This window comes from Phragmites australis, chromosome 5 (genome assembly GCF_958298935.1).
Source record: "Phragmites australis chromosome 5, lpPhrAust1.1, whole genome shotgun sequence".
Lineage (NCBI taxonomy): Eukaryota > Viridiplantae > Streptophyta > Magnoliopsida > Poales > Poaceae > Phragmites > Phragmites australis.
Window position 1 is genome coordinate 37,884,472 of NC_084925.1, and position 71,486 is coordinate 37,955,957.

A 71,486-nucleotide genomic window follows, 5' to 3' on the forward strand; every position below is an offset into this window, starting at 1 on the left:
CAGTCATGATTATATCCCCTCATACCCCTTTGCGATCCAATCCAGTGTTGACACGTGACATCCATAAACCGAGTCAGTCGGTTGCTCAATCAACAGTGTGATGTGGCAGTCACGTTAGCATTTTTGCCGATGTGTCGTGCCACGTCAGCATGTTCGGCCGAGTCGGCAACCCCGTCAGCGTTTGTTTTTCTTTTTAATTGTTTTAAATGCTATGATGAAGTCATAATTAGTATATGTTGCGCAATAAACAGTTTTTCAGTTTAAAATAATTATGAAAAATAATAATAAATAGGAAATTATTTTTTGATAATGTTTTATAGGTTTATTTACTTATGTTCAATAGTTTTAAATAGTTTTATAATTCAAATGAATGCTAGAAAATTCCCGAAAATTCCTAGAAAATCGTAGATAGCTTTAGAAAAATTCTATAAAATTCCTAGCAACATAATTTTATCTATAGATAATCTTTCAATCCTGTTTGAATCTTTAGAAAATCATAACTTGTTAATTGTAGCTCCGTTTTGACCCGTTCTTTCGCAAGACTATCCGGAATAGCGTGATCTTGTATGTGATGATATTTGTTGTGTCATTTTGGTGTTTATGTGTTGTTCTTTTTCTGTGTTTGTTGTGAGTAGATGCCAACATTTTTGAGGAAGGAGAAGGATTGCAGGTCTAGGATTTTGAAGACCCAACTAAGTTCAGTGAAGGTAAGTTGTGTTCTTGATTATATATGTCCTAGTTTTACAGATGTTTTGTTTTACAAACATGCAAGCTAATAATTTTATTAGGAATCCCAAGAGTTAGGTTTTACCCTAGTTTTCTCTTACCATCCTTGTCGCCATAGTATGGTTTTGGGTTATGGAAGGGTAGATGATGTTTAGCCTTACTTTGGGATGGTGATCATGATAATTGCTCTACGAAATTGATATGGTCTTGTACAACAATGATAAAATATGATGGAATAATTTGTTTAGCAACATGACATAGGAATTTGAGCATGTGATATGATCGGTATGGGATGTACGGATGGGAATGTGGTAGTCTTGCTCAATTCTAAGGACCAATTCGTGGGGTGATCTTTCTGTGTTTATAGTACAACCACAAGTCTGGTATGGGATGAATCTAGCCAAATAATTTGCTTTACTCTCAGCATAGTGTAGACCATTTAGTGGTACGGGGAATGGAAGGGATGAACTTTCTTAGATCCGTAAGGCGCAAGAGGGGGCTTCTATTGTTAAGGTGGAATCACACGGTGGTGAAACCTTAGCGGGTAGACATGTGTTGTGAGGGGTGTTGTAAAGGCTTTGTAGTGTATTCCAAGCGCACACCTTGGTAGTGTTTAAGAGGTTTCCATCGGCCAACATATGTTGGCAAAATGGGAAGAAACAACTTGTGGGTAAAGTACAACCTCTGCTGAGTTAAAACTAAATATTCAGCCGTACTCACGGTCACGAGTGGCACTAAAAATCTACCATAATTATACATTTTGGTTAGTTGGTCAACTGTGATGGAGGGAATCAGAGTTGAGGGTGGTCAATCATAGTTCAGGGTTCAACCTTAGTGTATAGAACTTTGGTAAAGATATGGAAAGTTGGTTAGGTCAAGATGGATGTAATCTTGAGGTGGTTTGTTATTCACTTAATTATTATTGCTTTTAAATGTTTTTACTTAAATGATGTTTTATGCAAAAAGAACCATATTAGTCTTATTCTTGTTAAGCCTTTATGTGCATACTATTTCCTTCACAAGTTGCTAAGTACAACAAGTGCTCACTCTTGCTATCACCAAACACTCAGTTCGAGAAGGTATCAAGGGGTACGCTAAAGATGGATCATTCTAAGATGCTTTCTACATCGATGATGCATGTGGAAGAGTCGTAAAACATTAGAGTAGTTATAGTTCGTTTAGTTCTACTGCAGTTTATTTGGTTCTTCAACCCTTAAAGGTTACTTTTGTAAGACGGTTATTTCGATTAAGTGTGGATATTGTAATGATTATCATCAATGAAGTCACTATATGTTAGGATTGATTCCTGGGTAGAGTATAAAACTGATCGATCAGTTGTGCTCACGGTTAAGAGCGAGCTTGAACTTCTTCATGATTAGTGGGGATCTTTTGGATGGTTGGTTTTGGGTAGTCGGATGGTGATACCCCGATGAGTTGGTAGCTGGATATGGAATAACTGGTAAGTCTGGTAGTCAGATAAAATCTAATGAGCTGTTCCTTTAATATTGGTGTCTTCACATATAATAAATAGGATTGCTAAGTCCTTTTTTAGTCCTAGAATAGGATGGCATAGATGCAGTAAACCTGATCCTGGCATACATGTGGAATAAATCCGGTTTGTTCTTTTAAAATCGGGTGTGATAAAAGTGGTATCAGAGCTATATGTCGACTGTAGGAACGTGACCTTAGTTAGAAAGGACGTTTCGTAGACTTCTTGATAACCTTGCTAGAGAAGATGAAGATCTACTTTGGAAGCCTGTCCTTAACAGTTAAGATACTCTGCTCACTTAGGTGCCCTTTTGTTTAGTGAGTGAACGTCCATCCTTTTATGCAAAGAGTTAGTAAATGTTGCAAGGTATTTTCTTAACAAACATTTTTTTAAAGGGGGTAGTTGATCGCAAGACAATCTAAGTCCACATGCTCTTTCTTCTAACCTCTCTATCCCACCTAAATCTCGGGCGGGATTTTTTAAGGGGGTAAGTTTGTCACACCCCAAAATTTTAATTTTGGGATGTGAATAGTTTAAAACAATAGAATAACATTTTATTATTTATTTAAAAGTCTTTCCTAACTTTTGGCATTTTAAAAAGAGTTTATTTCTGGTGATAAAATATTTTATTTAGGTTCAAAGATTTCTAAAATGCCTCTCTGAAATTTTCCTAGATTTATTTGAGTGTAATTACTATTTATTTGAATTCTATTTTTACTTTTATTATTTTTTCTGAAAATGATTTAATTCCTAAAACCTTTAAATCCTCTTGGACTTAATCTTAACCAAACCCAGGCCACAACCTATCTAACCCAACCCAACACTCACTCCTCACCCCCTATTTTTCTTCCGCCTGGGCTGAAGGCCATTCCTTCGTTCTTGGGCTGAGCTTGCCGAAGCCTAGCTCGCGCTCCCTTTCTCCTCTCTCTTTCGTAATGGGCCCGCGCACCAGCTTCTTCCTCCTTCTCCCGATCTCTCTCCCCAACCCCCACCGCCCTCCCGTTCTCCCTCCACCCCGCCGCCCCAAATCGCACCACCGCCATTACCGGCTTCAAAGCTCCGCCGAGCATCGACCGCCGCAGCCGAGCCCTCTTCGGTGCTTCTGAGGCCGTCATCGGCTTCACAAGAGCATGAAGAGTATTCTTCTCTGCCCCTCAACATTGTTCCATCACTACACGACCTCTCCTGCCAAACTTTGGTGAGCTCCGTCGCTGCGCACCGTCACATGCCTTCTCTGTTGCGCCCCGAGGCCCATTGACCGATTCTTCGGCACCGCTGGACCCCAAGGAAGCTTCCCTGACCTCCGTTTTTGCTTCTCCGTCATCGCAGCCGAGCCCCTACCAAGTTCCGACCTCACCACCGCCATCTCACTGTCACTAGCCACCTCCGACCGCCTCGAAGCTCTTAGTGAGACCCTCTGTCCCTCCTCTCTGTTTTGCGTCATTTCCCATCGTGTTTGGTAACTCGTAGCGCTGGATCGAGCTTCTCCAACGATGCACCAGCCATGCTCGTGGCGGCGCCACCGTTTTCCTGTTGCCGCTGGCTGCCAAACCCTCCCCAATCGCCCTGATGTATCCTCCTTCCCATATAGTACCTTGGTGTGTAGCTGCTCCTATTTGCTGTGCTGACAAAGACCTCACAACTATCAGTGAAAATCTACCTTGTGATGTATCCTCCTTCCCATATAGTACCTTGGTGTCCCTCTCACGGTCGATCGTCTTCGCAAAAGCCACCTGCAGCCAATTATGGACAGGGCAGCCGCCAAACTCCAGGTTTGGCAAGCCAAGCTAATCTCAAATCCAGACCGCGCTACATTGGTCAAAACAGTGCTGTTAGCAATGCCTTCGCACACACTCATCTCTATTGTTGTTTTGCCTTAGGTGATCAAGGAAATTGATAAAATCCAAAAGGTGTTCCTTTGGGCTGGCGACAAAGAGGTGTTCGACGGTTGTAGTGCCTTAGCATGGCCCAGGGTGTGCAGACCAGTTGCGTTCGGAGGACTGAGACTCCAGGACCTACGGCTCACCGGCCTGGCATTGCGCCTAAGGTGGCTATGGTGGCAGCGTTGTAACAACTCAAAATCGGGCCATTCTCCCGATTCAACATGAGCAACAGGTTTCTTCACTTTTCGATGGCTACACCATTTTTGAGGTCGGTAATAGGGACTCAACGCTGTTTTGGATTGATGCCTGGATCGAGGGCCATTCCATTCAATCAATAGCTCTTCACCTCTTCAAATGCGTGCGCCGTGCTCAAGGAGTAGAACAGTCAAGGCGGGTCTGAGCAATCGAAGGTGGGTTCGGGACATCACCGGTCCTCTTTCTGTGGCTGCACTTACTCAATACCTACGCCTGTGGTCATAGCTGGAATCTGTGAATTTGAGCAATGAGGAGGATCGTGTGATTTGGAGGTGGACTTCATCTAGGGTGTACTCATCCAAATTAGCTTATCAACTCATGTTCGAAGGTGCTATCCGTTTTGTGGTGCAAAATTGATTTGGAACACTTAGGCGCCATCAAAAGTTAAGTTCTTTGGATGGCTCATGCTCCATGATCGGCTCTGGATTGCGGTTAGGAGGCGAAGACATGGCCTGCAGCCTGATGACTCTTGCGCCCATTGCTCTCAGCTACATGAGTTCATTGATCACCTATTCGTGCACTGCAATTTGGCGTGTGAACTCTGGTGGCAGGTACTGGGTGTCCAAGCTCCTTTTGACAACACCTCGGTCTTGCTCTGGTGGACCGACTTGCGAGGGTGCACAGCGGCAGACTACCGGAAAGGATTGGACTCACTAGTTCTCCTAACGTGCCAGTGCATTTGGCTTTCACGTAATGACATAATTTTTAACAAAAAACACATCAGTACTGACTCCCTGATATCTAGAATCTAGGATGACGTTACCATCTGGTGCACCGCCGGAGCTAAGAGGCTTTTCATCCTCTCGGAGCGGCTACACAGTATTGGCTTGGTCTTATAGCCATTCTTGATGCTTAGGTGGTTTGTTTGTTGTACTCCTGTATAAGCTCAAAATAGGATCTTCTGTACCTTGACCGCACTACGGTCGTTGTGTAAAACTCGCTTCGATTTCTTATCTTCTTAATACAAAGATCTGTAGCTCTCCTGCGTATTCGAGAAATAAAAATGCTATCACATTTGTGAGTGTGATAACGGCTTGCAGTCACTCTGGTTTGATTTCAGAAGGCTACAAGTGCTTTGAGAGCATGAGAACAGACCACGTCATTGAACCTAGTATGGATCATTAGCCTGTGTAGTTGATCTGCTTGGAAGATCTGGGAGGTTTGCCGAGGCAGAATAATTCATCAGGGATATGCCTGTCCATCCCAACTCATCCATTTGGGGACCTCTTTTGGCTGCTTGCCAACTTCATGGGAATGTTGATCTTGCAGAAAAGGCTGCTAACGAATTGTCAGCCTTGGAACCTGAGAGTGACATATGGAGAGTTTCCTAGTCAAATACCTATGCTTTGGCTGGGAGATGGAAAGACTCTAAAAATTAGGACTGAAATGAGGAGAATCGATTTGAGGAAGGAGATCGGGTGGAGCTTTGTAGATGTTGGTGGGGTTGAGGGTTTTAAGTTCGTGTCAGCAGATACAAGGCATCGCGATGCTGAAAAAATATATTCAGTGTGGCACAGTATGAACAAGCACATGGCGGATCTAGCTGCTGATGTGCATCAACTGAGTCCAACTAGTGTAGTTTAGTTGATGTCAGAGATGTTTTACAGACGAATATATGTGAGTGATGAGACCAGCCATTTGTAATTTATTAAGTCACGAGCTTAGACTTGAAACTACAACAGATCTATTGTTTTGAATACTGGATATAGGTAACAATAACAAGTAAATAAATAGAACGCAGATAGAACTGGAGGACGCTGGAGTATGTTGTGTGCTTAGCAGCTCCATTTTGGTCTCTGTTTTGGACCTTGTGCTGTAATATGGTATGTAAACGAGTGTTACTAAGTTTCAATGGTAAATAGTATTTTCAACTGATGATAAAATGATCCGATGCGCCAGTAGAAATGTAGAGGAAAATCTTACTGATGTAGGATTCTTATGCTAGCAAGCTCACTGAAGCAGTAGGTTTGGAAATGCAAAATTGTGAATAGTTCTGGATGTGTGAATAGTTCTAGATGTACAGTGGGAAGCTCCAACTTTAGACAAACTACCTGTAGTGAAAAAAAACTGACGTTTTTTAAAACTTTTGAAAGTCAATAAAATGTCACATTGATCACTAAATTTCATTATAGTATATTTCAATAAAGTTATAATAGTATAGTTTATCAATTGTGAATCTCATTCCTAAATATAGAAGATAATCGCAAGAACGTCCAATATCATTGATGACTTGTAAAAGCAGAATAAATATTCATAGAACAAACAAACAAAACACAACCTAGACACAAAATTTCTCATTGCATCCATCTTTATTATATCTCCCACATGTCGATTCTTTTTTTTTTTTGAAACAGTCTTTTTTTCACTACGATACGATTCATTTCCTGTATTAAGATACAACTCACTACTTCGAGTGTTCTACTTCCGCATCAGGAGAACTACAGTATGAGCAGCTATGCTCCTGTTTTCCCCTAAACTGTCGACTTTCTCATGCGTCTTGGCCTTGAGATTAACAACAGATGGATCTGCCCCAAGCAGCTCACACAAGTTAGACCGGATTGTCTCCTTGAATGGACTAATTTTTGGTTTTTGCAAGATCAGCGTAGCATCAAGGTTGCCCAGCTCGTAGCCTGCTTCATGCATCAATTTCACCTGAAATTGCATGACAATCCAAACTCTTAAAAGGATAATAACATCAGTTATCAACTTGTATATTGCAGGCTACAACACATAGATGTATAAAAGAGTAGCAAAATTCTTGTATGAGAGGAGGAAACAGCCATGCTCTGATTGGATAACTGATAACATCCTGCATACATTGCTTGAAATTACTAAGAGGGAGTGGGGGGGGGGGGCAAATACTGTGATGCCTAAATTAGAGGAAACAAGCTAAATTTCAATGGTCAACGGGATTATGTAGAAAAAAATCATAGGATGATCCCAAATTCTAACTTTCTAAGGCATGGGAATACTTTCTGTCTAGCGAGTCCAAAAGTCCCAAGAGTTAATGTGCAGTAAGCGTCCTATGCAAATGGTGCATGCCTTGTACAAAATTTAAAACGTGGAATACTTTCTGGCCTTGAAGAGTCCAAAGGTCAAAGACCACATTCGCAGTCAACAACTCGTGTAAGAACTGCCACGACTTCTTGTACAACAGGCTGTTGACATAACCATGATTGAAGCATCTGATTCTTGTTGTGTTTGAGATTCAGGGGAAGAAAAACTAGAGCAACAGTAAAGTAGTGAAGCATGCAGGAAATGAACTGTGGAGTTTTCAAGGATGTATTTTGGGTCTGTTCATTCCAAACAGCATTCACGGAAAACAGCATTCTTGTTTGAAACAAGACGACACATAGTCACATAGCTACAACTAATTGGAGTAGAAAATGTAGTTAAGCAATATAGACTGCGGTGCTATATGATCACAAATTGCGATTTTTTTCAGCAAGCATCAGACACGAACTCCACAGTTTGTTCTGATAAAGCATTCCAAGCACTCGAAGCCGTCCTATTTACACTTGGTATCCTAAATCCTAACATGCTTACAGAAACCACATAGAATCGACTGCAAGCTCGTTTCTAGGAAAAAATAATAATTGACTGCAAGGAATGAACTTGATAGCGCACTAGGAAGTTGAGAAACTCACAGCTTCCCGCATGAACACCGAAGAATCGGCGCCCTTCCACCGGGGGTCGGAGTCCGGGAAGATCTGCCCGATGTCCGGCAGCCCCAGCGCGCCGAGAATCGCGTCCACCACGCAGTGCAGCAGCACGTCCCCTGCGCACAAGGCAAAATCCCCACAAGCGCGGTCACGAAATCGATACGACCCAGTAACAGTAAGCATCTATAACAGCGGCCAAGGCGCGTACCATCGGAGTGGGCGTCGCAGCCTCGGTCGTGGGGGATGTTGATGCCGCCGATGATGAGCGGGAGGCCCGGCTCGAGGCGGTGGAGGTCGAAGCCGTGGCCCACGCGGAACGGGAGCGCCGGCGGCTTCAGCGCCGCGGCCACGGCGGCCTGGTGCTCCGCCTGGACCGCGGCCGCGACGGCGGGAGACGACCGCCGGATGCGCAGGGACGGCCGGGCAGGGGACGGGCAGGACGCGGCGCCGCCGGCGCGGGCTCGTGGCGCGGTGGAGATGGGGGAGGAGGCCAGGAAGAGGGAGGAGGAGGGGGCGGTGGCCATGGCGCCGCTGCTGGTGGTGGTGGGCGTGAGCGAGGTAGCGCAGTGGCCGAGTTTTTTTCTGGGGTCGGCCCGGGGAGGAGCGCGACGGGAATGGCTCTGCGTTTTTCGTGTACCTGAATTATTTGCGCGAAGGCGAGACAAGCATCTGGCGGCGGAGATGAGATGGCGGCAGCGCAGATTGGAGGTTTTCCTCTCTTAAAGTATGGTACCTGTTGATGGCTGCCTAACATTTTTGACCGAAATTAGCACGAGCGTTCCAGTCCAAACTCCAAAGCCTTTGCAATTTGATGAAGCGGTTGAGGTTTGTGAAATGTGAATTGTGACTCTTACCATGGTTATGGGACTCCAATCCAAGAGGCCAAGACACACAGGTGCCACATAGTTGGGCTAACCCCGGTTGGCCATAGTTAAGCGTTTCCAAAATAAAATTATCCTACATAAAATTATCCTACATAGAAATTTTATTTGCCAATTATATATATATATATATAAGAGGTATATTCTAATAGCTTATTCTGTAGCCACTTACGTTTATGATTACGGAAGTATAGATTTACATAAACGTAGGTATAGATTTACATACCTGGACCACGAGTACCTATGACCACGAAAGTACAGATTTACTATACCCGTGACTGGAAAAGCCTAATATGAGATGGGAAAACCAACTACCGAAAAAACTAATTCTAAGCCCGAAAAAATGTCAACGGAAAAACTCATTATTTTACCAGAAAAAACCCATTTCAAGACCGGAAAAACTTCTTGTAACTATAAATACAGTGTAGTCCATAAAAATGATTTTGCAGTTACGGAGTGAGTTTACTTAGTTTGGTGGCCAGCATGCTAAATAGCTTACTTAGCGCACTGGGAGTTAAGTTCAGTATTTGCATTGGCCCTTTCAAAATCATTGCCAGAGTAACCAAACTGCAGATATACAAAAAAAAAAAAAAGGAAACAATGTGGCAAGTCACTGGGTTGCTTTTACACTATAGAGAATTCGAATGGTAGCACAAGTCTCCTTTACATTCAAAATTTATTTTTCTATTACACAAGGGCAACGCCCTATGCACAATAGGAACAAGAGTTACATGGGAACGGGGAAGGCAAGCCGCTTTACAGCACTACGATCACCTCAATTGAAAGTTACACACAATGTTTGCTCAGACGGAGTAATTTGACAATGTCATGGGAATGGAACTCATGGCCGCGTGGGGCAGAAGCTCCTTAGCAGATAGCAGCCAAAAACGAAACTATTATCAGCAACAGAACTCAATGGAGGGAAAAGGGAGCAATCAGCGTTACCCAAAATTTCCTTTCCTCTTTCCATTACTAAGAACAGACTTTAACTGAAGCAACATTCGGGCACCTAGATGACCAAGCTTTTGGGGTAGGAAGGCTGGAAGGGTACACGCGTTCAGGGCAAAAATATATATACACATCAGGTCACACAAATCTCACCTTTTGGAGGCCTACTGTACACGGTTGTACCCATCCGAAGGCTTGAAGGTATCTAGAAACACAAAGGTGCAAACGCCTTCATCAGTGCCGCGCCAGAGCACCATACTGAGGTCTGTCAAACTGAAATTATATGCCGAGAGACCTGGCCTCACTATTCGCCTTTATTCCTGAAATAGTTGTGAACTTGTCAGTACATTATAGGAGGAAAGAGGGGGGGGGGGCAATTAGGCACACCTTACATTAAAGGCGCACTCATTGCTAGAGCTTAACTCCTGGAGCTCCCTAGCTCAAGTACATCAGAAGTGCTATATGAAGATAGCAACTTCCTCTGTGTCAAATGGCATAGAATACAAGTTAGTTACATTTTTCGTTTGAGATGAATAAGAGTTACATCCTGATAGATAGCAGAACTATCCTGAATGCTAGAGTTAAATAGCACTGCAAATCAATTCCCACTGCTACCGTACCTGGTTAGCCTCTCATGCTTAGCGCACACTGGATTCTTTTCTGAAAACTAACATTTTAGGGAAAAATATATATGAATTTGGTACTGACTTTTTTTTATTTTAGATATTCCCATAGCTTACGATCCTGTGGCTCGTCACTTACGCAGTGTGGGTGTCAGGACATCAAAAGTTTGTGCTATACAAGACGGGTTCAGGGTTCGAACCTAAGACCTGCTCTACTGAGTATTGCATCACAGTTGGCAAGCCCTGCTAGAAGCACCAAATGTGATTATTAGCATCAACTTTAAAAAGGCAACAGTGAAAAAATCATGTGCAGTTTCTTTATATGAAAGTAACTTCTGCTACCAACCAGTTAAAGGTTTCAAACATCTGAAATGGTTTGCTATGTCATCAAACATGTATTTGTGGGATTTGCGAAGTTGGCTACCTTGACAGCACAGTATATAATAACTGTAAATATATACATTACACAGCAATACAGGCATAACATCATCACATAGTTCTGCATACGAATATTTTGAGTGGTAAAAAGGAATATAGAAGGACAGATATCATAGAGAAAGAAGCAAACAAAGAAATATGCAACAGAGATCTAAAATATTGCTTGAGCAGCCTGTATTACATAACTATCACTGCCAGGTGGCAACATGAAATCATGAAATTTTAGCAAACAATGTAGTGCACGCATCATCCAAAGACAGGTTGTCAAGCTTACTTGATCTTCAAAATCAGGACTTGTCAAATTGATGGAGAGATTCCTCATCAACAACAATGCCTAAAGTGAAAGGAAGACACAAATGCCAGTCAACGAACACAAGTAGAGAATTCCAAACGGTGATTTTAAGCGAATGTCAAATTCAACATGCTTTCTCTTGGTTTCAACAAAGATTACAAAGTGATGACCAAAAAGTTCATTGCAATGATTGAATGAGGAGAGCTTAACTATTCTCAAGAAAAATTACGTAATACAGACTAGAGAGAACATTGTCTATGCTTCTGTTGTTGCAACAATAGATTTGGTAGAAGCCATTATGTTGGAGGAGAAATGGTGCAATACCGTGCACTAGTATGACTTTGGTTATGAAGAAAGAAAATAAGTCATATTTATGATTGACATACCGTTTCAACATCAATTGGATTCATCTCCTTGAGTTTCTGCAAATGACCACTTGTGCTTGGATCAAAAACACTACCCAAGAAGCTGTATACTTGCGTAAAATCCGGCATAACTGTATCAGATATTTGAAAGAGAATTGAAATGTCAACAATGCTAGTCCGTATAATACAAGCAAATCGTTTGTTCAAGGCCAAAACCCCAATATTGATGCTAATAAAATATAGGGTAAATTTAAAGATATTAAGAAAGTATTTGTAATGTGTCAGTGCAAAGAAATGGACTGCACTATTTTGTTTTACTCCATTTTAGGTCCCATATATGTCAAGCATAATCAGTAAGTTATTGGTGGTTGTGTTCACTCTAAAGAAGGAACCAGCTCCTTTTAGAATGTAACATACAAACTCAGAAGAAAAAGTGCACAGGGAGGAAGGAAGATCAAAACATAAGTCTCAGAAATAGTAGCGGTGGTTAGAATATGATAAATTGCACTGCACTGTAAGGTAATTATAAGAAATCTCAAGAGGTACTGACGGCGGAGTGACGAAACTTGATTTATCTGATCATTGGCTTCACCAGGTTGCCATGCCCTTGGAGGGCCTTCACTACTGCTCGAGCAGAAATTGTTTGGACCCATTGTTCCAGCACCTAAATCTTCTGAGTGAAGGATAAGAATTAAATGACGAATATTACAACGAAACCCTTACAGAGAAGAGGCACTTGGAATACAAACCTTTCACCATAGATGAGGTGACAACTGGTGGGATGGAATTGTGAGCCCATGAAGAAACAGTTGCGTTCGTGCCTGAGTTCCTATGGATGGAAGATGAATCTGTCTTGAGTGTAGAGCTTGGTTCTGCAAGCCAACACAGAGGATATGCAAGTAACTATTTGACATAAAACGGATGCTGGCAATAACAAAATACACATCCAAAACAAAGTTGATGTCAACCACAGCTTTTTTGGAGACTTCTGTGCATATGAAATCTCACCATTTTTGGAGGCCTTCTGTGGATATGGATGAACAGCTTTGCGCTTTGGTCGCGGAGGTGGGACATGTTCGCTGGTTCCATTTTTCTGAACCTTCAAAAAGTACTTCTGTGCATGGCTCCTTATCTGCAAAACAAAGCCAGAATGCAAAATGTAAGTAGTTTTATTGGAGAGATAATTGATAATGAAAATATTAGGAGCTCGTGCAATGTTGACAAAGGAGCGTCTCAAAACAACGAGATTCAGACAGCCTGCAATCTTCTTCTCTTATTGCCTTGACAAAAAGAATGCAACCCGTAGTTTTTTTATTTCTCAACATGCATCTGAATTAATAAGGTGTTCTAACTAGGATTTGATAATTAATAATTAATGATTTACTAGAAATATGGTATATCCTGAGGATATAGTACCATCGTGCACGTATCCGTTACCTTGTATGGTAGGTTAATAACTGTCATAAGGTAAATAAGGCATGTGCAGATATTTCAAACAATTCATCGTGTTCCACACGAAACTGTCCCCGGATCAAAAAAGAATTCTCCAAATAACACAATCTAGGAAGGTTACGTTTGAGACTTTGAGTATGTTATGTCTCCCTGACCCAACTATATAAGGAGGGGAGAGGGTACGTCAAGAAGGGGTCGGACAGGCGAGACAGAGCCAAACAGAAGCAATACAAGGTCGAATAGAAGCAGAAATAACACATTGAGATCCACAGCAGATTCAACCCACGATCAAATTCATCCGACAAGAGCTATTCGTAGGAGTAAATCTAGACACATCCCCATCGTAATTGTCTTCTTCTGAGATAAATCAAGACAGCATAAGACGTAGAGTTATTATCCTAAGGGAGGTCTGAACCTGTATAAAATCTCATGTCATCGTCTTTGATTGGCACAATTGATGAACATGTATCCTTACTTTAAATAAGTATATGCATAATCAATTTTACTAATCGTCGACAGTTGGCACCATCCATGGGATTATGATAAGACATGCCTTCATCAAATAAACGCATCAAGTCTCCAGCAATGAGCTAGTTCAATGGCGGGTTCTATGACAACTTCGGACCCGACATCTACATGAAGCCTGATGAGTTGACAGAGGTTCCTCGATCTCCGATGGCGAATTTCTGCGTCGAGACTTAGAGCTCGAAGGTCAAGATGATTACTGACGTGATCATACAGCTAATAGATCAGAAAACCCAACTACTACTACGGCCTCAGTTTCCTATGGCCTTTACCACCAAGTAGTCGCCAATGTAGAGAAAGATTCCGGAGGATGAACCTTGCTTCTCAGAGTTCGACGCAACTACAAACGAAGAAGGCAGCAAGACTACGATGTCAATACGCTCTCTGTTGGTTAGTAGGTGGACCTGGTGATGGTTAGTCCTAGCCATGAGAACCCTAACGCATGTAACAGTGATGACGGGGCACGACGAGAAGAATCGAGTCCATCAAGACATTTCATACCAGCGTATGTTCGATATGAGCGTGAACGTCGTGAGAATCATCATACGCTGTCTGGCCGAATGATTTTTGGCTCATTGGGCCGACAAGGTAATGAAGGGTAGTTTATTTCTGATACTGCTCAACATCTGCAAGGTGCAAAAACCCTAGTCTTGCCTCAAGGGATGTTGAATACTCCAGAAGGGGCGTGGTGGTTGAAGGACATTGCCAAAGTTATTACCGATGCACAATAATGGGCAGAAGTCTCCAGCTTGGCGAGATCAACCACTCGGACGAGGTTGGGTAAAAGCATAAGCAACCCATTGAGATCTACAGCAGATTCAAGTCATGATCAGATTCATCTAACAAGAGCTTTAGGATTTAAAACACGAGAGAACTCGTCGAAATTCATAAGAATAGATATAGATACATCCTCATTGTAATTGTCTTCTCCTGAGATTAATCAAGGGAACACAAGACGTAAGGCTATTATCTTAAGAGAGACCCGAACCTGTATAAAATCTCATATCCTCTTCGATGCGCACAGTTGATAAACAAATATCCCTACTTTAAATAAGTATTTGCATAATCAACTTTACTAATCGTCGATATGTTCTATTCTGCAAGGATGTGGAGCTATCGATTTGGGAAAAAACTCTCTCTCTCGACAGACTGTGATCCAACTAGATGCATCGGTTCACTTCAATCATTATAGCATAAAGTCTTTAACCGGTAAATGACTTCTTGTTCCATTCATAATTGAAATACCTGGATGACAGTCTTTGAGCCAACAAAAGCTTCTATCTTTTTCCAGTCACGGTCAAACCTGGAAAAAAGGATCCAACAGGTTTTACACATGAATGTCACATGTAAGATCCGATCTTATAATTGACTGCCAATTCTTTGGCACAGATATGTAAAATCAACCACAGTAAGTGTTACATTGTTGGGGCAAAAGGCACGTTACTGGCACAATCATAAGCAAAATTGTTGCACTCGTACACAGTGAAAAGAACTTAGTACAGAAATAATGTAGTGTGGACTCATGAGTCTATGGGACCAATAGAATTAATCATACAGTACAATTGTACAAATCGTGGTGCTCAAAACGTCCATCGGTTCAGGGTACGCTCAACCAGGCCCAGATTAGTACTTACAATCAAAATACTGTTAAGAGATAAACTCTGAATCAGAAAAGCCTGTAGGCTAATTGCAGGAACACATGCTTTACCGACTTAAAAAAATCTAGTGTGTAGCCTACCCGACCAATTGACACCACCGCTTCAGCAAAGAGGACTACAGTCTTCATCATTTGAAGTTCCAACATGTGCAAGCTAAATTCTTGAAAATCCTCTTGGACTCCCAAGTTGTGCTACTATTTATTCTGCTGGTGAACCACAGTAGTTTAATACATCTCTTTTTCCTATTGTTTCACTTCCACATAAAAAGGACAACAAATCTTCAACTAATTAAGTTATTATTTTTTACCGAGAAAGTTCTGAATTTAAATCCAAAGAGAACAAATGAAGTCATAAAAAATGAACAAGAAATCCAATACGAATTAACAAACAAATATTTGCAGCAAACTATACTGCTACTGTTTTATATCAAGTGTATGGACAATGCACAGAACATCAAAATTCAGCACAACCTAGTTAACGCATCGAAAAGAACAGGAAAAATCAAATCTTTAGCCCAACGACCGCACAAAGGCCGAAGCTTCAGACTTTCGAGCAAAGCACGCATCAAAACGGTGGAGGATAACAAGTCCCGATGGGTTTGCGTCTGCTTACAGCTGCAGGGCCTCGAGGAACTTGTCGTGCTCCTGCTCCGTCCAGCTCTCCCGCGACTTGGTGATGGTGTACGGCTTCCTCACCTTCTTGCTGGCGTCACCGTCATCCCCCGCCGCGGAGGCGTCAGTCGGCGGCGGCGGCGGCGTGCTGGCCGAGACCATGGAGGGGAACGGAACGGAGGGGATCTCAGCGTGCGTTGGTTGTCGCGTCGTGGTGGCCTCGCCGCTCGCGAGGACTTGGCAAGTTGGCTGTGAGCAGCGTACCGGGCTCCGGTCCGCGTGGCGTGGCCCTGGGTGGAGGTGGGAGTGTGTGGGCGGTGGCACCGCGGCCCTGCCGCGCGTCGTTTGGTTGGGGGAAGGGAGGGGAGGGGCGGCGTTTTTTCCGTCCGTTTTGCGTGGTGTGGTGCGCGCGCGCGTGCGTTTGTGGCTGCGCGAGCGGCACTGCCCGCCCACTTGCCCGCAGTCCCTCTCGCGCTGTCGCGCTCTCTGCTCGCTTGTCGCCTGCTCGTTTGTGGCTTGGTTTGTGTGGCTGCGCGAGTATTTGCAGTCACAGCTGTTGCATCACGACTTGTCCTGCTCAACCGTGTGATAAATCCGGCATCAACTCCATGCGTGAGCTTATCATGCACGCCTAGATATGATACATCAAAATATTGAGCTTCTCATGCGACTTCATTTGAGTTGATACATTGTTTCCATTGGCGATGAGCATATAAGCAACACTCACGAGCACGCATCAACAAATTATAAAAATAAACATGTGGTATTGTTTTCTTTTGAGATTGTGTACCGTATTAGGTAGACTGATAAATGCTAAAAACCCATCAGTGATTGTCAACACTTTATATTTAGTAAGAATGGGTCTTCCATGATAACTTCACTTACATTTTTGTTTCAGTAGTTTAGTATAATTCAAAGTCTAAGCATTATAAGATACTCTATTCCTTTCAAAATATTGGACGTATTAGGATTTAAAAATAAATAAATTCATAAATTTTGACTAACAATTAGTTTAATTATATGCATGTTTAGTTTACAAAAGTTGTTTCAATATATTCGTATTTTCACATATCTTTTAATACAATATTGATTTTGTAGCAACAAATAATATATTGTAAGAATGGTCAAAGTATACTTTTAAAGGCCTTTTCAAATCCGAATATGTCCTATAAAAATAAACGGATGGGGTAATTAGAGACGGAGGATAACTCTTAGAAGTTATTTAGATATGATGATTACTCAAAGAATTTTTAAATTTTAGTTCAAATTTAACCTAAACTTTAAAGTTTTGGAACCTAACCCCCTATCCAAATATGTTTACTATGATGTTTGAACCCCCTATCCAAATATCCAAATATGTTTACTCTTTTTATCTACTTATAGAAGTTGTCATTTATCTGAGAACCGCACAATTCTTCCATGTATCTTAGATTACCGTGAGATATCAGGCATTTGACGTATACCATTAATTTCGTATAGCATTTTTTTGGCCTACCATAAATTTATCATGATGTAGTTTGTCTCTTTGTCGAAGTAATTATCTTGGTGTACCCATGTCCTATGAAACTAACCTGATATTCAACAGTGTAATGGATGCATTTCAGTATTAGCTATGACAACATATTTTATTTCGATGGCTTGGGTAAGGCAAGTTGGAATGGTCCTATATGAATGTCAACATTAATTGTGCACGTCACAAACTTTTTACAACGTTTGTTGAAGCAAGCTTCACTTACTTGATTTAGCAGTATTCTTTATCAGTTAGTCACTTATTTTTTGTCAGCTGCAACATCACTTACGTACTTTTCTCTTTCCCCCCTTTTCAAAGATGCTTGAATATCATATTGAATTTAACACTGCACTTGAGTTGCAATAATCACTAGTGCTGCTCAATCTTTCACATAAGACCATCTCCAAGGTTCCCATCACGGTTCTCGTTCCCCTCACAATGGGAAAAAGACAGCAACGGGAACGAAATGCGAGCTCCAATGGTTGCTTGTCGCGGGCCGACGTGGGATAGGATAGGAGAGAGATTCTTAGGGGCACATGATTCTCTCTCCTATCCCGTCGAGCGCTCAGGCGGAAGGATCGTTGATGTTGCGCGCTCGGGAGGAAGAGGCGGAAACGAGGGGTGGCGACAGCAACGCGCTCAAGGAGCACGGCGGCCAGCTCAACGGCACAACCAGAGACATGAAATATGACAGCGCAATGCCGGTGCAGCCAACTGGCCATGCACCCACGGCGGAGATCGAACAAGAAAGCACATGCTGGCAAAATAACACAACAAAAAAAAGAACAACACGACATAGCACATCCACGGTGGTGACGACTCAACTCGTCGGCACACCAGGGTTCATCACGGGCGCAGGCTGAGCGGCTGCGGCACAATAACATCCGTCAACGGTGATGGTAGGAAGGGCTCGGCCCTCTTCCCCATCTGAGGGTGCCATCCATGAAGGCGATAGCATAGGGCTCCGCCCCTCTCTTCTCTTCTGCCCCCCCCCCCCTCAAACATCTCAACTTGGCCGCCATTGGAGATTATGATGAAGAGATCCAAATCTTCAAGCAGGTTGAGATTGAGAACTATTCAAGTTGGATTCGACTAGAGATAGGATAGGAGATTTCAATCTGCTTGGAGATAGAGGGGATTCGGATTCGAATGGGGCTTGGATCGATGGAGATAGAAGGGGCGCTTGACTTTGGAGATAGCGGCTGCTTTGCTTCCATGGCTGGAGGAAGGAGAAACTTCTCCTAGGCTGGGAAGGAAAGGAGAGAGAGAATAGAGGAGATCTGCTGCTGGGCCAGACCGAAAGCAGGAAAAGGGAGATGGAACATATTTGGCCCGAGAGAGATTTGATAAATGCAACTGATTAGGGAATTTAGTACAAAATGCATGTATAGTGTATACGTACCACGTATTGCAGTCGTATTATATGCATTATGATAGTTATGCGAAAATGATATAATATTAGAAGCCTGTTGGAGAAGGGAATAGGGAAGGGAATGTCGTTGGAGTGCAAGAATCTGAAGGGAATGAATTTGGGAAGGGAATCCCCTAGGAAGAGATTTTAGGCTGAGAAGGGAACGAAATGAAGGGAAACGATTGGGATGGTCTAAGGAGAGATTAGATGGTTGTGGGGATTTTGCTTTTAGCACAGTGCATCACTTGCCTCTAAACTGTTTTGATTAGCTTCATCTTTCCTCAAAGTGCTTGAAGAGCTTTCCTTTTCTTTTTCCCTCCATCGTGTTTTTTGTCATTGTGTGCTTGATCTACAATTTTGTCTTAATTTGACAATGTGCTTATCTGGATATGCAAGTCAGTGGAGCGGGTTTCCTGATAGCTGCCATGTCAAGTTATATTGGAAAGGGTACAATATCTAGGACTTCAACAATTTTGTGAAGGTCCTGTCAAGCAGCTGGTATTCAGAGTCTCACAAATACATCTCCTGAGCAATGCTCATATGTTGGTGTACAATGGAGATGGTTCAGTTGTGCTGAGCACACTACAAAACCAGGCACTTCCACACCTAACCAGATCAAAGCAGTGGAGATGGTTCAGTTGTGCTGAGGACACTACAAAACTAGGAACTTCCACACCTAACCAGATCAAAGCAGTAGATCAGTATAGTCCTGTTACTAGTGTGGCAAAAATATGCGCGCTGCATCCTTCAGCTCATGTAAATCATTATCGGTTGGTTACATCAAAGTACCGCTGCAACTTGTCACTGGGATTCTCAGGTGTTCCAAGTCTCTGTCACATGTATTCATCGTATACTAGAACAGAGTCAGAACGCCCCAAAAATGCTATCTCAAAGGTTTCTTCTACATGAGCGTCTGAAGTTAGCACCACAGATGATGGTGGGAGCACTTGGATTGATATGTCAGAAAATGCTCATCAGTCTACTATTGATGCTAGCACTGTTGCAGGCAAAAAAGTGAAGGAGCTGAGTGATGCAATTACACTTATGTCCGAGAGTTGTTTGGTAATCATCAAGATCTGGAGAAGGCAATCATTCTATTTGGTGGGACACTGATTTGTACAGCAATGACATGGATTGTAATGGCTATTGTTCTAAGGAAGCTCCACAAGTACGCTTCAAAAGGTCCTCTCATGACACTTCGGGGAGACTCAACTAAAAATGATATGTCCTATCAAACAAGCTTGTAGAGTGCATCCGAAGATCCAGCAAAATTTATGGCATATGTCCTATCATCATATTTATGGAATTTTCACAGATGTGAGGACATATTTCACCTTCTAAGAGAAATTTAGTCACTTAATACCTTCTTACTGTATAATTGCATTGGCAATGAAATAGAACTTTAAATTTATGTAATTGTTTTCAAGTTCGCATCATATTCCAGATTTTCATGTTCCTTTCATATATTTTTACCCTTTTAACAAAGGAGGCTTACTATGATATTTCTAATGTAATTTAAAACAGTTACATCATCCTTTGCAACATATACATGCTAGAAATTTATGACCATCTATGGTACTTTACATTTGTGCATATTGATACTGATATTGGTAGCAAGGTATTATTTGTCTTCATCTATGGTATTATTATACAAATCATACTGCTATGACGCCGATAATTTTCTAGTCAGATGCTGAAGTATATTCTGAATATGTCTGAGGCCTCTGGTGCTTCTTCCTTCCTCAGGGCTGCAGTTATTGCACCAAACATTTCAGCTTATTTGGTCCTAGTAGCTGGTCATTTATTTAGTTCAGTGGCGAGCCTGTAATCAGTTCAGAAAAGAGTTCGCGTCTGTGGGTGTGAGTTCAATTTAGAGTGTGTGGGTTGTTGTTGTTGTATGTTTTTTAACGTTTTCCCCTATCTTCATGCAATGCTACGTAGTTCTCCTACGTGTTCAAGATAAAAAAAAACATTTCAGCTTATCTTCCACAGGCATGGCAGGGGGCATTTGTTGTATCGTTTGTGTGGTTCCTTCACAGATGGAAAATCAACTTCATTGCTAATGCTATGGACAACCAAACTGCTACAAGAACTGACCAAGAAAGATTATCAGCATTTGATAAGGTGTCATCGTTAGGACTGATTGCACTTGGAGTTATAGCTCTTGCTGAAGCTTGTGGTGTACCTGTGCAGTCAATATAAACTGTTGGCAGTGTTGGAGGTAACGTTTTACTCCCTCCGTTCTTAAATGTACGTTTTGGACATTGACATGGTCTCCAGTACGTAACTTTGACCACTACTTTTCATATGAGAATGATAATCAAAATTTGTAAACTACTATACTATGAAAATATTTTTCATAACAAATTCAATGATATTATGTTCATATGGCCAATTCAAATAGTTTTTTGTAAATCAAGGGTCAAATTTAGAGAGCTTTGACTACACACTTTCTAGGCCGTCGTACATTTACGAATGAGGTAGTAACATTTTAGGGAACATGTTGTTTTTCTTCGCATGAACATGTCTTCGAATATTGCATTTCCTGAGCATTTCTTTTATGGAGAATAAGTTGGCAAGCCTACCTGAACCAGACTTTTATCATGCCAATAATCAATATTGTTTCATAGTCGACCAGGAGAAGCTAGAACTACTAAGCTTGGAAATGACTGTATCTAGAATGTATTCAGTACTCCTTGTATTTATGGATATCAATGGAAGCTCAATTAAGGGATATCACTAATATTTGTAGAGCTATGATGAACCACTCTATACTCTTCATACATATATGCAACACAATACCTCTGTATTTGGACAATTGGCAATGTTGCCTTACATCTGATTCAGTAGATTTTTATGTATGAATATCTACTCAGCATTCCTGTTGCCACAAGAAAGGATATGTAAAATGCATTGAAATTTCTGTTACTTTGAACTTCGGCTAGTTACACAAATATGGTTTCGGGTTTCTGGTTTTCTGCTCAGCTTAGGTTTGACACATGAAAACAATAGTGTGACTGTTTTTATAAGTATCTTCAGCAATCTAAATATGCTCAATAATGTACATATACTTTCTGATAACTAAGAGCTGGATCTTTTCTTTTTCTTTTTTCTTAACTAGTAATTACATGTGTCAACTAACATTTACTTACTGTTCTAGGTGTTGCTAGTGCTTTCGCTGCTAGAGATATCCTTGGTAACATGCTGAGTGGGTTCTCTTTACAATGTTCAAGGCCATTCTCAGTTGGAGACTGCATCAAGGTGCATGCTCATTTATTAAGTTTGCAGTCATTAGCCTGCTAACACCATGGGTGAAATATTTGTCCTTTTAATAGCTAATCTTGGCTAAAAAGCCAAATATGTTCTGTGTAGTGATTGCCTGAGTAAGTTCAGAGTCAATCGGATGAGAACTAATTTATCACAGAAAATTAATAAGGTAGCTAAACGAGGAAAATTATCATACATAAATAAGTCTCAAATGATAAGATACAAAATAACTGATGCTGCATTGGGTGCATTTTTTGTTAAATGTAAACAAAAGCTACAAATTGGGGCAAAAAATTGCCTCTAGAAGCATTTATTCGAACTGAATTTAATGAACTCATCCAAGTTAGGCTTAAGAAACAAAATATAAAAAAAATGTGATTACATGAGACAGCGTTGTTAGGTGTTTTAAGTAGAGTGGAAGACACAAACTTTCATGGAGAATGAATAGAGGTTTAGAATGAAGACAAAGTTCACTAAAGTGCTCATGCTTTCAACAATTCGTACTCTTAATTGCATGCCTCGAGAAGTTGTCATTCCTCTTTATCTTTGATATTCCTAGTGCAAAAATTCAAGAAGGGAACACTGATACTTGAAAAATAGGGCTTAGCTTTCTTCACTTCTTAGTTACATAGAATTGTGTACTTTTCAGCTGCATGCAATTTCTAGATGGAACTTTGTCTAATTTTAATGCCTATCTCATACTGCTTAACTGATTTTCTGGTTGATGCAAACTTCGAGAGACTAAAAGAGCTTTCAATTGCAGGCTGGATCAGTAGAAGGGGAAGTGGTTGAAATTGGACTGACTTCTACGTATCGTCAAGCGACATCAACTTGCGAGCGCCCTGTAAAATCTGTAATGCTGTTCCTTTATCCTTTTATGTTGTTATTACATCAACTGCTTGTGTAGCTAGTTTCCAGAAGAAGACCAAAAAACAGAGAACTAGCAGGACCTAAATCTCTTGTAGTAATGCTGTAACTAATAAGCATCAAAATATCAGTCATATTATCAGAGAAAATGTTCTTTCTTTCTTTTTCTTTCATCCTACTGTTACAGGAATACAAGACAGAAGAAAAAGATGAATTACCTATGCACTTTGTCTATGTAATGATTACAGTTGGCTGATCTCCTCCCAGTCCTCACATACACCCACGTCTATGGTCATCGTTGTGTTCCCGTCCTCTCCTTCCCTGGGAGATGACAACACTCTGCAGCAATTCCGCCTCGGAGACTGCAATTTCATGCAAACTAACCTGTCAGGCTCGCTACTGGATGATAGAAGAGATAGTGTCGAGAGCTCGGCGAGGTTTACCCGGTCCCACAGTGCAGGGTCGGGCTTCTTAAGCACGAGCACGGTGTCGAGCTGCGCGTCCGGGTCGGTGATCTTCCACCGGCACGCGGGGCGCACGTCGTTACGCCGCCGCCACCGCTGGTAACTCGTCACGGTGGTCTCCCCACCGCGCGCCACCGCGCGCCGCGCCGACGCCAGGTAGTACAGCGCGGGCCGCTCGCACGGGTTGCGCGCCAGCGGCCTCGTGTTGAACGCGTGCGACTTGTAGTCCGCGCGCCGGTACCAGTTGAGGAACGTGCGCGCCGGCGTCTCCATCTCCCGCGGTGAGATCACGCCCCTCGCCACCATCACCACGAATCCCCACGCCACGGACACCGTCCACCGGTTGGCCCCGTCGTAGCATATCGACTGCTGCATCACCCCCACCGAGTCCAGCATCACCGGGCCCTCGAACAGCCTCCGCACCGCGGCTGGACGCGACCGCGCGTTGGGGAACAGCGGCCGCACCACGTCGAGGTGGTGCAGCGAAACGAGCGGTGCCACGGGGTGCGCGGCGAGGAGGCCGAGGAGGTCCCCGTACACGTCGTACTGGTGGAACCCTGGGTGCCTCGTGAGCGGCACGCCCAGCTCCGCCATGCACGCCTGGATGCGGTCGTCGCTGCCGTACAGCGATGGGTACCGGCGGATGCACGCGTCCTGCATCCGCTCCAGCTTCGCCGCCAGCGGCTGGCTGATGGCGAAGCCCCCGCCGCCGAATGCCATCCCGTACGAGAAGTAGATGTTCTGCAGGTGGCTCTCGGACGGGGACCCAATGTAGTAGGGCTGGCGGTGGTCAAGCCTGCCGAGGACGGCGAGGAGGTTGTCAGGGAGGAAGACGGTGTCGTCGTCGCCCATGACGAACCATCGCACGCCGGGGAGGTCGAGGCGGAAGGTCTCGGAGACGATGCGGGAGATGCGGATGGCGGAGCGGTGGCCGCGGCGGTGGGTGTAGGGGAAGTGGGAGGTGTCCGAGGAGACCTTGATGGGCGGCAGCCCCTCCGGCACGTTGGACCCCCGCACTGGGCGGTCCAGCCACACGAACCCGCGCATGCCCCCGCCAGGGCGCCACCAGATCTTGATGTACTCCTTCCGTTTCTCCCACAAGCGCGCCGACGCCGCGATGCCGAACACCACGTGCTGCAGCGTCGTCGCCGTGGGCACCGCGGGAGGCGGCGGCGGCGATGGCGGTTCTAGGTCATTGTTGTTGGCGAGGTGGGTGACAACCGAGGCGGTGGCCGTGACGGGGTCAGCTGGCGGGCAGGATGGGACGGAGGAGAGAATGACGTGGAGGGTGTAGAAGACGTAGATGACGCTGAGAGGAAGCAGGAGGAGAAGAACGAAGCGGAGGAGGAAGGCCATCGTGGTCTCCTTGCCGCCTCCTCCGGCGGCCCCCTTCATTGCCCGCGCCGTCTCTGCCGGTCGTTATATATCACCGTCTCCGTCGTCGTGGTCGTCGGCTTCTCCGTGGACAGCGGCAAAACTTTCCGGTGGAAGGGATCAGATTTGTGTGGGGAGAGTGAGTGAGATCTTGACGGAGGAGGACCTGGTTGTGGAATGGCGTGGGGGAGATCGGCAGGCTGCGCATTCTCCTCGCGCGCTGATGGGAGCGGTTCAGGTTCAGCTCCTCGGCTCCGTTTGTTTCTCGCTTCTCGGTTTCAGTTCTTGCTCTTGTATTCTCTCGTTCAAGATCCGACGATCTGGAGGCAGGCAGGGCGGGGCGCTAACATACTTGCAACGAACCTCAACGAATTTGGGCCCGCCAGTTGAGTGGTATGGGCCTATTTGAATATTTTGAATATAATGTTTCAACATTTTAACTTGACTAGCTGAAGTGCCCATACGTTGAAACGGATCATTAATGTCTTCCAAATTTCTAAATTCAAATCATGCAAATTCCCTTTATGATGTGATGACATCTTGTGACAATTTACCTTTACATAATGAAATTCAATCTCCATTTACAGGACTCCATATTTACTTGGCAGAAAATTGTTCCCTACTACCATATTAGCCTTTTTAGTGTTGTTTGTCACACACAAGCATATTTGATCAATCAAAACAATTACTGCAAATGTAGACGCTCCAGAAGAAAAGACAAATGAGCTTAAGAATTTCAGCTATCATGCGAGTACTCCATGTGACCACTTTGCAAACTCAATGTCTTGCAGGCAGTATGTCAGCATCGATGCTTTGCTTTCTCATAGCAATAAACACAATAGTCAGATAAGCAGTCACATGAAGGATTATTTAGCTTGAAAAACTGTTCACTCCCATACATAAATCCAATATACTCGCATTTCCGGCATCGAATATCATACAGGAAATAACAATAGAAATTACCATAACACTCCACAAGCACAGTGGTAGTTCCATGTTCCTTTGCGGCGAATGACCTGAAAAATATATTATGTCGTCACTTGTCAACGACTGCTGGATGATGCATGCATCTTCAGGGTGCATGCATTATGTCTAAAATAACTATGAAAATGGCATGCTGAAGAGCAATGGATGCTTGATGTCCAGCAGTTCCATTCATTCTTGAATGACCGAAGGACATGGCCCTTCGGACTTTCAGAGTTCAGAATGAAGTAGGTGACATTTAAAAAGTCAATCAGGACAACTTACAGAAAATGAACCTAGCAGCCGATCGCGGGCTTTTTCTGGAGCTTTAACTTTCTCAGGACAGCATCAAGCACAACTTTTTCCGAGAACAAACTAATCTCTACCGTATCTATAGTTCTAACCAGACATGAAGCTACACATGGGCATTCTTCACAAAGGTTTTAATTAATTGCTCAATAAGCTTAGAAACATCGTAAATAAATAAGAGGGAAAGGAGATAGTTGCACCAACTTGCGAGATATTTAACTTATCACTCTAAAGAGTGGCATACTCTCGAATGCCATTCACTTTTCACTGACATCCATGTTTGCCATATGAGAGAAGAGTTCTTTTAGAACTTATCGAGCAGCATCAAGGTCATTTTCTCCTTATCTTCTTCGCCCCGTGTCCAACTTCCTTGGTTGGTTGTCTCCCTCGCAAGTGAGGAAAGCTGCAAACAGCAAGAATTATTCTCTCATGTGGCAAAAAGTTGAAGCCACTTGGCATTTGAGAGTGCGCCATTCTTTAGAGTGGCATATTGGACAATAATCAATTACATGCATAATAAACGTAGCCCTATAAGGTATTCTATTTTGGAGAGAAACAGAGACAGGATAAAATACCTAGAGAAATTGTATTGTGAACAGGATTCAGACTGTGTTAAACTTCTTAGAATGAGTAAACATGTATTCTTCAAACTATGCACCAAGTTTCATTCTATGGATGCACTCGGAGATATTTGGCATTGCTCAGTTGAGGAACAAGTTGCGATGTTTCTCCAAGCTGTAGGCCACATGAAAAAAAAATAGGGACATAAAGTTTCATTGCACAAGATCATCTGAAACTGTTACTAGATATTTCAATAAAGTTTTATATGCTATTGGTCAACTTGACCTGAGATGCTTACACATAGATCTATGTCCTCCAAAATTAGAAACAACGCAAGATTGTACCCATATTTTGAGATATGCTTCAACCTTTTGAAAGAGACATGCATAATTAATTTAGTAATAAATAACTTTATAAGTGCCAAAAGGTGGGCAAAGTGGCTCTGGTTCCCATTCATCACAAAGCTCATCAATCTCCTGTAGAGCGAAAAAAAATTGAAAATCTAACCTTCTTCACCACTTCTTATGAAGCAATAACTAAAGATAAATTAAAAAGAAGAAAAGATCAGAGTACTCCACCCTCTCTGTGAGTGGCTTCTTTGGAGGCTTGTAACTCTTCGGGGAGAGCTGAAACACTATAGCAGCGATCGAAGCTCTTCCACAACCAAGTACCCTGAAAATTATAGTACCACCCATGCGTGGGATCCTCTGCCTTTACAAGCAAAGTCACCATATTATAGTATCTATGACTTTAGCCCTTATGCGAGTCGTTGGATTGAGAACAGATAATCAAGATTTATTGCTACATTAATGCTACAGTATATGTGATACAGTTACATTGTTTTGCTTACACTACCCGTGTTACAGTGATTCACTGCAAATTACTGTAGTGCCACTCACATTTTACCGTTCAAAATACTGTAACGCGGTGACTTTGCTCTGCGAAGACATAGGATCCCAGTCCATGCCTTACATAATGTATTGTAATATCATCACTTCTGAAGTTCGTGACTGCTGGAAAAAAATTCTTACCATCTATATGAATCCCAAATACCACAGCACCTGCGAGGGGCGCATTGAACACAGCAGAAACCCGTGCAAGCGCCACAGCAGTGGCATTTGTGACTGGCAACACCATTTCCATATCCTACTGCAAGTTGTTTTTCTCTAGTTGCAAATTCAACACCTCAAATCTGTGATAACAAGAAAGAGGAAACATTCTAACTTCCGAAGCCATTATTCGTAAGTCTTTTTTATACAATTACTCGTAAATTGATAAACGACCAAGCAGTAGATTGCCCAGAAATTTTCTACAGAAGTTGATCAATAATACAATACGTACACCTATCCACACAAATCCCAGGACCGCATAACTGGATCCAAACCGAGACACACCCTAAAATTATTACCTTCACTTTATCCCAAATCCATCAAACACCTGCTCGAGATCTCAATCGCAACCACTCAATACCAAGATTCGCCCATCTCTGTAGCCAAGACAACTCCCTGGGAACGGATTGTGCTTACGAACATCACCTAAAACAATCCGACCCGCAAATCGAATCACTAATCCGACCAACACAGCACGAACTGAAACCAAACAACCGTAACCCGCCTCTCTGTTCCAATCAAGAACCTCAAATTAATGCTCCGGACACTCATGGCCACAACAATGCATATGAATATCACCAAAAATCAACGCAGGAAAGGACGGTCTCCTCACCGCCACTTTGATCGGATTGGGTAAGTCCTTATATCGTGATCAGATTGTTTGCAAATTTTATACTTGTATAGACTATCAACCATATCTATTTTATCCATATAATCTTCTAACCTCATGGCTCTAGATCTTTTAGGATCCATCCGTTGTGCTCGAGGATAAGATACCTACTTAGATTCCTCGATCGTTTTGTAGCGGCTTCTGATGTCGAAGGAACGTATTTTTAGAAACTATGTGCTCCTCAATACATCGATTATGAAGTACGGTGATACGTACTATGATCCGTCGTTACCGTTCATATCTTTGCAAGCGGCGAAGATATGGGAGCACGAAATATGTTGCAGTTTTGGTTTATTGCATGTGCATTTCACCTCGTGAGGCACAAGTTAATATTGTTGTACAGTGTCTCCTGCGCTACACCCTGAAGTATACCTGTGGTGGCACATGATCTCGAATTCATTGTTGGTCAGGTCGTAGATCCTATTACAATGAAAGTGTGTCTTATTCCTCCTTCTGGATATGATTTATTTCGCCTTATATGTGAACCCCATGTTGCACCTCGTAGCAGTATTACCACGGTCTCGAAAGTAGTCCATCATTTTATAAAATGTGAGCTCAATGATGGCACACAACGAGATGCCCCGTACACCCTTTAGGATATTATTAAACGCTTCCGCTATATTCATTTTCATGATAATGTACCTAACATGGGATACAATAATTTTTGAAGGGCTATTTGCATAAGAAAGGGTAAAATACGATCATGTTGCTATTTTCTAACCGGACACCGTCAGTGTTATGGATTAGGGTCCAACGCTCCACCGACTTCCCTGCTATCCACTAGCTAAACGTACCATATGAATGACTAACGATAGTTTGCCCTCCCAACATTTACGTTCGCAGATAGTCCTCTTGTGCTTGCTGCTCTACCGTCATCTTGCGAGTGGTCTTATTTAACTCTCCATATCTCGTTGAATTTTGCTTGCTAGTTTTGAAAATATAACCCTTTGAATCTCTTTACAAGAGACTTGATGCAGTACCTTGTGTACAATTTCATATCTAAGTATCGCATGCACCACCTTCTCTCCATATCAGGCCATGTAATAGAGTAGTTTGTGCTATCATGCAACAAGTCCAACGCATACAGAAGACCCTTGTTGCGGTCTGAGATGATCAAACTCATTCCCTATTACCCACGATATGTGTCCTCATAAAGGTGAGGAACCACAATATGCTATTATTGTTCTCACTCTCAACCATTGCAAAGGTGGGAAGAATGATCTGATTATTTGCATCTGCCGCCATTGCTGTCATAAGGGTACCATAATACTTGCCACTCAGAAATGTGGTATCCACGCATACAACCGGCCTGCAATGTCTAAAAACTTCGATGCATTATCCAAAGGACCAAAATAACCTGATGAGGTATCGATCAATGGTATTGTATGACCCATCCTCTAGCTTGATCGGCTTATCCGTCATGGCCCACTGAGTCCCTGGATTCATCATGGCAATCTCCTGCAGTAGTCTCGGAGCATAGTTGTAAGACTCTTCGAAGCTTCCAAATAGTATATTTAGTACCTTCTGCTTCGCTCGCCACGCGGTGTGGTAATTTATCAGCATACCTATCTTAGTCTGCACCTCCCTTGTAATTGATTTTGGGGACAAACAAATGTTCGTGCCAACAAGGGTGATGAGGAATTGGGCTATGAACCTCGTATCAACGGCGTGGCTCGTATTCTTAACAGCCTCTTCGCTGCATGTATGTGGGTTGTGTCTACTGATCACAAATTAGTTCTCATATCTTGCCTTATGTGTTTGTACGAAGTAAGGATAATTCGGGTACTTGAGACATATTACCTCATACTCCGCAGGGTTAGACTGGGCATACTTATGGTCTCTTCTTATCATTACAACATAGTTACTAATAAAGTGGATGACATCCCCCTGTTACGAAACTATTGTCTAACCTGGATGTCGTTATTCTAGTATCCCAAGTTAGATAAGGTGTTATACTCAATGATGGCATAATCTAGCACGAAAGTACTGGATCGTAAGCACCAGGTCATCGTTGTTAGCAACTTCTTCATCACCACTACCACCGGCTTCATCATCTATACGTCATGCATCTACCTCATAAGGGTCCACTCCAGCTCCCTTTATATCAGAGCTGCCCTCCCTGACATGCCCTCTCTCCCCATCATGCATTACCTGCTGGCCTAATCCTTCCACGCTAGTCACTGCATCACCTTGTACCAATCGTGACACTATGTTTGCGTACACCATATATCAAAGTTCTCCTACAATGCCTTACGTGAGTACAAAGCACATGCGTTGTTATTTCTGATATCGAATAATGTATAGACAACGCCCGAGCTGTTTGGAATAAGTCGTGACCGCACACCCTCTAAGATAACAATAGAGGACTACTGGTTCACACGCAAAAGGCTCATAACATACGATTTCAGGCCATCTAGATAAATAGGTAACTCAATCGGACTCTCTATGTGCTAGCAGTTCTGAATTGTTACGAGCCTCCCATGTAAAACAGTGGGACGTTTTCCATGATAAATATGAAAAATCATAGCGTATCTGCTAAACAAATGTACATGTAATAAAATAACTACTTAGATATATGTACGATACACAAATAATTACGCCTCTCGATAAATAATAAGTAAATTAACAACGTAAATTAAATAATATAGTACTTATCAATGCTAAATATTTAAGTAATGAACAATGTTAATTAAATCATCAATATTGAATTCAAATGAAATAACTAATATTTAATAAATATTAACTAAGTATTAATATACAACTATTGTGATTAAATATTTAATAAATATTAAAAGTAATAATAAATATTTACTGCATAACTATTACATAAATATTAAACAGCAGGAATCCCGAAATATTAATAAATAATAAACATCTATTAAAAATCATTATTAATATTTAAAGTTATGCGCCTTAATTATTTGACAACCATTATTTAAATAATCTGATTAATTATATTACTCTACGTAACCTAAGTGATTAAGCTAATTAAATAAATTAAACTAATTAATATGCTTAATCATATACCTCTAATAACTCTTATTAAATTAAGTACATAATCTAATTATACTAGTTAATGATATTTATACAATTATACTAAGGAAATTATCTAATTATACTAATAAATGAAAATTATATTATTAAACTAAGTAAATAATCTAATTACATTGACTATTCAAATTCATATAATCGAGTAAATAATCTAAGTACTCTGATTTATCAAATTAATATAATTAAACATATATAATCAAACAAATTAAACAATCTACTTACTCTAATTACTATTACTAATCTAAATATTAATTAAATATGTAATATATGTACTTAATATAACTGAAGGAGCACTCTCAAAGTGTTCAACTCGCGATGCTTCTCCTCGTATTGCTCCTCTCCTGCTGCTCCTCCTCTCCTCACGCTGCTGCTCCTCGCCTTGCGTTGCTGCTTCTCAACTGATGGCGACCTCATACTATACCGTTGGCTTGCTTTTCGCACGCGACGACACACACCGAAGAAGCACGCGAGACAACTGCTTTCCACACACGAAGACAACAACACGAGGGACGTGCCGAAAGCACTGACACATAAGGTGCCGAATACGGCACTATATATCATATCCAGCACATGAGGTACCGAATGCTCCCCCCTCCCCCTGCTTTTTTGGTGAATAGAGTACCAAAATCCGGTATTCGGTGAAAGAAGTACCGAATACACATGTTAAATTTGTAAATATGATAACATATTATCTAGTTTTAGTAAATACGGTCTCTTTATGTTAGCTATTTTTGAATTTTTGCCCTATCTATCAGGAATCAATATCCATGTTTGCATGGCTTTCGTGTCTCTCTTAGTATTTTCATGGCCAACTAGCATATCTATGTTTCGTAATCTTGATACCTAATTGAAATCTTGAATTAACATAATTTAATTTCATCACATACTCAAATTTAGACCATGATTTCTATTAGGTGCACATCAAGGTATTTTCAACCACGGTTCAAAAATATATGACGGTAATAAGTCATAGCCAATTACCACCGCTTCCCCATATCCTAAGTTCTTTACCTCTACTGCCTGGAAAAGTACTGGTTCCCTTCCGTAATGGTCGTCTGATTTGACCTTTTTGAGTTAGAAACGTGCCAAAACCTGCCATTGTATTATGGTGACTTTTCAAACAACTTGTTTTATATGTTTTTGTATAAATTAACTTGAACTATCATTTGTTAGCAATAAGGAAAAAAAGCTACCATAGCTGCTGGTATTACTTGTAAGCATCGTTTTCTAATATTAAATAAGTTGGAAACATAATTTGTGTTGATACATAAACCAGCTAATATGTTTCATCTAGAGATACGTACGTAAGTAGTAGAAGTAGCTGAATCGTGGAGCTGGCAAAGAAAAAAAAAAGCTGGCCGTTTGAGTTTTTTTGTACGTGCTCGTAAGATAGTTTTCATCTCTGTTCAATTCGCTACGCAGGCTGCCAGAATTTTTTAATCAGCTCACCCCTTGGTGTCCGTTACTCACGAGAGGTTAGCCACACCACCTTCACGGCTTGACGAAGTGTCAACTAGGGATTATTTGTTAAAACTTTAACTATAGTTTTGATTTATAGTGGAACAGATTCATTAGTAACTCAATAGTAAAAATAGATAATATCTCTTGACTAGCTAGGCTAATTGATTTCGATTCATATTTAAAGTAACATTTTGATAGCTCTATAAAATTGTATAAAAAAGTAATGAGATCAATAAATCGACTTTGTAAAATCGTAGAGTCATCCCGTTTAGCATGGCTGGGTCCAGATCCATTGTGTATCCTATAAAGAAGGAAGCTTCTGCCTTCTATAGTTCACTAGCTTCTTGCTTTGTTTAAGACATTAGGCAGTCAGTCCTACATGGCCAAGTGAATCGTATTCGTATGTTCGAGGCAGCTACCTGTGGAAATAGCGCCCGCCCGCGGCTGCCACTGCCAGTACTCCGTCACTGTCGAGAGCTACACATTGACTCGATTCGGCCGCTTATTTTATGGGTGTGCGGTGTCGGTGTGCCTTACCTCTCAGTCAGGTCAGGTTACGGCACGCCAAAGTGGGTCAAAGCATGATCAGCTTGCCTTGCGACTTGTTAATCCCTATCGCTTAAAATGTTACACCAGGTGGAAATCATAAAGAAAAGACGAGGAAGCGTTTGATTTGTGGATGGTCATACGAGATTTTCTTGTCAGGTCAGAGAATCTTATATTTACTAATTAAATGGTTTTTTTTCTTCACGTTAATCCTAGGGAAATCATAGGAATTCTTATAAAAAAGCAAAACATCCGACCGTTAAATTGATTGGCTAATTGTAAACATGGATCACCAACCAGACGAAACAACATAGAAGATTAAAAAACAAATCATATAGTCCAACCTCAAGACTAATTCTTGCCTTGTCTTTCTTTTTTTTTTTATACCATTTATCCAATAAGATTATGTTAGTAAACTCCAATTTAATTACGTTAGCAATCAACACACTTTTCCAAATCAATTAAAATATGCCAATTAAATATACGTGTAATCCAACATTATAAAATTAAAACAACAGAATGCAAACATATTACGGATTATCACATAAAAATAATATCAAAGAATTTATAATGTATCTCCAAAAAATAATATGAGATACGGTGATGACATTAAAAATAATAATAATTTCAAAAAAATCAAGAAACAAATAAAAATCAATTTGCATAACACATAAAATGAAAATTATAAATCAGATCTATTCACAAATAATAAATATGATTCCAATATTATGAACAAAAATGAAATTTATATTTTACATTCTAATATTTAAATATAAATAGCTGATGTATCTTAGCATACAACCATTATTAACACAAATATCTATAATTCAGACGTAAACTAAATTTTTAACCTGTGCAGTCACGCAGGTTGATACGCTAGTGATACTAATTGTCTTCAGAGATGGGAGGATCTTCTTTGCTACAAGGCACAAGTGGATGGGAGATGTTGGTGCGCAAGACTCGAATGGAGCAAGCACTGGATCGATCCAAAACTCTGCTATGCTTCAACAGATTTTTTTTAAAAAAACTGACGCTTCAACAGATTTAATTTGCAAAAAGTATTCACAACTCCACAGATTGGAAGATGGGATAGGCATACACAGCAACCTAGCTAATTTCCTACGTGTCTTTTCTTTTGGGAGCCTCTGTAAAAACCAGGGCGCTCTCCTCTGCCATTGGATTCGCCTTTCACCGACCGAGCCGGTTGAAGACGAGACCAACAGTGTGCAGCAGACTGCAGTAGTTGAGCAGATTTGGCGGCGGTCGCCTGTCTGACCGACCGACCGGTGTGGTCCGCGCATGGCGCGGTTTGCGACGGACCAGGTGGACTGATCGTCGGGCAGCTCACTGGAAGCCGCCCAAGTCGTTGAGCAGCAGCTCGTGCGGCCGCAGCAGCGTCGGGGTGGGCACCATCAGCAGTGGCGTGGACGGCAGCGGCAGCAGTGTGGGATACAACATGTCATAGTCGGAGGCATCGGGCCAGGACGCGGCGCCGGCGCCGACCCAGAGCTCCCCGGGGATGAGCGGCGCGCGGCAAAGCGGGCAGGTGCGCTGGTCGTGCGCCATCCAGCCGTCGAGGCATCCCCGGTGGAAGCCGTGGCGGCAGTTGCTGAGCTGGCGCACCTCGTCGCCGCTGCCGATGCTGCTGAGGCAGACCGCGCAGTCGCCGTCCCCGCACGCCTCCGCCAGCTCGTCGAACCGCACCACGGGGAGCGCCTCCTCGATGACCACCGCCGGCACGGGCCGGAACTCCGGCCGCCGGTGCTGCAGCGTAACCATATCGTGCCCGTGGTGCTCCTGCGCCGCCGTCGTGTCCGGCAGCGGGTAGTTGGCGCCGAGGTCGATGAGGTCGCCGAGCCCCACTGCGTTGAAGGCCCAGAGGAGGAAGCGGTGGAGGTGACCGAGGAGGAACAGCACCTGGAGCAGGACCCGCGGCAGCATCATCTCCGAGCACCCCACGGGGAAGCCCATCGATCGTGTCAATCGTGGTGCCGCTTCGATTGAGGCTGTGCCGCTGGGTCACTGGCCTGGTGGTGGTGGTGGATATGGATTGGTGACGCGCGCGTGGAGGGACTGAACCACCAAGGAGGAGGTCGTTTATAAAGCATTTGGTTTCTGACTCGAGTTCTTTTCGTTCATGTTATCATGTACATCGTAGTGGCCGGCAAGGCACTTGAGCTTTTTAATTCGTCAGCTTATCTGATTTGGTGGTCATGTAGTCATCCTGAGTCTCTAATGTGTGTGATTAGCTGACAGTCGATGAATTTCCTATGTTGCCTATGAAGTGGATTCTATTGCGCTCCTTAACAAAGCGGTACCGAGATTACGCACCAAACCACTTGATTAAAGGTTAGAGGCGTAAGGTGCCGGCAGGAGACAACGATGGGATCTTTTCAGTGATCTGCTTGCAGCCTCCCTTTTGGACCGGCAAGCTAACCGTTGCTAAGTGGATTTTATTTTCAGTGATTGACGAGGATATATATACTCATTATTATATATTCTATAAATACTATATAACTATAAGGATGTGCGACGCTCTCTTATTAGATTCGGTACCATTTGTTTGAAAATATTATACTTGGTGAAATACGGATAGGATACGCCTAAATTAACCTAGTTAAACTGACTATGAAAAGGAAGAGAAAGGGTGCATACAAGATAAGTCTTTCTACACGCACAAATCTCATAGCAACTCGTGTCTTTAGATCTATGAAGCCGCAAAACTTCGTATCAAGCCTAGTCGGGTAGGACTATCAATACCCATCGAAGATCCACGACAAAAGTAATCATCATCTAACTAAAGCTTTATTAGTAGGAACATAGAAGACTACCTACTTTTTTAGACTAGATCTATACACATTTCCTGTTGTAAATTTTAATTTTAAGATTAATCAAGGCAAGACATAACGTAAAGTTATTATCCATTCGGAGGCTCGAACTTGTAAAAACAACTTATGTACCTCTTTTATGATATTCTTCTGTGACCATATAAGTATCCTATATTTACATTACAAATAATATGTAGTCATGTATAATTTCTCAACAGTGATCAAATGGGATAGAGGGAGTGATCCAGTATATAGCCTACTAGAAAATGGTTTGTGTTGAGGAGATGGTTGTCATCGAATAATGGAGGTGATCGGCATTGGTGAGGTAAGTGCAAGCCGACATGCGGAGGTAGCCAATGGCCATCCATAGAGGTGATCGATGTGTGACTGGAGTTAATGTTATTGCCTGTCGATCCGTGTATGTGGTAGTAGGATCGGAGACTGTGGCTGGATTTTAGAAGTATATTATTATAGAAGATATAGATTGATTATAGTTATTAGATATAGATAGAAGAAAATAATAATATTGATTGGAGGATCCAAACAATTGAGAGGGAGGAGACGAGACTTGATTGTGAACTGTTTGATCATATAAAATGTATAGTGAAAATTGTTTGGATATAATATAACTTATTTATTTTATAGAAGTGTAGTATAAATAACCAACTAATTCGGACTGAGAATCTCGCTCTATGACATGGCTAGCGCCGCTGGTTGCTAAAAAACCTAGGTTTTAATAGCCTATCAAACGCTTGTGAATTGTGTGAAGCCAGCACGAATGCCTCAACTCATAACACACAAATTTCACGTGAGTGCAACCCTAGTCTGGCAGATAAAAACTAGCTTTGTATGTTGCCGATCTCTCATGATTGATTCAACCAGCTGATCGAGCAGCCTGAACAGATCGAAGTAGGCGAGAAATCAAAAGTAGGCATGATTTTGGTGCCTCGCACAGTCGCACGTACCGAAAGGGACGTCCACGATCAGCCAGCCCCTAGCTAGTCAATCAGTCGTGCGTGACTTTCAGAGTCTCCAGTTGTTGGCGAGAAACGCCACCGCACAACGATCAGCCGGTATTAGACCGCCTCTAATTATATTTTCTTCGTTTTATTCTCTTTCCTATTTCTTTTCCTATTCACATTTTTTTTATTTTCTTTTAACTCTACCAACTTCTCTTTGGAGTAATTCATGAAGAAAAAAGAAAAAAAATTCCATCCTAAAAGGAATAATTTTGAGAATCTCATAACGAAAATCGTAAAGAAAAAACGTTAAAACACTGAAGAGAAAAAAATCTCTTCGTAAAGAGATTTTAGTTTTTTTTTATAAAAAACTCTTAGAGATGGTACCCGCGAATTGCGATGCGGCTGCTAGTGGTCGAAATGGGGGAAAAAAAAATCCGCACGATAGGGCATACGAGATTTGATTGGTAGCGTGTTCTTTAGTCGGCTTGCACGCCCAGCCAAAACGTACGAGATCAACCTGACGACCAACGATTCTGTTAACTTTTTCTGGTTAAGGCCCCTTTTTAGATCGAGGGAAATTTATAGGAATTATAAAGGATCTAAATCCTTAGAATTTTTTCCTATATATGTATTTGGAACATAGGGATGAACATGTTAAATTCCTATGTAATGCAATCCTGTGCCTCCGATTCCATAGGAATTATAACATGAGCTCAAATCTTATATTTTGAGAAGTCCAATACAATCTCTCTCTTTCTCTCTCTACTCGTGTTATTTTCCTACAAACTATCTAAATACATCACTTCTAACATTTCTATGTTTTGAAATCTTATTGAATTAGAGAGTACAATCCTACGTTCAAGGAGCCCTAAGTTCTTTAGCTTGCATGCCGTGCCGCACATCCACCTGTGTGTGCCACGGCAACGGACCGGACCGACGAGGCGAGCGAGCGCGCACATGTTGTCCTATAATTTTTTTAATAATATTATTTTATTAAAAAATTATAAAAAATAATACCCAAAATTGCAAGAATAGGTCTACATAGCAATGGGTCCGGAGACCTATCGGTAAGCATGTGAGGCCGAAAAGACCCGTCGGCACCCTGCGTGCCGACATGCCCTCGAGTAGACACCGAGATAGTTGTCAGGCTAGGTGATAGCTGACAGGCTTGTCGGCAACCTATGTGCCGACATGTGAATTTTATTTAAATTTTTGTTTTTAGTGGTTTTTTAATTTAGAAAGAATCATAGCAAAATTCAGTGTACATCCATGAGTTATTATGGTAGAATTGATACTATGACAGAGTTAGGCGTATGTCAGCCCTAAATAATATTGCTTAGAATATTGAAATGTTAAACTGTGCGAAGCACCATATGTCATACACCGACTCTAACAACAATAATGACATGTTCGGTATATTTTTCATTCCATCATAGACATGTATCGATGATGAATCTAATATGCTTTAGAAAATTTAAAGAAGCCACATACAGAAAGTAATGACGATATTGGTATGTTCCATACAATTCTAAAACTAATCTTGATATGTACTGATTCTAAACCGATAAATTCGTAACAATGCAATGCCAAACTATTTTAAATCTATAAATTTTGAAAACATTAAAGAACCTATTATCAAAATATCCGAACTTTTCTAACTATTTTAAATTTCCTAACTAACTATACTATGTTATCTACCTATTGCTAATTTCTAAACCATACATACTCTATTCTAAATTTCATATCCTTACTTTCCTAAAATATCTACTCTACTATAACTAATTTCCTAACTATGCTATATTTATACTCTAACTAATTTTCTAATCATACTATATTTTCTAATCTACTCTAACTATTTTTCTAAATATACTACATTTTCTAATGTTTTTCTAACTAATTTCCTTATTTTCCTAAATTTTCTACTCTACTCTAACTAATTTCCTAACTATACTATATTTTCTAATGTTTTCTAACTAATTTCCTACTGATTTTCTAACATTTCCAATTTTTCACTAACTATTATCTATTTTTTTAAATAAAAGCAAAGAAAATATTCCTTTCGCTGCCCCCGTTTGTCGCCGTCCACCTCCGCTTGCCGCACCCGCACACTTGCCCGCAACCTCTCATTGTCCTGTGCGCGCGTGAGGAAGATAAATTGGCGGCGACCGAGGGATAAATATAGGCATGTCGGTACGTGAAGTGCCGATAGATCTAACGTGGCATTTGTTGGTGCTCCATGTGCCAACATGCCATGACATGGGACCTGTTGGCACTTCGTATGCCGATAGACGCCTGGGGTCCTTCGAAAACCAATGTAGGAAAATGGCACGTGGAGTGCTGACAAGTCCCTAGTCGGTACTCCGCGTGTCAGCATGTATCTATTCTTGCGATATTACGATTTTGAATATTTTTTTATAATTTTTAATAAAATAATATTATTAATAAAAATTCTTGCTTTTTAGTTTTCCTATCCACATATACTAAGGGAGTGGATAACACAACTCTTTATAAGTTGATCTCTCTCCACCCTCACTATCAATATGGAACTAAACACATCAATTTCAATTTTTTAATAGGACTTTAAAATTTATTAGAAATTATTCTCACAAATAAATAGACTAGGCTAGTATATATTGTTTTAGTCTTCACAAAAGAAAAGATAATCTAACATATCCTAATAAATGCCATGTGATCTTGTTCATCTTTCTGATACGATGCCCTTGCTGCACGCAATCCGATCGCTACGAAAATGACATAAAGTGGAGCGTAAAGGAACGGAAAGAAAAGCAATACATCGTGGTCTCTTTTAGTTCGTGGATCGATAGCTTGCCCATAGCAGCTCACTAGCCCGTATTAGTCCATAGAGCTTAGCATTTCGATATTTCACTGTCAGTTTGGCCGCGATCTAATGCTCTCACGTAACAACCAACTGCATGTTTAATACGTTATCAACTCTCGTCGCCTTTCGCCCTTTCGTATTTTCTTTCTTTCCCCTATAGACCCCGCACGGCGCGTAATGCAAATGTGTCAGGTCACAGTGCAAAAAGGAGGCGCACCCAATCAACTCGTCAGCTCACGCTCTCCGTTGACGTGATCCTTCCAATGCATCCCGTGACAGTGGCCAAGTACGTGCACAGTAACCAGTCCGGCGCAGCAAAGTTTGCAGCAGCTTTGCGGCGTCCTGCGTTTTGGGCCTTTGGCTGCTCCGCGGAGGAGACGAGAGGCTTGGGGGCTTGGATTGGAATGGACGGCCTTTTGCATATTTTTTATAATGGAATATAATTATACCTCAACCTCTACATCCGGAGATGCACGTAGTACATATTGACTAAAAACAAGCCAATGAGGCCCAGTAGTTGTCCGAAATTTGCCATAAAATAAAGGAGGAAAAGCATGGAGCGAAAAGCATCGAGCGCATATTCTATTGCTAAGCTTTCACCAATTTTTTATGGATATATCCATTGTTGTAGTCTCAAGTAGCCTGCAAGCAGTGTGCATACCGCCCTGTTGCTCCACTTTTGTAGCAGTGCCCAAAAGCATATCCAATTTATTATCATGAAGATCACTTACATATAAGAGTTAACTTTTGTTTTGTCAAAAACCATATTATTCCAGCTGAGTCAAATTGTCCCACATAAGGCACTTGCACCCACTAAAATCTGTTTCTTAAGCTGCAAACCAATCTCATATAGCCATGAACAAAACATATTGGATACACTAGTTGATGGTCTTAGCCAAATGTTATTTGTACCACTCTTCAAATAAATCTAGCAAATTGACGGTCAAAGCAAAGCAAGCAAGTTGGGTATGACTTATTTTCATGTGCTTTGGTTAACTTCTTTTTCAATTATCATTCAAGGTCCTTCGATTAACACCAACACTTTAGCCCCATCAGTAATTAGATGTTGATCCATACAGTATGATTGTATATGAGCGAGGTTATTGAAGTTTACAAGGCCGAGTGTGACTTTAATATAATTAACCGCAAAGCTGGTAGTTTTTTAAACGTTGAAGGACGGTCGTCACATATTCACTTTCCAGATAAACATTACCATCCGGTTAAGTAATGTCATCCTCCCTCAAAATGAAGCAATGCCTCATCACATTCGACAGCGCAACCAAGTGCAAGTCCCAGGTGGATCTTGCCGGAGCATTAACGATGACCGCTGGATATGTCATCCAAAATGATGCATGAGGTTCACGAGGCCACGGAGTAGCTAGTATTACGCGGCGACAGAGATCTGTGGTTCAAAGTTGCAATTATATAACTATCTATTGTAGTATCATTGCAAGATCAATATTGCTTCCTCTCGCTCCAGGTGTGCTTGTAATCAGAACCACAAAGAGGCAGGGGCGGATTGACCAATATGACAATCTATGGCGCTCCTTATAACTAGATTTTGGTGCGATTACTCCCTACCCTTACTATTTCTTCCGAGGTTTTAGTGGCTGCCATTGCTAAGTGAGGAGAAGGAGCAAATTAGTGATTGGAGGACCAAACTAGCGACCGCCTCTACCCCTCCCCCTAATTTATCTATGATTTTGGTCTATGTTTGGCAGGTCATTTCTACGTTTGATAAGTTAATTTGTTTGATAAATTGGTGATTGATTGTTGTGTAATCTTCGTTTAGTGAGGTATTTTTTAATGTTTTACTTTCATTTTATCTGCAACGAGTAATTGTGCAGTGGAAACCGCCACGCACCAAGAATTTGTTGCGTCGCATCTTTCTCATCGGGCTAGGCTTGTTTAAAACTAACAGAGCTTTCCATGGTCCGGCCTGGGAAACGCTGAGGCCTATTCTTGGGCCTTAGATGCCCAATCCAGAAACCATCTACTTTGGGCCAAATATGAGCTTAGGCCTTCAAGCATTACTTTGCCGATTTATTTTATGAGCTTTTAGGATACATTTCTCGTGTGAAATTAACTGAGCCAGTTCCTCGTAATGGTTAGGATCTTGATGATGTTTTATTCCCTAAAAAAAAATCGTGATGCTGTTTTCGCAGATAGTGAGTAGTTGCTTCGGCCGAGATCCTGCTTCAAAAGATCAAACTCTCACAGAACTTAAAAGTAGTCTACCAAAATTGGAACCCAGTAGTCCTATCGGTTATTTTGAATTTTTTATACTGCTTTTGCAGAAATTGGAATTCAATTTCTGAAAACGATCAAGCCCAAAACTAGTTCTTTGCAGAGAAATGATCATATATTTATATTTGAATACAGAATCAAACAAATCAATTCCACAAGACGATACTGCGAACTGAGGGGGGTGACACGGTCTTAATTTTCTTCACCATACAGTCGTGGAGCACCTAAATGAAGGCGATGATTGTGGTGTCACCTGCAGAACTTCTCTTCTACGTCGGGAAATTTGACGCTTCAAATTTGTCGCAGTGATACTCAACCAATCGCCAATTTTCTGAGTTCGGACCGGAGTGAAAGAGACACCACGCATAAACATTTACCTAGTCCGCATGCCAACTGAAGCGGTTACACACATTTGTAGTTCTCGGTTTCTCACCAACAGACCAAGTCCAATCTCGTAGGTGGTAAGAAACATTGGAACATTTCACGGAGTCGGGCCAATCTGTTGCTAGTCCAAACGCAACTTGGAAAAGTAACCACTAAAACCACGCAACGATCGTTCGCAACTGCGACCGGAGTGGGAGAAAATGCGCAAGTCCTCGCGATACGCCTACAGAAACGAGGAAATTTCACGTGCCCCGGCCCCCAACGGCCCCGCACGAGTCAAGAGTCGGGCCGGGGCGAAGGTCCCGACGAGCAAGAGGAGCCCTTGACGAATCCACCGCTAGCGACAAGAGCCGAATCCACACGCAGTGTGCCACCATCGCGCATGAACCGGCTTCTCTTACTTTGCCCAGCAAAAGCAGAGGCAAACAGTAACATGTCTTTGCCCCGATCAGTTAGATTGAAAATAGACCGTATAGATTTAGCGCTGTAGTACCTCTACAATATTTGTATTGTAGTTTATAATACTGTTCTTGTATATTTGATTAGCAAAGTTAGAGGATGCCCGGTTCCATCGCACATATATCATCCCGTTTGGATAGATTTTTTTTTAACTTTTTCAAAAAGGCCCTCGGTCTGCCCAACAAAACCCACATCAATTTGCGACTTGCTGGCCACCAACCCGAGAGCCTATCCACAGCTTGAGCCATGGGGCCGCCGCGGTTGCTGGCGCTGGCCGCGCTGCTGCTGTGCCGCCTGTGCGCGCTCCCCGCCCCGGCGCGGTCGCAGAACGCGACCACGCCCGTGGCCGCGCCGGCGTCCGTGGAGGGGTTCAACTGCTCTGCGAACCGCTCGTACCCGTGCCAGGCCTACGCGCTCTACCGCGCGGGGTTCGCGGGCGTGCCGCTCGACCTCGCGGCCGTGGGGGACCTCTTCGGCCTCAGCCGCTTCATGGTCGCGCACGCCAACAACCTGTCAACCACGGCTTCGCCGGCCGCGGGGCAGCCGCTGCTCGTGCCGCTCCAGTGCGGCTGCCCCTCCGGATCCCCCAACTCCTACGCGCCCACGCAGTACCAGATCAACCCGGGGGACACGTACTGGATCGTCTCCACCACCAAGCTGCAGAACCTCACGCAGTACCAGGCCGTGGAGCGCGTCAACCCCACGCTGGTGCCCACCAACCTCGATGTCGGCGTCATGGTCACGTTCCCAATCTTCTGCCAGTGCCCGGCCGCCGCCGACAACGCAACCACCGCGCTTGTCACCTACGTCATACAGCAGGGCGACACCTACTCGTCCATCGCCTCCGCCTTCGCCGTCGACGCCCAGTCGCTCGTCTCCCTCAACGGACCCGAGCAGGGCACGCAGCTGTTCTCGGAGATACTCGTGCCGCTCCGCCGGCAGGTGCCGCAGTGGCTGCCGCCAATCGTGCTCCGAAACAACGTCTCCACGACGCCAGCGTCCCCGCCTCCGTCCGCGTCTCCCGCCGCGACCGTTGTGAGCAACGACCGGAACGGGGTGGTCACAGGGCTGGCCGTCGGGCTGGGCGTCATCGGTGCGCTTTGGCTGCTGCAGATGCTGCTGCTGGCCTGCCTGTGGAGACGCCTCAAGGCGAAGGGGCGGCGGGGGGATCCGGTGGTGAGCGGCGGCGGCATCGAGGGCGGCAGGTTTGCCAAGAGCGCGTCCGGCCGCGCCGGCGGCGGGGATAGGTTCTTGGTCAGCGACATATCCGAGTGGCTGGACAAGTACAGGGTGTTCAAGATCGAGGAGCTGGAGCGCTGCACGGGGGGATTCGACGATGCGCACCTCATCCAGGGCAGCGTGTACAAGGCGACCATCGACGGCGAGGTGTTCGCCGTTAAGAAGATGAAGTGGGACGCCTGCGAGGAGCTCAAGATCCTGCAAAAGGTGCGGTCCTTTTCTCCATACCTGAATTGCTTGTTCCAGTACTGTCAGACCTCGGAATGAAAATTTACTTTCAAACTAATTTACTGCAGAACAAAGAAACCAATAATTGCTGCTCTATTGCTTTGACCATTACAATTTGCAGTCTTTGATTGGGACAGAATGATTTTAAAGAACGCTGATATTACACAATAGCACTCCATTCGACGCACTTCTACTTTTGAACAAATAAAGCACGCACTTCTACGATTCTATTTGTTCCAGATGAAATGATCGCAGTAGTTCCAGATGAAATGATTGTTGGCCGTTGAGCTGGCTTTTCAAAGTTGAAAAGTTGGCTTATGAAGTAATGAATAAAAGCTGGGAAGCAAATTGGGTAGAGTTTTTTTATTTTTAGCGTGCTAAGAAATTAAAAATTTATTATAAAAATTAATAATAGAAAGCCATCTATCAAAAACCAAAAGGCAGAAAATAGCATTTCATCAACCTAAAAATCGAAGGCATCAGCTCAATTAAACAGACCCTTACCAACAACCAACAGAAGTAGTGGTAGAGTATTTTAGAGTCATGTTTGTGTCTGAACCTCTTTCTTTGTCATTGGTTTGCAATCTTGCTACTGACGTGGACGTCAGCTTTTGAGGGAAGGACCATCTCTCTTTTGGTTGGTTAAATACATAAGCCAAATTATTGATGCTAGCAGTGGGTTTAGGAAATTCATTGATGGATCTATGATCTATCGCTCTGCTGGTTTCATGAGATGCCTTGAGACTGTTGTGCCGGCCCAGCACTTGGTAGTGTCACCAACGGATCTCAGGAGCCTTAGAAAAGTACAAGGACATCCAAACGTAGATGAGGCAACCACGATACACAATACTTGTTTTTAACTCCCATTTTCTTGTTAGAGAGTGTCCCATCTCTCTTTGTTCATAATGAACCAACGAACCGTAGGCGTACGGTGCAGGGGCAGCGTATGCCGTGTGATGGTGCCGAGAGTGTGCACATCTAATGTTAAGGTGGTGACATCGGAATCTTGTGCGTGCTAGAGCAACTAGACAGAGGACTCCAAGACTGAGTGCACTTGACTTGGTAATGTGCCTTTGCTAGTCTCCGGCCCGATCACATGCGCAACTAAATATCGCCACGTACGTACATGGCTACATCACTACGTACATGAGTCTTTGCGTGCTGATGTACGACATTGAACCGCTCGTTGTTTTTCAACGAAGCCTGTTGTCATGACAGGTGACACGTGGGGACATTGACTGGGTCTTTGAATTCCACATCCGCCTCACCACTCACCAACTCGGCAGTCGACAACCCATGACAACTTGCGAAATCGTTGTGCAACTTGTAGGAGTACGTGACTAGGATAAATTGACCATACTAACAACGCGCAATTAATCACATTACCAACCAAACTGTAATTTGTAGTACGACGCAGAATCGAAAAAAATCAAAGAGCATTTGCCTGTTTTCTGTAGTATGAATGATGAGGGTCGTTTGCAGTAGCTAGACATGGCATGATTTTGATTTTTGCAACGTATATTTTTTTTTTCAGGTTAACCACAGCAACCTGGTGAAGCTGGAGGGGTTCTGCATTAACTCGGAGACGGGCGACTGCTTCCTGGTGTACGAGTACGTGGAGAACGGCTCGCTGGACCTGTGGCTGCTGGACCGCGACCGCGCCCGGCGGCTGGACTGGCGCACGCGCCTCCACATCGCGCTGGACCTCGCCCACGGCCTCCAGTACATCCACGAGCACACCTGGCCGCGCGTGGTGCACAAGGACATCAAGAGCAGCAACGTCCTCCTGGACGCTCGCATGCGCGCCAAGATCGCCAACTTCGGCCTCGCCAAGACGGGCCACAACGCCGTCACCACCCATATCGTCGGCACGCAGGGGTACATCGCGCCCGAGTACCTTGCCGACGGCCTCGTCACCACCAAGATGGACGTGTACGCCTACGGCGTCGTCCTTCTCGAGCTGGTGTCTGGGCGCGAGGCCGCCGGCGAGAACGGCGAGCCGCTGTGGGCGGACGCGGACGACAGGGTGTTCCGCGGCCGGGACGAGAGGCTGGAGGCCCGAGTGGCGGCGTGGATGGACCCGGCGCTCGCGGAGCAGACGTGCCCGCCGGGAAGCGTGGCGAGCGTGGTGGGCGTGGCGAGGGCGTGCCTGCACAGGGACCCGTCCAAGCGCCCCAGCATGGTGGACGTGGCCTACACGCTGTCCAAGGCGGACGAGCACTTCGCCGACTACTCCGGCGATAGCGTATCCGTCGACGGCAGCGGCGAAATCGCGGCCCGATGAACCATTGGTTAGTACTCGGTCACAGTTCTTAGCCATCAGTTCGCGTTGTAAATGTTAAGGGTCTAGCGAGTGATAATGAGTGAGCAGAGCAGTGAGTAATAACGCCGGCATTACGACGGCTGAGGTCCGTGGGATCAGCTTGAGGTGTTAGTAGTGTAAAGCTGTGTTTTACTTACCCAGATCAGGATCAATGCGTCTTTCAAATATAAAGTAAGCGATTTGCGGCTTGGCTGATGTTTCGGAAAAGGAGATTTCGTTGGTAAGCGCAAGGGTGTAGGTCATCTGTTTTGCGAACAGATGCCCTTTACTTTATAAGCATGTGATCTATTATTAGTAATCTAATTACCATTAGCAGTTAGTAATCGGAAGGACACCGTTGAGAGGCAACCAACCGCACCAACAGATGCTTCGTTGGTAAACACATTAATCACTAAGATAAGTTCTTGATTCTACTGTTTACTCTGATTCTCTACTCGATCTACTACATCTACATTTCAAACACATTATCAGATATGTAGTTCATCACTAAGCATTCGTAAGAAGAAAGACGCCATCTGACCAGACAACAAATGCTAACAAAAAGGTACGAAGGCCTCTGTCAGACAGTGAACACACCACGGCGAACCTGTTTTGCCCAATTCATGGCATACTTGCATCTACGTACATCGTCGTCGTTGTCCTGCCGCATCGTCCTTGCCATCGTCGACCACGCTGTCATCCATGCCACGGTGCTGCTCGTCGTGGTTCTGACCACCACAACAGTCCTCCACGGGCCGCAACACATGTAGCAGCCTCGCCTATCGTCTGGCCACCGCTCTCATTGCCACCGACCTCGCTACCCATGCCGCCCTACTCTTTTGGAGTTCGGGCGTTTCTAGCACCGGCCAACGGCTTGAGATCCTTCACGACAGTGGCTCCTAACACGACAACGGTTGACTCCGGACCATCACCAACAATGGCAGCACGCTGTGGTGCTGCTTCTCTCTTCAATGCTCCAGCGGTGGTGGTATCTTCCTCCGAGGAGGAGGAGAATCCGGAGGAGTGCATTTAGTTGTACTCTCTTGAGTACACCCTACTGTCTCCTCCGAGGGCTGAGGCCGCTCGCTCCATTCCAGTGCAAGCCACCGGAGCCTCCTTTGACATGGCCGAACTGGCTCTGGAATCTTCCAATGCGATGATGTCTTGCCTCTTCTTCTTGTGGCATCGACCTTAACATGCCGGGCGGGTCTTCCTCCGTCGTGCTGGCCTTCATCAACTCTAGCTTTGAGGTCAAGGCTCTGACACGCCGTCGCCAGGCTTCGAGTGGATTACCTTTGACACATCGTCGCCAGGCTCCGAGCAGATTACCTCCGGAGCTAGGCTGCGGCTAAGGGTCGAGGGGGTCAAAGACCACCTCTCCCGTCTGGCCTTCGCTGTTGCCTCCAACACACCATCGCGAGGCTCCAGACAGATTACCTCCGAACCAGGCCGCGGCTAAGGGCCGAGGGGTCGAGGACCACCTCTCCCGTCTGGTCTTTAGCCTCGCCTCCGAAACCCCGTCGCTAGGCTACGGGCAGATTACCTCCGGAGCCGGGCCGTGGCTAAGGGCTGAGGGGGTTGAGGACCACCTCTCCCGTCTGGCCTTCAGCTTCACCTCCGACACGCCGTCGCCAGGCTCTGGGTGGATTACCTCCGGAGTCGGGTCGGGCTAAGGGCCTAGGGGGTCGAGGACCACCTCTCCCGTCTAGCCTTCGGCTTCGCCTCTGACACACCATCGCTAGGCTTCGAGCGGATTACCTCCGGAGTCAGGCTACGACAAAGGGCCGAGCCGGGCCGCGGCAAAGGGCCGAACGACTAAAAGGGTCGAAGACCACCTCCGGACCTTGTCTCCCAAGGTTCCAGATGGGCTTCACTAGGTCGAAAATCTGGAACAAATTTGGAAGAAGACCCTACCAACACCGAGCCCAAGGAGCACGCGATAACCAGAAACAACGAGGTCACCACCGCTTCACCTGGAGCTCCTTAGTTACCCTGCGTATCTACCACCGCTAGATTCCCGAGGCCATATATCCCTTGGAACGGACGAAACCGGCGATGATCTATGCGAAGGCTTGGCACGTCGGTCGTCCAATAAACTAGCCATCGCTTACGAAGGTGACGAAGAGAAGCGGCTCGAAGGCACACAGACTTGCGGTCCTCTGCTCGAACGGCGCCCTCACACTTTGGCCCAAAAAGAGATACAATCACCCCCAAGGGTCCAAATTATATTATTAAACAAATCATGCATCTGGAGGACGCGTACAAAGAAGCAAACAGTATAAAGGCCGCTGCAGGGGGGAAACCCGGAGAGAGCAAACCAGGGGGACAAAGAGTGCAAGGTGGCAAAAGACAACTATGACTCGCGACAGGGCCATAGTCGGATTGCAGAACAAGGCTGTCAGCGAAGCACCCCCGAAAGCCACCTTCGCATCCTACGGATCCTAGCATGGGTCACACAGGGAGCGGCGTATACACCTCATCCGCGGCATGCCGCCACGGAAGTTGATGCAGTAGCCGACCCTCGAGCTGTAAGAAGACGAAGAAGAAACCAATGGAGCCACCGTTGGGTCCTCCTCCCGCTTCTTCCCAGCCCTCGCCGCCGAAGTCCACTCCTCCTCGTCACTCTCCCCGTAGGAGATCCTAGTTGATCCCCGCATTATCGCCAGAGATATCGATGATCTCGACAGGCATGGTCTCCCGAATTGGGGGTTGGGTAGGGGCAACAGGCAGTTGTCCGCCCTGCAGGGACGAAAGACGAAACTGCCCAACCCCAATAGAAGCAGTTGAGATCATCGAGGTTTATGAAGAGGATGAGGAGGAAGACGATGCCATATTCAAAGACAAGTTAAGTGTTCACTCGTGGGGCGGTGATAGATCCAGCCGGATGACCCCCGCTTTATACGTGTGCCGAGAGGCCACGTCCGCACAAGAAGAGAAGCGGAACCAACTCGGCGTCACTCCGTGGCATCTCTCATTAACTCTGGAGGCCTGTGGCCATATCCCGGTCATCCTATATCGACACATGGCAACATCCCATGGCAACGCCTCGTTTTCTTGCATGAATGTCAAGTCTCATTAATGACCTAGCCCCTTTCGGCACCTGCCAGGGGTGTGGGCACAAGACCCTAGACAACCCACACATTATCCAGTCAGAAACGCAATAGTGACACATCCCATCCTACCGTCCTCAAACGGGCAAACGTGGGGATTCCTTAATCCCACATGCGTGATCCCCCACACTGACAAACTCAAATGGCAAGAAGACCCATCACCAAAACAGCCCAAAGAATCTAAATCGGCCTTGGCACAAACCCCGGAGCGTATCACCTCCACTGACGCCTCTCCGGCCTCGAGTCCTGATACCGTATACTACAACTCTAATAGGCTCCGGAACGTACCTCCTTTGCCGGACATCTTCGGTCTTCCACTCCGACTTCGACGCCGACTACACCTCCGACCTCAGCATAACCCTGTGTCTCCTTCACCAATGCACCGTTAGCATTGAGCTTCCCCATCGACGCCCGCAGTTCCCACTGAAAAACTCCTCAGAGACAGGGAATGGCCTTCGGGCATTCTTGTTACAAACTCAGGTTGGATTGGGTTTTCCTCTACATCCTCTCACCCCTCCAAATGTCGAGGTCAGAGAATGAGGGGGTACTGTTGGGGGAAAATAGACCAGCCTGAGGATAATAGTTGGTGGTCGCTATCAAAGGTCCCTCCAGAGCCTTCGGCCTTCAGACTCGGCAGGAGGCCCCATCCCCGGAGGCTGCAGGTCCCTTCGGACCACCTCTCCGGCTCATGCGTGGCCTTCTGAAGACTCGGAGCTACAGTAAGTAACCCTAGGAGCTTTCGGCCTCCGAACTCAACAGGATGTCTTATCCCCAGGGTCTGCGGACCCCTTTAGGTCTCCCCTTCGGTGCCCATGTGACCTTCCGAAGCCTAAATACGTGACCGGCCTCCGAAGATAATATTGGGGAAGAAAGGACACCCCCCTCTGCCGCCGACCTGACACGAGGTGACGGGTGATAAATGCCGGTGCAAGTGGTGCTTATCCTGACATCCCAACACAATGCAAGTCGTCTTGACACCCCCAGCAGAGCAGCATCAGGACGTAATTGGCAACCGGCTCACCCCTCAAGGGGCAAGCACCAACATAGTTACCACGGTAGATATTTATCTTCTATGTAAGGTAAAAGGTAGTTATCCAGGATAAGGCTCAATAATTCAGCCATGTCTTAGATATTTGTACATCGTGATAACTTGTACACTAAGCTACGTACTGCCTTATAAATAGGGAGTCGTGGTCATTTGGAAAAAAAAAAGGAAGAAAAGGGGACACGCTCAACATAGGACGGAGGAGCATAATCGCAGAGTTTTTCCTGTGATATTCCCCCTAGCCAAGTCCATATCTTTGCAATTAATACATTCATGGTGTTCATTCCTCTCAAACTTCGTCTCCAAACTTGAGTCTCCTCCTTAAAAGAAACTCTCGCTGTACTTGCGGGGGCAAGACGAACTCTTGCTCCAACACAAACAAATACCAGAGAAAGTTTTCTCTTTATCTTTAGGATTGTACTGTACATATATCAAACCCGTACCACATGTTGTGTATAAAGTAATTTTTAGAATATTGACACATTCCAAATATGGTATGATCGCCTTGGTCATCCCGGTATCGGAATGATGCGAAAAATTATCAGCAATTCAATTGGTCGTGGCATGAATACTGCCAAATTCTCACAATCTTTGAATTTTGTATGCACTACATGTGCTACAGGGAAATTGATTTTAAGACCATCTTATCTTAAAATCTGAGCTGAATCACTCAATTTCTTGAACACATTCAAGGCGATATATGTGGTTCTATCCAATCATTAACTGAACCGTTTAGATACTTCATAGTTCTCATTGACACATCTACATGATGATCACATGTGTGTCTTTTATCCACACAAAACCATGCTTTTGCTAAAATAATTGCCCAAATAATTAAATTATGATCACATTATCCTGAACATAGGATACAATCAATTCGAATAGACAATACGGCTAAATTCACCCCACGTGCCTTCAATGATTATTGTTTGGCCCTAGGAATTCAAGTTCAGCACTCAGTACCATATGTCCATACTCAAAATGTTTTGGTTGAATATCTCATCAAGAGAGTCAAGCTCATTGTATGACCATTATTACATAATTGCAACCAACCAACTTCATGTTGGGGTTATACAATCTTACACGCTGTTGACTTAATTCAATTGCGTCCAACTGCATATCACACAGCTTCCCCGCTACAGTAGTACATGAAAATCCTCCTAGCATTTCCCATATGGGAAAGTTCGGTTGCACTGTATATGTACGATCTCACCACCACAGCGTACATCAATGGGCCCACACAGGAAATTAGGGATCTACATGTATAACTCTCCGTCAATCATAAAATACCTCAAGCCCCTCACAGGAGACTTATCTACAGCCCGGTACGCTGACTGTATATTTAATGAGGAGCATTTCTCAGCATTAAGGGGAGATTTCAAGTACCAGAAAGAATACCAGGAAATCAATTGGAATGCCACAAATATTTCCTTCTCAGACCCACATACTCAGAAATCTGAACTCCAATTTCAGAGAATCATAAATTTGCAAAATATTACAAATAACCTACCAGATGCATTTACTGACAACAAAGTGTCACTAAATCCCATATTCCTTCTAGGAATGTGCTGGAAAGAGTGAATGTACCAAAAAAACCACTCCACTCCTAAATCAAAATAAGAGGGGAGAAGTACGGTCATAAAGGATAAAGCTTCTTGTAAGCTACCGCGGAAACAGAGGAAACCCTCCTCCAAAACAGTAAATACAAATCAACGTCAAGTTGAACGACACCTAAGGCCTATGGATACTATAAATCCAGTGGATGTTCAACATCCAAATCCTAGCTTAACTGTGCACACGAATACTGATGCTGGGATATCGGAACACCCAGACTCTATCGTAATGAGAAATCACGATGAGTCAGAAAGGGTAGATAAAATTTCCATCAATTATATTGATTCTGAAGAATCATTTGACAGAAAGTCTATAATTGTCGACACATACTTCTCCTCAAAGATTACAAAAGACCTTCCCAATGATCCAGATCCCAAGACCATAGCAGAGTGCCGCAAGCACTCAACTAGACAAAATGGAAGGATGCAATCCAGGCAGAATTGTGCTCGCTCTCCAATAGATAGGTATTCACATCAGTAATACCTACTCCTCGTAACATTTTTCCTGTGGGATACAAGTGAGTTTTCGTTCGCAAACGGAATGAAAACAACAAGGTTGTAAGCTATAAAGTGAGGCTTGTAGCACAAGGGTTCACGCAGAGACCCGACATTGATTGTAATGAGATTTATTCTCCAGGAATGAATGGAATCACGTTCTGATATCTAATTTCATTGGCAGTTCAAAATCATCTATCTATGCAGTTGATAGATGTAGTGACCGCATGCCTATATGGGTTACTTGACATATATATGAAAGTCCCCGAAGGACTAGACATTCTAAATCCAAACGCAAACCGCAACATGTATTGTGTAAATCTTAAAAAGTCACTATATGGCTTAAAATAGTTGGAAAGAATGTGGTACAACCGACTAAAAAAGTTCCTCTTACAAAAAGGGTACTCCAACAATGATGATTGTCCATGTGTCTTCATAAAGAAGTCCTCAACAAGATTTTGTATTTTCTCTGTCTATGTTGACGATTTAAATATTATCGAAAATACAGAAGATATAGATGAAACACACAATCATCTAAAGACAGAATTTGAAATGAAGGATTTGGGTAAAACCAAATTTTGCTTGGGTATACAACTCGAGCATCTTCCTTCAAATATTCTAGTACACCAAGCCGCATATACCCAAAAAATATTAGAGAAATTCAATATGGACAAATCATATCCTTCCAAGACTACCATAGTTGTTCAATCTCTTGATATGGAGAAAGATCCATTTGGATAACGGGAGGAAGGAGAAGAGATACTAAGACCCGATGTTTCTTATCTTTGTGCCATTGGAGAATTTATGTATCTTGCAAATTGCACCATGCCTGATATCGCATTTGCAGTAAACTTACTAGCTAGACATAGCGCTGCTACAACTAAACATCATTGGGCGGGAGTCAAGAATATCTTTCGATATCTCCAAGGCACTATATATTGGTCTTTTTTTTCAAAGAAAACAAGATATGAATATGATTGGATACACTGACGCTGGCTACTTATCAACCCCATAATGCCAGGTCACAGACAGGTTTCATGTTCTTACACAGTGGAATAACTATTTCATAGAAGTCTTCAAAACAGACTCTAGTGGTTACATCCACAAACCATTCTGAAATAATTGCATTATATAAAGCATCACGTGAATACGTGTGGCTTCGCAGAATGATAAATAACATACAGCAATCATATGATATTGGTTCAATTGAATCATCAACAATTATCTATGAAGATAATTCTGCATACATTGCTCAAATACAAATAGGTTACATAAATAGCAATATGACCAAACATATTGCTCTAAAATGTTCTATCCCCATGAACTACAAAATAATAGGACGATAGAAATCTTGCAAACTAAGTCATATGATAATCTCGTTGTTCTATTCATTAAGTCTTTATCAACTTCTATATTCCAAAAATATGTTCACAGAATTGGTATGCAACAACTGCGAGATTTGCAAGGTTCAGGGGAGTTGATCCTTGAATGATAACATGTTCATATTATATTGCACTCTTTTGCTTTATAAGTTTTTTCTGTACGGTTTCTCATATAAGTTTATTTAATGAGGCAATATCTATCTTATTTCTCCTATTTTTTCAAGTGGTTTTTTAAGGTTTTAAAATGATCCAAATATCATAATTATTGCTCTCTAAACTCATCAATGAGTTTTTTCTATCTAGATTTCTCATATGAGCTTACAATGAGGCAATAACCGATATATGCCATATCTTTTCTTTTTATATTTTCCCTTTGAATTTTAAAGGAGTTTTAATAGTATATCAACATATTATTTTCTCCTCATATTTTTTCCACAGGATTTAGGGTTTTAGATGAGTTTTCAACAAGAAATTTACATTCAAAATAATTGATCAAGGGAGAGTATTGCGAACAGACGTCCTCTACTTCATAAGCTTGTGATCAATTAGTAATCTAATTGCCATTAGCAGTTAGTAATTGGAAGGACATCCGTTGAGAGGCAACCAACCGCACCAACCGATGCTTAGCCGTCCTTTCCTTGTGTGTATATATGTAAACACATTAATCACTAAGACAAATTCTTCATTCTACTGTTTACTCTCTGATTCTCTACTCCATCTAGTAAATCTCCATTTCAAACAATCTGGGCCTTTTTGTGGCTTGTAGGTTTATAGGCCACATCCGACTCTTGTATAATAAAATTTGTTTTTTTGTTTTTTATTGTATAAGTAATTATTTGAGTTGATTTTTTATGCTAATTATTGCATCTTCTACATCATATTTCCTTTCAGAATGTTTCATAACTATTTCGATGGTATTTTAAATTTGAGCATTGGGATGTTGTATTTTTAATTTTTTACCTGTCCTGTTAGAAGACCGACATGTTTATTTTTTAAACTTATCCTCCATTAAAAGAGGGATGAGAGAACAGAGTCTATATGTGCGTTTTATTTAAAAGGGATGCCTACTTTCCAATTTTTCGATTTAAGAAATATAGAAATAAAAAAGCTCTGCCGTATGATGTGAAAGAGGCCCGGTGCTGGACCATCCTTCGTTTGCTGTCCTCGCCTCGGCCTGTATGTAAGCTGTATCCTTTGTGACCCCTGCAGCAGAATCCCTATCATGCCACTATCTTTCAGTCTGTTATTTTTGCGTTTCACTGCATGATTTCATGATTTTCCTCGATCAATTGATGGCCAGCTGTCTGATTCTGTCAATGATGTAACTTGTTAATTTCACATCCATCAAAGTGTCTCTCAAGACTTAGGAAAGCGCAAGGTCCTAAATTACATTATTTGTGGAAACATCAGTAGATGAAAAGGATTTCGTAAATTATGACCAACCTGTGTTTAGATTATCTTCAACTATATTCTCTTCATTTCGTTTTTTTCTCGATTCTCTTCTCCGTTTCTATTCCCTTTATTTTCTCTCATCTTCAACAGTTTCATTCGAGGGGAATTGTGAAGGAAAATAAGAGAGAATCCCGTCTTGAAAGGAATAATATTAAAAATCCTTTCGTGACAGGAACCATGAAGGAAAATCGTTGAAGTGTTAAAAGAAACGAAAATCCTATCGTGAAGGGAATCTGGACCCCGAAGGGAAATGGTTAGGCATAGTCCTTGGCAGGCCTTGGCAGTGCTCCTGACCGGTAAACAACTAAATACATCAAGTCTCAGGCCATCTTCAACAGATACTCTAAAAATTCATTCCCTATAATACTATTACAGTATTCTTTTACACAATTACAATATTCTTTATTTTTTTTATCTCCAGCAGCTACCCTATTTCCTACCTTCTATTACTTTTCTCCCCCTCCAGACCCATAGTCAACCTCTATGAACAGTAATACGGATGCTACACGGTAACAACAAATTTGGAGTACCAGACACTCTAAACCTCTATTCTGGTGGTATCAAACTGCCACCTAATACCTTATCTGCCTCTTCAGGAAAATAAATATCTCCCGAAAAGATTTTGAGTTCCATTCTGGCGAATCCTACTCACATTGGAATGCGGTAATGCGGATGCTACAGGGTAGTAATAAATTTGGAGTACCAGATCCTCTCTCCTCAACACTGTAGAATGGATACCGTATCTGCTGAAGAGCTTTTCCGGCCACCTGATCGGCAAATTCAAGCGTTGCAATGTTTTGCGAGGTAACACTAGGAACCGAAGCTGCTGAAGATGGTCTCAAGCAGTGTGAAGGCACAGGCACCTGCCAAGCGACCCGCTGTAATTCTCTCACCGCTCTTTTCCTGAAAAGGTCGTTATCTGCAACTTGCACAACTATATTTTTTTCGGTTCCAATGCAAGACCGAAAAGAAGGGCTTCTATCAGCAGGGCCAGGGAGTGGACTGCCTGGTCTCCATTGCATGTGATCTTCTTCAAAGGTAGGGCAGCACCGCAGCAGTATTCTTGAACTGCGCGGTCTGATGAATCAGATCGATCCAGGAGATAGATGTTTGCAGCTGGAAGGTGACGGCGATTATTGCCCATGGGCCATGGGACGGGAGGACATGGATACGTGCAGGCTAGCTCCCGTCGCAGCCATGGTACGTGTCGGGGTGACAGAGCAATCTTGCTGCTGCTTTTTTCGCGTCTCCCTTGTTGCCGTTGTGCCCGTGCCAATTGTCATCCATGCTTCTCTCATCTCATGCTTTCGTTTTGTAGCTCTGGACTTGTGGCTATCGGCAGCAGCAAGTCAGCAACATCTGGAGCCTCCTCTCGTTGTCACGTACACTGATTATTAGTTCGGTCTCTCGCCTTTACATGCCTAGTGTAAAAGGCCCGAGACGGAAAGGTCTCTAAAACGAGCACGAACCTGCGTACATCAGTTGTGAAAGTTCAGTTCAGACATCTGGAACGATCGAACACGTACAGATACCAAGTAAACGAGGCGAGTTGGTGTAATAGGGAAGAGGTGCCCTACCAGATGGGCGTATGCTGCTACGTGTTAACTGGTAGGTGAATACTCTGAAGACCACAACCTTCTCTTGCAACCAGTACAGGACTTAGTCTACCAGTCTCCTGACGGCGGATAGGCTGATCGCACGGCAGATGTTAGAATTATTAGGACCGGTCATAAAATAATTTTTAATAAATCTTAAAAGATCATATTATAAAGAGTTGACTTATTTTAAAGGTATATCCTCTATTAGTACCATATTACTGAGAGGCAAAGATGGAGAGTTTTCTCTCTATATATGTAATAACCTCTATCTTATTAGGTACACAAATAATATAGACAAGTAATTGAGAGTAGCCATAAAATTAGAAACACTCTCATTACGTGGGTCTATATAAGAGTTAGAGTTTTATCTCTTTCTGTTGCACCGTCGCTGTAGACTGCTCCATCCCGACATTGACGTGCACTGGTAACCGGGAGAGTAGATCTTCAAAACTCTCGCTTTTGAGATCTTGCACTAGAAGAGGGCGAATAAGGTTTTTGGGATGCGCTCCGCACGACTGCTCAAGTTTTTCACCACGGCTCGTCTTCCTAATCGCTTGGGCGCTGCCCCTGTCATCGTCAACAAATTCAACATGTTATCAGTAGGATCGATCATGCCATCAACACGGTGCAACTAACATCTTCAGTAATCTCCACAGCGCAGGACTAGTATATAAAAACCATGTTACTCATACTTTATTTCCCACTGTTCCTAATTTTGAGTATAGTAGATCTAGACATATATAAAGTGCTTTCATACACATGACTAGATTATGCTCTAGTAATACGAACATGTTAGTTTATCAGTTTACGCTCATGAATTATTTATGGATTAAATGAAACCTAAAAGTGCCTAATTTTCTAACAATCTAAAAACCTTATTGTAGGCACTTGTTTTTATCAATGGCTGGATTTGTCGATGCACTATGGCCAGATAAGTTTTTGACAAGTCAAAGTCACTCTGTGGCTGACGGCTATAAATATCTATTGGATGACTAATGGCAAGCTAGAAGGAATCCTTACTGATGAGTAGGAGAAGACGTTCATGGATGCCAATACACTCTTTGTAGGATGTATTCTTAGTATTCTTGGTGACCGTCTTTGCGATGTGTATATGCACATACAATGCACGAAGGAGTCATGAGATACACTGAATACTAAATTCGGTGCATTAGATGCAGGAAGTGAACTATATATCATGGAGCAATATCATGACTACAAGATGGTTGAAAATCGCTATATAGTCGAGTGCGCTCATAAGATTCAGTGCATCGTGAAGGAACTCAAACTCCTCAAGATTAATGTACCTAAAAAGTTTGTGGCTAAAGGCATCGTTGCCAAGTTACCTCTTTTGTGGAGAAACTTTGCCACTATTCTAAAGCACAAGAGATAGGATATTACTATTGAGAGTTTGATCGCGTCTCTTGAGGTTGAGGAAAAAGCTCGATCTAAGGATGTGAGTCTAAAAGGAGATGGGAGACAGACTAGCGCCAATATGGTGCAAAAGTCCTTTTACAATAAGAACAAAGAGAAACATAATAAGCCAAACAAAACTACCACCTTCAAGAAGAAGATGATGAACACAGCAAAACTACCTTACTTTGTGTGCGGTGAGATTGGGCATTTCGCTAAGGATTGTCTAGACCGCAAGGGAAGAAAGACTCAACAAAAGCAGAACTCAAAGATTGCTAATATGGTGACCATCGGTGAAGCTGGAAATGGAGCTATAGGGTATAGAATTTACCTCCAATGATTTCAGTATTTCAATCTACTAATTGGTGGATTGATACATGGGCCAATATCTTAATGTTCTCTTCTTTATCAGGTCACCTATGATTCTTCCGTCCAAATATGGAATGGGTCACATGCTTCTGTTCGTGGTGTTGGCACGGTAGATCTAAATTTTACTTCAAAGCATGGACAATTTATTGATAAAGACTATAAGTGCGGAGGCTTGTTCCTTTTTCCCTTCCTGATTTCAGCAATAAGTCTGTGAACTAGAATTGTGGCAATGTCAATAATGATGCTAGTGTTTGGCATTTGCGGTTATGTCATTTCAATTTTTGTTTTATGACTCGACTTTTCAGCATGAATTTAATTCCAATTTTTTTCATGGTCAAAGGTTCTAAGTGCCATAGTTGTGTACAATTAAAACAACCTCGTAAGCCCTATAAGGCAGTCGAGGAGAGGAATTTGGCACCTCTAGAACTCATACATTCAAATCTGTGTGAAATAAATAGTGTGTTGATGAAGGGTGGAAAAAGATATTTCATGACTTTGATTGATGATGCGACTAGATATTGCTATGTTTATTTGTTGAGAACGAAAGATGAGGGTCTAGATCACTTTAAAATAATTATGTCGGATTATGGTGGAGAGTATTTCTCTAGTCATTTCGACTTATTCTATGAGAAATATAGGATTATTCATGAGAGGACGCCTCCCTATTCACCTAATTAAACAGGATTGCCGAAAGGAAGAACCACACATTGACTGGCTTGGTTAATACCATGTTAGACACTGTGAGATTATCTAAGGCATGGTGAGAGAAGACCTTGTTGACTTCATGTCATGTCCCGAATAGAGTTCCTCTCAAGGGTAAGGAGAAAACCCTATATGAAGAATGGGAAGGGAGAAAGCTATCAATTTCTTATTTGCGCACTTGGGGATGCTTTGCGAAAGTCAATATACTAATAACTAAAAAGCACAATCTTGAACCTAAAACAACGGATTATGTCTTTTTGGGATATGCTCATCGGAGCATTGCTTATAGGTTTTTAGTGGTTAGATCTAAGGTACCTAACATGCATGCTGATACAATGATGGAGTCTCGAGATGCAATATTTTTTGAGCATATATTTTTTATGAAGGATTTACGTAGAATGTCTAGACTATCTTCTAAGATAATTTCTGAACCTACCCCACCTCTTAAGTTTATTGAACAAACACATGAATAAAATCCCGAGGAGGATGACAATGATGTTGCTAGGAGGAGTAAGAGACTAAGGACTGCAAAGTCTTTTGGTGATGATTTTATTGTGTACCTTGTGGATGACACTCCCAAGTCTATTTCAGAAGCGTTTACATCTCCAGATGCAGACTACTAGAAGGAGGCTGTTCGGAGCGAAATGGATTTCATCCTCACAAATGGGACTTGGGAGGTCACATAACGACTATATGGTTGTAAACCTATGGGTTGTAAGTGGGTGTTCTAGAAGAATCTTAGGTCCGATGGTACTATTAAAAAGTACAAGGCTCGGCTTGTGGCCAAGGGTTATAGCTAAAAGGAAGACGAAGATTTCTTTGACACTTATTCACCTGTTGCGAGATTGACTACTATCCGAGTGCTACTTTCCTGAGCTGCCTCACATGGTCTTATCGTTCATTAGACGGATGTTAAGACAACTTAATGTAGAGTTGGACGAGGAAATTTATATGGAACAACCTGATGGGTTTGTAGTAAAAAGTCAAGAAGGCATGACGTGTAAGTTATTGAAATCTTGTATGGTCTTAAACAAGCTACTAAGCAATGGCATGAGAAATTCGATAGAACTTTAACATATCCAGGCTTTTTTGTTAATGAGACAGATAAATGTGTGTATTATTGTCATAGTGTGGGTGAGGGAGTTATATTGTGCTTGTATATTAATGACATACTAATATTTGGGATAAACCTTGACGTGGTTAATTAGGTCAAGTCTTTCTTATATCAAAGCTTTGATATGAAAGATCTGGGTGAGGCTGATATAATCTTAAACATCAAGTTAATCAAATGAGAGAATGAGATTACTCTTACACAATCTCATTATGTTGAGAAGGTCTTGAACCGCTTTGGCTACCAGGACAGCAAACCTTCTCCAACACCTTATGATCCCAGTGTGATACTTCAAAAGAATTAAAAAGTGGCAGGGACCAACTGAGATACTCTTAGATTATTGGATCACTAATATACTTAGCTGGTGCTACAAGGCCTGACATCTCATTTGCTGTTAGCAAATTAAGCCGGTTTACTTCTAACCCAGGCGATGAACATTGGCGTGCGCTTGAGCGAGTCATGCACTATTTGCTTTGTACTATGAGTTATGGTCTTTACTATTCTGGGTACCCATTGTTACTGGAGGGTTATAGTGATTCGAACTAGATATCTAATGTTGATGAGATTTACGCCATAAATGGATATGTATTCACTCTAGCTGGCGTTGTTGTCTCATGGAGGTCTTGCGAACAGACCATCTTGACAAGGTCAACTATAGAAGTAGAACTCACTGTATTAGATATAGCCACTGTTGAGGCAGAATGGCTGTCTGAGTTGTTGATGGACTTACCTGCGGTTGAGAAACTGGTACCGGCTATCCTTATGAACTGTGATAATCAGACAATTATTATCAAAGTAAACAGTTCTAAAGATAATGACAAGTCCTCAAGGGACGTAAAGAGATGATTGAAGTCTGTCAGAAAATTGAGAAACTACAGAGTGATTACCTTGGAGTATATCCAAACAGCTAAGAAACTGACTTACAAAGGGACTATCACGGAATGTGATAGATAATGTATCGAAGGATATAGGTATGAGACCCATATGAATTATGTCATAGTGGTAACCCAACCTATGTGATCGGAGATCCTGTGAATTAGGACCCGGGAAGAACAAGCTATTGGTCTAACTGGAGGAGAGTATCTTTGTTGTTTGACCCACTCGAGAGAAGATGTAATACTCTCGGAGATCTATAAGGTAGGTTGGCTATTGCCTTAATGTGTTCGGTTGGCTTTAAGTAGCAAAGATGCTGACCTATATGGCATTCTTAAAAGAATACACCTATATGAGTCTGGCTGTTGGTCGCAGTCTATGAGATTTGTGTGATCTGTAGTAAATTCATGAAGAGATCATGGAGTAGGAGTTATATGCTCCACCCGCAGGGTAGCCTGCTTGTAGCCAAGTATCAGTTTTGATTTTAAGTGAAGCTTGTTTGCATAAAACTTGCAATTCAAGGCATAGTCCATTGTTCAAGTTGTGAATGAGTGTAGCCTGATATTTTAGGTGGATGTTTAACTTAACAGTCTCCACTGAAATACTGGTATATCAAATAACAGTGAAAAATTGACAATTCTCTATGGGACTTTGAGATCTGGTGGGGGATTATTAGAATTATTGGGCCAGACCCATGAAATAATTCCTAATAAATATTAAAAGCCCATATTATGGAGATGTGGCCCATTGTTAAGATCCACCCTCTATTAGTACCATATTACTAATGGAGGTAGATGTGGGGGGTTTCTCCCTATATATATGCAAGGGCCCCACCTCATTGGGTACACAAATAATATAGACTACTAATTGAGAGTAGCCCTAAAATTGGGAACACTCTCATTACATGGGTCTATATAAGACTTAGGGTTTTGTCTCTTTCTCTTTCTGTTGTGCTACCACTGTAGTGTACTCCACCCCGACGTCGACGTGCATCAGCAATTGGGTTAGCTTCCAGATGAAGATTGACAATAGAATAGAAGGCCAAGTTACTTGTGAAGATCAAGTGAGTTAGGGTTAGATTCCATAAGAAGGAATGAGTTGAATTGACATATTCAATATGCCAAGTTAGAAGAGCAAGATCGAGACAAACTTACTGAACAACTTATATGCTTGATTCTTGTGGTTCATGCCTTAGTGATGAACCAAATGAAGATGACGCGAAGAGTGAAGTCCCCTATGCTTTGTGCATGGGAAGCTATCAAGAGAGCTTTATTAAGCTTCTAGAGATCCAGTGAAGATCAAGATGAAAGTGAGGATGATCATTGTCATCTAGAGAATAGGAGTTGATGATGAGCCTTTAAGAGCTATGAGAAGCATCAGGGCTTGGATGATATGCTCGTCAAGTCTGATAGGATTGCTTAAGGAAAATCAATAATTAGAATAGGTTTTCTCGTTTTGCCAGTCTCAAGAAGTTCGGTGGGAGACCATGTTATAGGATTGATAGCCGTACTATCAATAGGGGTTGCCAAAGGCGTTGCTCGATTGTTGTGTCGAGTGCTCCAACCATGTGTTTAGTGTAGGATGTGTTTGTGTTGAGGGTGTGCTTTACAAGTTTGGGGTATCTAAAAAGTGTTTTGAAACTAACCCTTTGTTGTTGTCGTCCTTAGTAGCAAAAAGTGGTTGTGGATAAGCCTTAGTGGTGGTTGACATGTTCCATGTGGTACCTTGTTTAATCTTGTGAGATTAAGCTTTGTACAATGGATGAAAGCGTCTGAATTGATTTTTTGGAGTGTTCCTAATTTTGATTCAATGTGGTGATATCATGAATTCAGCAGAGATGTGTAGCCCTTTGAATAAACTTTTTATAGAGTCCAAAATCATCAAAATCGGATATCGAGATCAAAAGTTATCGCCGGTTTTTAGATTTTCAGCTGTATTGAAACCGAAAGCTCCAGTTTTGGATCGAAAGTTATGAGTTAGTCAGTAGTTCTGAGTTCAACCTGGAAGGAAGCTCTTGGTTTTGGTTGTCTCACGGAACCAAAAGTTCTGAGTTCAATTATCTTTTGACTAGAAGAACAGTGGTAACGGTAATTGTTTGACCTAAGTCGGATTCTAACTTAGGACCCAGAAGTTTCAAGTTAGGTCAGAATGCCTGTAGCGGCTAGTTTTTCAGAGTGGAGTATAAATAACCCTTTGCCTCTTTGCATGGGGGCAGAGCTTTGAAGTGGTTTTTGCTGCCTTTGTCTTGTTTGTGAGAGGTGTTAGAACTTGGTGTTCCACTTTTGAGTGCTCCCCTCCCCTCTCTATCAAAAATGTATGAAAATCAAGTATTTGTGGCTTAGTGAGGATAGCGTGAGGTGTGTGGAGCTTGGCTTGCTCGCACATGTCACATTAGTTGCGTGTGTTTGAGCACTCAGTGTTGATCGTGTGTGAGTTCGAAAGTTTGTTACTTTTGGAGACCACTGTCTCCTAGACAACTCGCTGGTGGATTGTCGGCAATCTCCTCAAGTGAAGATTATGATGAGGCCTGGAAGTGGTTGCGGAACTCACCATCTCCGGAGTGAAGGAAGAGTTAGCCATAGTGGAGACGAGTAGTGAAGGCGTGCAACCTCATGAGAAAAAGGGTTGAAAAAGATCCGGCTCAAGTGTGACCGAGCTTCTTCAACAAAGACGTAGGATATCTGTGGATATCCGTACTTTGATAAAAAAAAAATTTGTCTCTGTATTTCCTTACTCTTGTGCATTACTTTGATATCCATGCTTTTATGCTTATTTGTATGTGCATTGAGTTAATTTCATGATATTAAAATATGTTTTCTGAGCTAATCGAAAGTTCAATGAACAGTACTGGAACATCCGATAAATACTAAAATTATAACTTCTAATGAACAGTAAAATATGTTTTTCTTGAACATGCAAGTTTGTTGCAAAATCTCAATTCAAGTCTCTCTATCTATGGTTATGATTGAGTTATGTTGCATATGGAATCTATTAAAAATATTATCTCAAAAGATCATATGTTATCTCAAATCTTGCTTCCTAGCTCAATCCTTAAAAATCTGGAGTTTTCTGATTCTAGCGGTCTGGCCGTTAGGCTTCCAGTCTAACCACCAAATCTAGACAGAGAGGTTTTTCGCCTCTATGCTCTAGCAGTCTGACTGCCCCATATCATGGTCTAACCGCCAGTTGCTAAGAAGCCTGAATCGACACTTTTATCTTTCTCCTCCCGTCCCTATCTCTCCAAACCGTGCCTTGTGCTCTTTCTCTCTCACGAACACGTGCACTCGGTGCCATCTCAAGGTTGCCCACTCCTTCATCCCCGGTCGATCTGAGACCTCCTTTGGTCCAACAACGGACTCCTCCTTCATGGCCTCTCGGTATTATTTCAATTCCTTCTCTTCTTCACATGGATTTTAAGGGCTATTCATGCTTAGTGTTTAAAAGAGAGGATCTATATTTTGAGGCATGGATTTGAGATGAAATTGGTTGGAATGGGTTGCTAGCATCCAAGTTAGGCTAACCTCAAAAGTTGATCATTGAAAATTCATATTCCATCGAAATCCATCGATTTGAATTTGCTGTGTGCTTGTGGTTAGATCGCGAGTTCTGCTAGTCTGACCGCCAGCACAGACAATAGCAACTATCTTCGCCATTTCATCATAAATCATTTATTTTTCCTTGATCTAATACTTTGTGATATCTTATATGATCAGTGTAAGTGGACTTGGGCAAAAGTTGCAAAAGATGGTGGCTAAACGATCTAAGAGAAGATTGATTGAATCATATTCCGATGATGATCATCAGGACTCTGACTTGATGCCCTCACAAGGAAATGTTGGTGAGGAATCATTATTTTTTGCTGGGAATGTTTGTGATCATAATATGGAAGATGGTAGTGATGAGGATGTTGAGATACATTATCAAGCATATATGGGATATAGAAAATCTTCAACTGCCACTGAGTATACTAGAGCAAGAAATACTTATCAGTATGAGTTAGATAATGATGCAACTCAATCACAATTCTATACCATAGTTCAACAAGATGCTTTTTATAGTCATATTTTGAATAAGAAAATCTTTGAACAAAAGTTGATTGATTAGACTTATGTGAGAGGACAACCTAGCATGAATGGACTTGCTGGAATTTTTCAAGAACTAGGTCTTTATAAGTTTGTAAAATTCAAATGTGATTGGAATACCACTACCATAAAGCACTTTTATGCAACTATTCAAATCTCTCATGCATATTAGAAACTTGAATGGATGACTGGATCCAGAAAATATGAAGCTTCTTTTAGGGATTTTGCAAATGTTGTGTGGATTCACTATGATATTGTATATGAATCCATTGATATAAATGATGAAGAATGTTTGTCTGAGGGTGTGTGGAGCACTTTCTATGATCCACTAGGTGCTGTCTCCAAAGTCACCCTTGGGACAGTGACTGGTTTAAAGGTGCTACCTTCAACTATTAACAAGATAGTGAGAGCCACTTTTGCTACTAAAAGTGGAAACAATGATGCTATTCTTGATCGTTATTGGAACATCACCAAGCATATCTTGAACAGACGTAAAATTGATGTGATCAAGTTCATTCTAAAGGCTATTGATGATATCATTGTGAGCATCACTCGAAATCTGTATTTTGCTCCATATATCATGACGCGTGTTCTCATGAAGTCAATCTTTTGGCAATCCTCTTGTGAAACTAAACATATGGGATATAAACCTTTCAAAGTGAATCCTAGCATTCTTTATAGAGGTCAGGGAGGTCAGGGTATTCTTGCTGCTCAGGAAGGTCAGCATGAGGAACCTCAAGCTCATGTTCCTCATTAGGTACAGCCAGTTCCAAAGCAAATTCCTCCTCAGTGAGTACCTCTAGCTGGATTCTTTGATACTTACATGGCATCCATCCAATAGGGTTTTTAGCAGAGTTTGGACTCCTTTCAAGCAAGCTTTCAGCAGAACTTCTATCAGCCCTTAATGACAGAATTTTAATCTACTTGTCAGTTCATATCTCTTGCTCATGAAGACATTGCCACTCTCAATGCTCAAAACCACAAGCCAAATGAAATGTTTCATGACCTCTCTCTTGGGCATCAGTTGATTGAGAATCAGTTCACTAGCTTCTCTGATCACTTCTATAATATCTATCCTAGGCCTCCTCCTCCTTCACCTCAGAATGACTAGATTTTTTGGTACTTTGATGCCAAAGAGGGAGAAGATGGAAGAAGCGATGTTCATTCTATCATAAACCCTACATTTTGCATTTACTTTCTATAGTTGCATGAGAACTATGTGTGCTTTTGTTTTAAGAAGTATTGTAATGTGATGAACTATGTTTATTTACTTATCTCAATGTTCGTCTCTATCTATATGTTCTAACTTGGTTGGATGCTTTGAGGAAATTATTCTTAAGAGATATATATTTGAAATGGTATTCTTATCGATGTATCTCTTTCCTCGGATCCAAGCATACAAGGTAAACTCTGCCAAAATTTATTAAAATATTTAAACCGTGCAGTAGTTTTCTCTCTAATTTTATGGGCACGTATGTAAGAGGAGCTTACCTTAATATGAGTTTTTGATAGTATTTATATCCTTTAAATTCATTATCTTGAATTTCATGCTATTGAAACTCACCTTGGAGTCTGCTTTATGCCATGTGCTAAAAGTGGTCTCAAAACTAAATCGCATCATGTCTTGATGTTATTGTCATTAATTACCAAAAAGGGGGAGATTGAAAGATCTAGGCCCTTAATTCATGTTTTGTTAATTAATGACAATATGAAATTTGTGGACTAACATGCTTATTTGAGTTATAAAAAGGTTAGTCACAACGATGTTACGAAGCTAGAAGAAGCATGTTTGGAAGATATACAAATGACCAGCTCAAGGAAAAGGTATAAAATGTAGGGCATTTTATTTTATCGGTCAAAGGTTATTAGAGAAGAAAATTGACCGAATTGATAGGATAAGTACCATACTATTAAAAGGGGTTTGATGTGCGTCTACTAGAGATATCAAAAGTGCCACAATTGCTCAAACTTTACTACAATACATTTGAGCACTTGCCCTCCTTCTCTCCCTCTCTTGGCTTAGTGGTTGTATATTTGAGAGTGTGAGAACATCTAGTGCGTAACTTTGAAAAGTTTGAGCATTAAGGCACTAGCGATCCTTCAAGCAAGCATCATCGACTAGTTACTCTTAGAAGTTGCTGCCTCCTAGACAGTTTAGAGGTGGATGTGCCGTTGAGCCTTTCAAATAAGTTGGTGAAGGAGCCACTGTGGTGATTGTGAAAGGCTTTGGGCACGCCTTACCGGAGTAGTAAAGTGTTATTCTAGTGAAATCGAGGTGTTGAGCAGTTCATTGTTCTATTCTGGTTTAAGATCAAGTTGCTTAGTGTGAAAATTGGATACTTGATAGAGAAGTGGTTAGAAGCTTGAACTCACCTCAATATGGATTATGGGTGATCGGCAAATCACCGATACCACAAGATAAACTTCGAGTGTCATCTCTTGAGCTATTTACTTTATTGTTGAGCTATTTACTTTCATGAAATTTACCTCATACAATTTATTTTCCTATAATATAAAAAGGCATTTGTAAATACCTCCCTAGTTTTTTATTTTTTTGCAAGGATGCCACTCGAATGACAGTTTTAATGGCATTTTTGCAATTTTCTAGTGGCAAACTTGCAATAACATCAGGAGTAGTGGTTTATTTGCAATTGTCCATAATATAAATTGTTGTATATCACCCTAGGATTACAAACCTTGACATAGCTCTTAGTTGTTTCATATTGCTTTAGTGATCCTTAATTTGTTTCCGCAAATTTTCTTGATCGTTTAGCAATTAATTTTAAAACCTCATATTCACCCCCTTCTAGTCGGTACCCTTAATCCTACAGTAGGGTTCGACCCTTTTGAATTTTGAAAGGTCATGCTTAGGGAATCGAAATTCCCTCGAGTCCAACGCCATTTCGTTTCTCCCTCCCACATTCTCTCTCTCTCTCTCTCCCTCTCCCTCTCCCTCTGGACGTTTAACCTCCCCTCGGGATGCGGTTTCTAGAGTCGACCACTAAGGCGGGTCGCATCGACAACAACTCCCTAGCGCGAACATGTGCTCACCTAGGCTTAAAGTGGCACAACCAGACCTGACCACGACCACGAGATGCACCGTGACCACGGGTCAATACGACAAACCTCTTAGTCCACTCCATCCCCAGTAGAGCTTGGAGGGCTAATGTCGGTATAATAGGTAAGGAGGTGCCCCGTTGTCACACCCGATTTTAAGATTAAAATTAAGTGTAAACTATATGTATGCCAGGATAGTTTATTCATACATATATCGATGTCATCAGTGCATAACAGACACAATGCTTCTTATTACAATGTTATTTATTACAAAATGACCACACACGGGTCTAAAAGAAAATACACCACAGCGGAACAGAACACAGCGCAGCTCCATGCCAACAGGAAGTAGTCCGGAAGCTCCACAAGCCTAGAACTCGGCATCATCTTCAGGGAAATCTTCAAAAGTCTCACCTTCTGAAACAACAAGCGTGAGTATTTTCAATACTCAATAAGTGGGGGAAGAATATGACATGGTGGCTTGAACCAAGATTTCCTATTCTATAGGGTTTTATTTGCATAAAAGCTGATTTTTATCCCTGAACTTATGGAAAAGCAATTTTATTTTAAAAAGGAAAAGATGTACAAAAGATTTTCTTTAACCTCCGAGAATTCAACCCATTCTCAACCATGTAATACATCCACCCGACTAATTATGTGAGGGTCCATGCCGCTCATAACCGTGAGCACGACTGAATATTCAGTTTGACACTCTGCAGAGTTTGTACACTTTACCCACGAGTCGTGATCTTCTCTGTTGCCGGTACCTGCCGATACCTTACACACTTCTGGGGTGTGCGCCAAGAGATCACTACAAGGCTTTTCCAAAGAGTCTCCCAGTATGCACTTGCCCACTGAGGTTTCACCGCCGTACATAAGTGGAGTAACCCTCTACCCCAGAAGCCCCCTCTTGTGCCGGGTAGAATCGGGAAGTAACCCTTCCTTATCTACACATCCAATTGGCTAATACAACACTAGGAGAACATCTAATTACTAGGCCAAGCTGTACCATATTGGTCTCGTGGTTGTTTTGTTGCCATGGATGATCGCTCCACGAACCGATCCTTAAAATGGTCTGGGCAAGACCGCCAATAACCCCATAAGGGTAGATTACCAAACCTCTCCAATTAACCAACCATGCCAAGAATAACCCCTTTCTTACCCAAAACCCCAAATATCCTTGTTGTTAACTCCCTTAACAACATTAGTTTTTATGTCATACTTCCTATATCAACTTTTAGTTCATAACTCATGATTCATCACCTACATGCTATATGTTCATCTACAAGCAAGGCTAAGCATAAATATGATGTTATTTTAAGGATAAAAGATCTACAACTAACACTAGTGTTTGCTATACTACCTATTTTGTAAAACAGCATGCATATTTGATAAAGACTATCTTTTTGTAAAAACTAGGTTCACAACATGGTCAAGACACTTGCCTTCGTCGAAGTGATGCACAGGTCCTTCAAAATCTTCTTCCTGAAAATTCTTGAACTCTTGGACTAAATCGTCTATACGAGCACACAATCATACACCAAACAGTCTAAAACCAGAGAAAACCCCTATAAACAGACTCTACACGTCACTACGAGAATATGAGCGCAAAGATCGCCTAAATCGGAGCTACGAGCAAAAAGTTATGAGCGTTTCAAGTTCCAGGGGTGTTTCTGCAAATTTTACTTATTATCAGAGAATAAAACCGATTATTTTTATACTAAAAACAGGTTTATTGTGCAATGATGATGTCATAAATCGGACATCAATAATTCTCTGAAGAAAAAAAAGGCGATGGACCGAGTCCACCGAGCGGTGAACTGACCGAGATCCCTCGGTCCATGGTCCACCGAGGACCGATGGCTCTGGAACGGCTACGGGCCGGCGGCGGACGGCCAGAGTCAGCCGGGAACATGCGCCGGTGAGCGGGAGGCTCCGGCAAGCAGCGGAAGAGAAGGAGGGAGGGGCGGCAAACTCACCTGGGCGTCAAGGAGACCGGAGCGGCGCCGGAGTGGCCGGGCGACGACGAGAACGGCAGCGGTGGTCGGCTAGGCGGCGGGAGGGGTGCCCGGCGACCGAATGACGATGATAAATCGTGGAAGTGACTCTAGAGAGTCCTGCGAAGATGATGAACGGGTCAATTTGGCCGGAGGCGGTTCGGTCACGAAGAACGGCGTCGGTGGAGCTCCTCACCGGAGACAATGGCGATGGCAAACCGAGAGAGAAGAAAGGGCGGAGATGGTTGGACGAGGTGCGCAAGAGAACGACGAACTCAGTGGCATCGGATTTTATAGAGGGGAAGGAAGGGAGAGGGACGCACGGCCGGCC

At 42.6% G+C, this 71,486-nt stretch overlaps 5 protein-coding genes and 1 pseudogene across 8 annotated transcripts; 2 read left to right on the top strand and 4 right to left on the bottom strand.

Moving 5' to 3' along the window:
- Positions 1-6,546: 6,546 nt before the first annotated feature.
- On the bottom strand, positions 6,547-8,734 carry LOC133919513 (2-C-methyl-D-erythritol 2,4-cyclodiphosphate synthase, chloroplastic). The gene is made up of 3 exons (XM_062363930.1): positions 8,224-8,734; positions 8,001-8,131; positions 6,547-7,005 (listed from the first exon to the last, which is right to left on the bottom strand). The coding sequence occupies exons 1-3, from the start codon at positions 8,537-8,539 to the stop codon at positions 6,772-6,774; spliced, it is 681 nt and encodes a 226-aa protein (XP_062219914.1). The 5' UTR covers positions 8,540-8,734; the 3' UTR covers positions 6,547-6,771.
- A 765-nt stretch (positions 8,735-9,499) lies between these two features.
- LOC133919512 (protein REVEILLE 6-like) lies at positions 9,500-16,156 on the bottom strand. 4 transcript variants are annotated; one of them, XR_009909926.1, is made up of 10 exons: positions 15,810-16,156; positions 14,785-14,842; positions 12,571-12,694; positions 12,312-12,434; positions 12,113-12,235; positions 11,584-11,693; positions 11,180-11,239; positions 10,232-10,325; positions 9,998-10,164; positions 9,500-9,762 (listed from the first exon to the last, which is right to left on the bottom strand). XR_009909926.1 is itself a non-coding variant. In XM_062363929.1 (9 exons), exons 1-8 carry the CDS (start codon positions 15,968-15,970, stop codon positions 10,263-10,265), a joined length of 819 nt encoding a protein of 272 aa, XP_062219913.1. In that variant the 5' UTR covers positions 15,971-16,156; the 3' UTR covers positions 9,500-10,164; positions 10,232-10,262. The 4 variants fall into 4 exon arrangements, 3 of the variants coding, with proteins under 3 accessions (XP_062219913.1, XP_062219912.1, XP_062219911.1); XM_062363929.1 differs by having other exon boundaries at positions 9,500-10,164; positions 12,113-12,232; XM_062363928.1 differs by having other exon boundaries at positions 9,500-10,164; positions 10,237-10,325.
- Positions 16,157-19,269: 3,113 nt separating this feature from the next.
- Positions 19,270-22,972, top strand: LOC133918039 (mechanosensitive ion channel protein 1, mitochondrial-like; annotated as a pseudogene).
- Positions 22,973-23,009: 37 nt separating this feature from the next.
- Positions 23,010-24,996, bottom strand: LOC133917659 (uncharacterized). The gene is made up of 2 exons (XM_062361537.1): positions 23,307-24,996; positions 23,010-23,225 (listed from the first exon to the last, which is right to left on the bottom strand). Exons 1-2 carry the CDS (start codon positions 24,720-24,722, stop codon positions 23,106-23,108), a joined length of 1,536 nt encoding a protein of 511 aa, XP_062217521.1. The 5' UTR covers positions 24,723-24,996; the 3' UTR covers positions 23,010-23,105.
- Positions 24,997-34,155: 9,159 nt separating this feature from the next.
- Positions 34,156-35,611, bottom strand: LOC133917660 (brassinosteroid-responsive RING protein 1-like). The gene has a single exon (XM_062361539.1). The coding sequence runs from the start codon at positions 35,340-35,342 to the stop codon at positions 34,716-34,718; it is 627 nt and encodes a 208-aa protein (XP_062217523.1). The 5' UTR covers positions 35,343-35,611; the 3' UTR covers positions 34,156-34,715.
- A 7,655-nt stretch (positions 35,612-43,266) lies between these two features.
- On the top strand, positions 43,267-47,075 carry LOC133919514 (serine/threonine receptor-like kinase NFP). The gene is made up of 2 exons (XM_062363931.1): positions 43,267-44,536; positions 46,092-47,075. Exons 1-2 carry the CDS (start codon positions 43,337-43,339, stop codon positions 46,839-46,841), a joined length of 1,950 nt encoding a protein of 649 aa, XP_062219915.1. The 5' UTR covers positions 43,267-43,336; the 3' UTR covers positions 46,842-47,075.
- The last annotated feature ends 24,411 nt before the right edge of the window (positions 47,076-71,486 follow it).

What these genes read in the sequence shown, in the direction of transcription:
- LOC133919514 (XM_062363931.1), top strand. Translation starts at nt 43,337, where the DNA reads ATGGGGCCGCCGCGGTTGCTGGCGCTGGCCGCGCTGCTGCTGTGCCGC. An exon ending in AGCTCAAGATCCTGCAAAAG is followed by an intron (nt 44,537 to 46,091) that starts GTGCGGTCCTTT and finishes TTTTTTTTTCAG; the next exon opens with GTTAACCACAGCAACCTGGT.
- LOC133917660 (XM_062361539.1), bottom strand. Translation starts at nt 35,342, where the DNA reads ATGGGCTTCCCCGTGGGGTGCTCGGAGATGATGCTGCCGCGGGTCCTG.
- LOC133917659 (XM_062361537.1), bottom strand. Translation starts at nt 24,722, where the DNA reads ATGAAGGGGGCCGCCGGAGGAGGCGGCAAGGAGACCACGATGGCCTTC. An exon ending in ACCCTGCACTGTGGGACCGG is followed by an intron (nt 23,226 to 23,306) that starts GTAAACCTCGCC and finishes ATGAAATTGCAG; the next exon opens with TCTCCGAGGCGGAATTGCTG.
- LOC133919513 (XM_062363930.1), bottom strand. Translation starts at nt 8,539, where the DNA reads ATGGCCACCGCCCCCTCCTCCTCCCTCTTCCTGGCCTCCTCCCCCATC. An exon ending in CTGCGACGCCCACTCCGATG is followed by an intron (nt 8,132 to 8,223) that starts GTACGCGCCTTG and finishes CCTTGTGCGCAG; the next exon opens with GGGACGTGCTGCTGCACTGC. An exon ending in CGGTGTTCATGCGGGAAGCT is followed by an intron (nt 7,006 to 8,000) that starts GTGAGTTTCTCA and finishes ATGCAATTTCAG; the next exon opens with GTGAAATTGATGCATGAAGC.
- LOC133919512 (XM_062363928.1), bottom strand. Translation starts at nt 15,970, where the DNA reads ATGGTCTCGGCCAGCACGCCGCCGCCGCCGCCGACTGACGCCTCCGCG. An exon ending in GCTCAAAGACTGTCATCCAG is followed by an intron (nt 12,695 to 14,784) that starts GTATTTCAATTA and finishes TTTGTTTTGCAG; the next exon opens with ATAAGGAGCCATGCACAGAA. An exon ending in ATCCAATTGATGTTGAAACG is followed by an intron (nt 11,240 to 11,583) that starts GTATGTCAATCA and finishes CTTTCACTTTAG; the next exon opens with GCATTGTTGTTGATGAGGAA.